The 72,089-nt window shown below is 40.1% G+C and overlaps 1 protein-coding gene across 1 annotated transcript; it reads left to right on the forward strand.

Annotated features, from left to right (window-relative positions):
• Nucleotides 1-12,816: 12,816 nt before the first annotated feature.
• Nucleotides 12,817-47,903, forward strand: LOC134569173 (calcium-activated chloride channel regulator 1-like). Its single transcript, XM_063428085.1, has 15 exons — nucleotides 12,817-12,975; nucleotides 17,830-17,970; nucleotides 21,050-21,197; nucleotides 22,952-23,060; nucleotides 27,460-27,634; nucleotides 28,026-28,250; nucleotides 29,353-29,577; nucleotides 30,235-30,412; nucleotides 33,366-33,472; nucleotides 37,946-38,167; nucleotides 39,393-39,663; nucleotides 43,479-43,643; nucleotides 44,952-45,176; nucleotides 45,815-46,180; nucleotides 47,587-47,903. The coding sequence occupies exons 1-15, from the start codon at nucleotides 12,817-12,819 to the stop codon at nucleotides 47,901-47,903; spliced, it is 3,033 nt and encodes a 1,010-aa protein (XP_063284155.1).
• Nucleotides 47,904-72,089: the final 24,186 nt, after the last annotated feature.

Consider the following 72,089-nt stretch of genomic DNA (forward strand, 5'->3'; position numbering starts at 1 on the left):
CAGCTTCTTTAGCAAGGCAGTGGTCGTCCTGAAGGTGTGTTTGGGGTTGTTATCATGTTGGAATACTGCCCTGCAGCCCAGTCTCTGGATCAAGAAGCTATTACCCTACAGTTGAAAAATTATATAATTGAATATTATGTTTTTGCAAGTATGCATCTAGTTGCTGTTTAAACATCTGTATAGACTCTGATAAAACCATTTCTTCAGGCAGAGAATGCCATATCCTTATTTTTCTTACGGTAAAAAACAACAACTTTCCTTTGCCTTAGACTAAATCTTCTTTCTTTCAGTCTAAATGCCCTCTTGTCCTAAAGTCCTGTTTGTGAATAGATTTTCACACAATGGTTTGTATTGGCCCTGGATATATTTGTATAATGTTATCATATCCCCTCTGAGGCAACGTTTTTCTAAACTAAAGAGGTTTAAATTTGTTAACCTTTCTTCATAGCTAAAATGCTCCATTCCTTTTATTAATTTTGTAGCCTGTCTCTGCACTCTTTCTAGTGCCACAATATCCTTCTTTAGAACAGGTGGGGGACGGAGCCAGTAGGTGAACAGGGCAGATGTGTTATGGACGAGCTCCACCATAATGAACCCAAAATAAGCAATTTAAATAACCAAGCTATGCTATCTACAAACCAGACCAAGTCATTACATGATGGGGAAGAATTTCAAACATCAGGGACTCGTAAAACAAGTGAGGGCCCGCGATACCGGGGACCCTTTACTCCGTCCTGCTAAGGCTTCGGAAGTCAATGCGCCAAAAGAAAATGGCGAATCAACCACAGCTTCCTCCGAAGAACAAGCATTGGATGAGCTGGAAGAATTTCCAAACACTGGCGGACTACACCACCCCTCCTTGGACAAGCTGCCTTCCACTAAAGGAGATATAAAAGCACTTCTCTGCAATATCCGCACAATGTTTGCAGCAGACCTCGCCATAATGCAGGAGGAGATACACTTGAAGTCAAGATGGTGAAGGAGGACACACAGGGCCTTAGTGTCAGGGTACCTGTAGTCTCTACCCCTGAGACGGGTAGAGACTTAGACGTTTTTCCATCCAGACGGCATGATTCTCCCGTTCCTCGCGGTCCCCTCGCGCATGTAAACGCCGGCCGCGAGAGAACTATGCCTTTTTGTAACGTGACGCTCAATAGTCAACGTCATGACGCTATTCTAGCCCGACCTGTCAGTCAAATCCCGGACACGAATCAGGTCTCGGCGGAGGTGTGATTAGTCTCTAGAACCAGGGTATTTAAGGGAGCTCTCAGCATTTGCTCATTGCCCTGTCGTGGTTCTAGCCAGCCTAGTCACACAGTGCTCTTGTATTCTCTTGTCTTTTGGTTCCTTGACCCGGCTTGTCTCTCGCTTACCTGTCTTCTCGTTCCCTCGACCTCGGCTTGTTCCTGACCATTCTATACGTAGTATTACGTTAAGTCCGGCCATTCTAAGGTCCGGTATACGTATCTGCTACTCTTTGTACTCTGCGTGTTGGATCCCTGTCCCGATCCTGACATTACGACAGGGCCAATGGATCCTGCAGGTACAAACTGTCAGCTTGGTTCTCCTGATCCTAGGTTTGATGCCATGGAGCATAGAATGGATCAGATGGCACTAGCACTACAGGCGTTACTATCACGTCCTAATAATCCACCTGAGGAGATGCGTAATACTTCTATTCCTCCTGTGAGTTCAGGGCTAGAGGTAGCCACCGTAGGTGCTTCTTCCCTAGTTACCCCACCTGTACATTATGCTGGTTCTCCTGAAAGGTGTCGTGGCTTTTTGAACCAGATCAGTATCCATTTCGAGCTACAACCCCGTTCCTACCCTACTGATAGGGCAAAGGTGGGATTTATTATCACCTTACTCATTGAGAAGGCTCTGAGATGGGCTAATCCGTTGTGGGAGAATGATAATCCATTAGTCTATAACTATAATGCCTTTGTAGCTGCTTTTAAAAGAACTTTTGACCCCCCTGGCAGAAAGGTCAATGCAGCTAGATCACTGTTGCGCCTTAGACAAGAGAACCGAACACTTGTGGATTACGCACTAGAGTTCAGGTCTTTGGCGGCAGAGGTTAAGTGGAAGGAACAGGCTTATATAGACGTATTTTTAAACGGATTATCCGATGTAATACTTGACGAGGTAGCGACGAGAGAGCTTCCCGAGAATTTGGAGGACTTAATTTCCTTTATCTCTCGCATTGACGAACGTCTAAGAGAGAGGCAGAACACTCGAGATAGAACCGGTAGACCTTCCTTTAGACTAGCTCCATCATTTCAAAGCCCTGAAACCAAAACTCCACAGTTTCCAGAACCTATGCAGATAGGCCTTACTCGCCTCTCAGAAGAGGAGAGACAGTACAGGAGAAGGGAGGGACTGTGTATGTATTGTGGAGTCAGAGGTCACTTACGTTTGAATTGTCCCAATCGCCCGGGAAACGCTCGCACCTAAGTTTCTCTAGAGGACAGGCCTTGGGTGTTTCTATTTTGTCCTCTACTCATAACTACAAAGAACACAGGCTTCTATTACCCGTCTCTTTAACTTGGGAGAGGGGAACCTTAGAGACTATGGCATTGATAGACTCCGGAGCTGCTGAGAGCTTTATCGACCAAGTTTTTCTCACCAAACACGCTATCCCATCCCAATTAAGGAAGACACCTTTGGCTGTTGAGGCCATAGATGGTAGACCTTTAGTTGAGCCTGTGATTTTCCGGGAAACCACACCTCTTAACTTAACTACTGGTATTCTACACAAGGAGGAGATATCTCTACTACTCATTTCATCTCCTTCTGTTCCCATAGTCCTGGGATACTCCTGGCTGAAGAGACATAACCCCATTATAGATTGGAAATCAGGGGAAATAGTCTCGTGGGGTCAGGGTTGTCAAGAGAGATGTTTAAAGAGAGTGTCACCCCTTTGTATTGTTAACACACTTAATAACTCTACCGACTCTACTAAAGTACAGATACCGTCCTTGTATCTAGATTTAAAGGCGGTATTTGACAAAGGAAAGGCTGATACCTTACCACCACACAGGCCTTTTGATTGCAAAATTTATTTACTTCCTGGTACTATGCCTCCCAGGGGCCATGTATACCCTTTGTCTACGAATGAGAACTTAGTCTTAGAGGAGTATATTCGTGAAAACCTAGACAAAGGGTTCATTAGGAGATCCTCCTCCCCTGCTGGGGCTGGATTTTTTTTTGTTAAAAAGAAGGATGGTTCTTTAAGACCTTGCATTGACTACCGAGGTTTGAACAAGATAACCATTAGAAATGCCTATCCGATCCCCTTGATCACCGAGCTTTTTGATCGATTAAAGGGTTCCATGATTTTCACTAAGTTAGACCTCAGAGGTGCTTATAACTTGGTGAGAATTCAGCAGGGACACGAGTGGAAGACTGCGTTCAATACTCGTTATGGGCACTATGAGTATACAGTAATGCCTTTTGGTCTCTGTAATTCCCCAGGCGGTATTTCAGGATCTAATTAATGAAGTTCTTAGGGAGTTTCAACATGACTGTGTTATTGTATACCTCGATGATATACTTATACATTCCAGGGATATTGAGACTCACCACGGACAGGTCAGAAGGGTTTTGCACAAACTTCTTCAACATGGCTTGTACTGCAAATTAGAGAAATGTAGCTTTGACCAATCCCAGACTATCTTTCTTGGTTACAGGATTTCTGGAGAGGGGTTTGAAATGGATCCGGAGAAACTCCAATCCATTTTAGATTGGCCTTTACCTAAGGGTCTCAAGGCCATTCAGAGATTTATTGGTTTCTCTAATTATTACAGACGTTTCATTAAGGGTTACTCCTCTATTATTGCTCCTATTACCAATATGACCAGACAAGGGGCTGACACTAAGAATTGGTCTACTGAAGCACTTCTGGCTTTTAAGACTCTCAAGGAGCTGTTTGCTTCCGCACCAATTTTAGTTCACCCTGATACTACTCTGCCTTTCCTACTCGAAGTTGACGCTTCTGAGACGGGTATAGGTGCCATCCTGTCCCAAAGGTTGGGTGTGGATAAACCATTACATCCATGTGGGTATTTTTCCAAAAAATTATCGGGTACTGAGAGCAGATATGACATTGGTGACAGGGAACTCCTAGCGGTTATCATGGCTTTACAGGAGTGGAGACATCTATTGGAAGGGACTTTGCATCCTGTTACCATTTTGACGGATCATAAAAACTTATCCTATATTGGGGAGGCTAAACGATTATCATCGAGACAGGCTCGTTGGTCTATATTCCTTACTCACTTCAATTACATACTCACATATAGGCCTGGTTCTAAGAATTCTAAAGCTGATGCCTTTTCTCGCCAACATGAACCTTCTGCCATATCTGAGCCGGTTTTATCCTCTATAGTACCTAAGTGTAATATTATCGCTAACACAACTCTCAAGATCCATTCTCCGCTTCTTGATCAGATCAGGAGCTTGCAGCATCTGGCACCTAGACTGACTCCTGCGTCTAGACACTTCGTTCCTCCTGAACTCCAACTGGAGCTCTTACAGTGTCTTCACGAGTAAGGTGGCTGGTCATCCTGGCGTTCGCAAAACATATTCCTTGATCTCTAAGGATTTCTGGTGGCCTTCTTTACGGAGGGATATTAAGGATTTTATCGGAGCCTGTGAGGTCTGTACTAAGACTAAACTACCTCATTCGCTTCCTTGTGGTCTCTTATATCCCCTGGAAGTTCCAGAAAAACCTTGGTCCTGTTTGGCGATGGATTTTATTGTGGATTTGCCTGTTTCGAAAAAGCACACTGTTATTCTCACAGTGGTGGATAGGTTTACCAAGATGGCTCATTTCGTGCCTTTACCTAAACTTCCGACTTCACCTGAATTAGCGGAGATTTTTGCTAAAGAGATCTTTCGCTTACATGGGATACCTTCCGAGATTACTTCTGATAGAGGTTCCCAGTTTGTTTCACGTTTCTGGAGATCATTCTGTTCTCAACTAGGCATTAAATTGAATTTTTCTTCTGCTTATCACCCTCAGTCTAACGGAGCCGCTGAACGTACCAATCAAAAGATTGAACAATATCTGCGTTGTTTTGTTTCTGAACACCAGGACGATTGGGTCGGTCTGATTCCTTGGGCAGAGTTCGCACACAATAATCTTGTTTGCGATTCAACTCGCTCTAGCCCCTTTTTCATGAATTATGGTTTTCATCCTTCCATTCTTCCCTCGGTTCCTTCTTCCCAGGGGGTACCGTCGGTTGATACTCATGTTGCCAATCTGAAGAAGTTGTGGGATCAGACTCGACAAATTCTCCTACATAATTCTATACTGTATAAAAAACACGCTGACAAACGCAGAAGGCCGGCTCCTAGTTTTGTACCTGGTGACAGGGTATGGTTGAGTACTAGAAACATTCGTTTGAAAGTACCGTCTATGAAATTCGCTCCTCGCTACATTGGACCCTATAGGATTCTGAATCGAATTAATCCTGTTGCGTATCGCCTAGCGCTCCCCTCTGCCTTACGTATTCCTAATTCCTTTCATGTTTCCTTGCTAAAACCCCTGATCTGTAACAGATTCTCCTCCAAGGTCTCCTCTCCTCACTCTGTTCAGGTTGAGGGTCAGGAGGAGTACGAAATCAACTCCATCATCGATTCTCGAATCTCCCGGGGGAAAATCCAATACCTGGTTGACTGGAAGGGATATGGTCCAGAAGAGAGGACCTGGGTACCACAGGAGGATGTCCATGCTCCTCGTCTTCGCAGGGCTTTTCATTCCCGCTTTCCATCTCGTCCCGGTTCCTTCCGCCCGGTGGGCGTTTCTGAGAGGGGGGGTACTGTCAGGGTACCTGTAGTCTCTACCCCTGAGACGGGTAGAGACTTAGACGTTTTTCCATCCAGACGGCATGATTCTCCCGTTCCTCGCGGTCCCCTCGCGCATGTAAACGCCGGCCGCGAGAGAACTATGCCTTTTTGTAACGTGACGCTCAATAGTCGACGTCATGACGCTATTCTAGCCCGACCTGTCAGTCAAATCCCGGACACGAATCAGGTCTCGGCGGAGGCGTGATTAGTCTCTAGAACCAGGGTATTTAAGGGAGCTCTCAGCATTTGCTCATTGCCCTGTCGTGGTTCTAGCCAGCCTAGTCACACAGTGCTCTTGTATTCTCTTGTCTTTTGGTTCCTTGACCCGGCTTGTCTCTCGCTTACCTGTCTTCTCGTTCCCTCGACCTCGGCTTGTTCCTGACCATTCTATACGTAGTATTACGTTAAGTCCGGCCATTCTAAGGTCCGGTATACGTATCTGCTACTCTTTGTACTCTGCGTGTTGGATCCCTGTCCCGATCCTGACACTTAGCACATGATGCCTAAAGATAGACACACAAATAGCAAAACTCCAACAAACCCAGTCCTTGTTTACCAACCACTTGGACACAATGGAGGATCAACGCAGGAGCTGGAATGTCAAAATACGGGAAATCCTGGAGACCGTGATCCCTGATGAACTACCACAGTATATCAGGAGGCTTCTAAAAACACTACTTACCTCAAAACATGCCAAACAAGCCTTGATCGATGGGGTGTATTGCATCCCAAAAGCTACCACAGCCCCAGCAGAATCCCCAAGGTATGTCATACTACTCCAAACATGGTCAGCACAGCTATCCACCTACTCAGTTGAAAACGCCACCCTATCTTTCTACCAAGACCTGTCCAGACCTAACTTGGTATTGAAAAGTCAATACCACTGACTACCGCGCTCTGACAAAACTCTATCCCATATCACTGAGTATTCCCCAGGAGCCTGGTCATCACGCACAGTGGCAAAACCACCCGCATAACCGACTCATCAGAAATAGACTCTGTGCTTAAAGCACTAGAACTGACACCAAATTCGAAGTCAAGCATCCTAACATCGAGACAAAAACACACCTGGGACATGTCCGAATTAAAACCATTCTAGTCAAATGGACCCACCACCACCGGCTTTGGTGCCTGCTCCCCTCTCTCACCTCATCCAAAGCGCAATGGGCAAACCGGCACTTAACATGCACCTGAGACCCAGAAGGGAACGTTTCCAAAACGGACTGTTTGTACTGTACACTTTGTTTTCCATTGATCTTGTTTTTATTTGTTCCTTGCCCACCTAAGTATTAACAGTTCCTCACACTCTGGTCCAGTCAGACCCACTCCAACACAAAACTAATTGCCAATGTTCTCTCTCACACTATTGGCCACACACACAGCCATTCCACAATGAATGCAAGCTAGAAAATACACTTTTCCTCGTATAACAGGGAACTTCACCTTTCCATGGCCTAGCTACACATCACCTTGAATTACTACTGTAACAGAGCTCCTGTAATCCGACCGGTTACATCCTTTAAAGGGACTGCTCCCTAGCTGTGGCTGTATAGGGGAACTATCTCTGTTCACTCCCATGGGCTGGACGGCACACAGACCCAGGAGCTTTAGTCCTTAAAAGGACTTTCCCAGCTGCATTCTTCACCAGCTGTGACAAGCTGGCACAGGGATTAACCCTTTCTTCACCCCAGTAACTGGACAAGACCGAGTTCTGGAGGTACAACACTGACAATCCTTTATTGGTACATACAGCTTTTATGCAAAGACCCCCACAGGGGGTCTCCACTCTTTCAATACACTTTATTTTGTTCCAGGCAGGAGGGGGTCATGGGTAACATATAACCATCTCCTGCTCTGCGATATACCAACAGGACACAGTTACATACATTAAAACATATTACACACAGGGGGGGAACTTAGGGGCTCTGCGGGAAGTGAAGGGGTCACACATGTAAAACATATATCACTTGATAGCCCCGGGTCCCAACTAGATTGTATGTACAGAGCCCGAGAAACTAACGTATAAAATCTGTGGCTCAGGCCCTGTACATCCTCGCAATTAGTTCAACAGCGCTGCTTGGTTTAGTCCGGTGAATTCAAACTTCGCGCCTAAACCAAGCAACAGCCAATCCAGAAAAAGGGCACAAACCAAATTGCGTCAATCAGCACTCAGGGAGGAGAGGGATTTCTCTGTCTAATCAGAAGAAAGAAGAAAAAGGATGCAAAACCCATGTGCACCAATCGGCGCTTGGGGAGGAGAGGGGGTTTGTCGCCCGATCATGAGAAAGGGCGCGGAACCCAGTTTGAATGGGCACTCCTTCTCTGATTGGTCGGCAAGGACTCCCAGGTGACCAGCGTGACTCTGCAGCTGTGAAGCCGACTCACAGCTGCAGGGTCTCGTGCCTCTCTCTGGTGGCTGCCTCCACTTAGGCAGCCCCGGGGAGAGCACTCCTTGGGCATCCACGAGCCTAGCCTCGCTGCTCCCGGGTGGGGAAGGCAGTGAATATAGCTCCATTGGGAGCAGGTAGGGCAATCCCAACTTCCAGAACCCCAACACTGTCCCCACCAACCTCAGGGACCCGTTCATGGAGTCCCTGTGCGAAGATCCCTCAAGGGAAGCGTCTCCTTTTGGGCAGTCTGTCACAACTACATGCACCTTTAAATTAAACATTCTCTTTAACACACACTCTGCCATTCTTATTTATTCTACAGACTGACACCAGGAGGACATAAAGCACAGCCGACACTAGCTGAGCTTTTCATCAAGGAGCCAGGTCACAGCACAACAATCTCCCCCTCGGGGGCACAGAGCACTCTACTCATCATATACTAACACATACCAATTTTAGAAGCTTTTAATGCTACCTACAAGTGACTTAACTTTCTTGATTTAAAATGCTAGTTACATATGTTATTCTTTTATTCTATGTGTTTGCTTTTTCTTAAACAATCTAAAAAAAAATGGGCACAGCGTATACATTACTTGTACTATCTTTGACATAATGATTGTAAACTACTAAAACTGGATGAACCTTATGCTCACAAAAAAAAAAGAATAAAAAAAAAAAAAGAACAGGTGCACAAAATTGCACAGCATATTCAAGATGTGGTCTTACCAGTGATTCATAAAGGGGCAAAATTATATTTTCATCTTGAGACTTAATGTCCTTTTTCATGCACGACAATAACTTGCTGACCTTAGCCACTGCTGATTTACAATGCACGTTGTTGCATAGTTTGTTGTCTATAACAATTCCCAAGTTCTTCTTGTGTGTTGTTATCCTTAATTCGCTACCATTAAGGGTATAAATTGCTTATGCATTCTTTACGCCAAAGTGATAACTTTGCATTTTTCTACATTAAACATCATCTGCCATTTGAGTGGCAATGGCAGATCTAATGGCAGATCTAAATCCCTCTGCAGCAAAGTAGTATCTTGCTCACATTGTATTAGTTTACAGAGCTTTGTATTATCTGCAAATACTGTAACATGACTTTCAATGCTTTTTTCAAGATAATTTATAAACACATACATGATATCAGGCTTGGAGATTCCCCTCCAGTCACAGAAAATTCACAGGATTAAATGTAATCCACAGGATTAAATGTAATGGAATATTCGGGTTTAAGAACAAATTGCTTTAATGTTTAAAAATAAATGAATAAATAAATAAAGTATTGATACATTTTGATAGATCTGCAGTTCAGTTTAGATGATATTGGTTGATTTGGTGCTAATCCAGGATAATATTATAAATAGCAGTGTATATAAAGGAACTGGAGTATACTATTCCTTTTAAACATTGGATACATATCTAAACTAATATTTGTTTCACTAGTATTTGCCTATTACATATTTGCATCTGTCAATTTCCCAGTAATATTATTAGGCTTTACTAAATCTTCTTACAGTTTCCCTTAAAAAATATACTGTTTGATGCCAACAAGTAATGAAATTCATGTCACAGGTAGGGGTATATATTAAATCACACAGCTACAAGAAGCCAACCTGTTCTCAAAATCAGTAGCCAGGTAAGGCACACAGCTATATTTCAGGTGATTCTGCCAAGGCTGAAGACTGTACTGGCGATCTTGTTCAGACAGAGGGGTAACACAATCAGTATTCTGCTTGATTGTTTCTAAGAAGGTAATATTGCCTGATTTTTATTTATTTAATGTTTGAAATGTTGCCACTATCTGGGTTTTTAACACTATTGCGAAGTTAGTAAATCATACATTCTCACAATATAGTTCATCCATAATATCATATACAAAAACAAAATAAAAACAGCATGTCTCTTATTTTTAGAAACTTTGATAAAATAGGTCTATACAGATAAGATTTTGTGTCTGTCATATTGCTATTGGGCAGTGATATTGTAAATTGGAATGAAACCTGGTGTGTGCTTGAAAAGACACAATTTACAACATTAACATATAGCTGTAACAATAAAATTGCAAACATAGATACTATTTAGATTAAATAAGGAATTGTTAAAATTTTCTCATCACAGCCTACAGAGTCTATTTTCGAGTGTGTCTATATATCTTTTGTGATTTGTTCTTGTGTTTGTGAGTGTGTTGCCATTTAGGTATTCTAAGTTACTTATATGGCTAATTAGTTGTATGAGTGGCTGATTGTGTATGTGCACATTTGTGTGCCGTTTATTAAATGTTAATTCATTTCAAAATATGTGTCCATGGTTCGTTATGCATATGTGTTATTTATGTATGTGATAACTAGAGTATGACTAGTTAGATACGTGCACTTGAGAGTGGTTAATAAGGTAAGTTTGAGTAATACTAACTAGCTGTGTTTAAGAGAACATAGCTAATAAAATATAGGACAGTGAATATTTAAGTAGAATATGCATGCGTTACATATATAAGCATGGTGTATATTACACACACATACCAAATATATACATATATACATACTTTCTTTGCCCAGTTTGGTTTAATTAGTCAAACTATGCATGCTAGTAAAAATATTTTAGTACTAGAATAATAGTATATGCTCAGTCTTTATTCTTTACTATAACATGTTTGCCTAAACAACTTCAACCACCATCATCCAAAATAGTACAATTATTAATTTTGATCTATTATTTGGCTGGTGTAAACATTACATAAACATTACAATACAATGTGAAATAAATACATTTTATTGTGACACCAACAGATTTATTTGTAACATTGATTGCCTTTTTCAATCTGAATTTCAATCTGATTGCCTTTTTCAATTTTGAAGGTTACATTCAAGTGCCACTTCTCTTTGATGTATGGAATGCAATTAAAAACTGAAGGTTTATATTTCCTGTTGAATTTTACCAAGGATTTAGTCTAATCCACTGATAGTGAGGAATTTTCTCTGTCAGGAATTTCCTCCTGCCATGGTCTTTTGTATCGATTTGCAACTCTCTGTATTTCTCCTTGTCCCCAAACCAGCTGGTGAGGAGCCCCAATGAACGAGACAAGACAATGCAAGGTTCAAAGTGACTTCTGACATTTAATGGGCTGTGTAACATGTTATATACAGCAGGAAACAGGGGTGGTCTTTACAAGCATTTTAAAGAACAACCCCTAACATCTTAACCTATAGCAAGCTTGCAGGTGTCATGTTCGTGCCTTGCACAAAGCTAAGTTTCACTATTACTACGCACTTAAAATTAATATGCACTTAGAATTAAAGATATTAACTACACAGTTCTAAATCACACATTACTAAGCTGTTATGATCAGAGGGAGAAAGACAGGAAATAAGGCCAACAGAAGAAACACACAGGATATAACACTAACACTTGTTACACAACGTTCTATAGTTGTTGTCTAGGGGTATATTCACTAAGCATTGTATATAGATAAAGTATATTATTTCAAATAGCTGACATGTTCCAAGTTAGCCAATTTTAAACAGACTGAGCAGCCGGTCATCTGTAGCTTGAGCCTTAGGTAAATATAGGCAAAGTGTATTATTCCCAACACCCACATTCAGAGTTTACACTCTTTCTTTCCTGTACAAGGATAAACAGATAGACAGATGGAAGTTTTCGGTACTGGATAGTGTCCTTTTCTTTGTGATACTACTAGAAAAAAACATATTTACAGAAATGAGAAGGACAGACACCATTAGACACTTTTACAATAAATACTATATTGAGCTGTAGTGGTTAGTTATAGTGCCTAGAATTCCTCTTTTAATTTCATAGATATTCATCCCAATCTTCTACTGGAATAATTCAATAACTATAGTAGATGATATAGTATTATTCAATGTCTGGTCTGCACCACCAAATATATATTACATATTAAGTATTGACTTTAAGTAGTAGTAGTTATTATTGAGCTAATATGAAATGAAAATTATTTTACTTAAAATAAAATACGTATATAATTAAAACATATACACATAAAAATCACCAAATTACCTTTCTATCCAGTTATCAATGAAAGAAAATAATATGCAGATCATTTATCAAATATATAAGAAGACATCTCTATTTGTGAAAAATATTTCAATAAGAAGCATTTTTTTTCAAAGCCTGACATTTGGAATCTAATGGGGACACAGAGAGGAATTGCAGTCTTACTAGTGTAAATACAGGATGGGTCAATCTACAGGGGAATCCAAACTGATGATATAGCTCAGTGGTTAGTGTTCCAACCACAGTATTTAAGGGTCATGGGTGAGACACTTGATAAGGTTGGTTAAAAGTGTAATAATGTCTAAGCAAAAGGAACATCTAAAAAATAGTTATTATAACTACATTATACTTTTACTATATCCTTTGATAGTATTCATTTACTTTTCAAGTTAAACATTACAGTTTATTTACTGTACATGATGTTTTATCTGAAGCTTAGTTGAAGCGGGCCTTATATAAAGTTGTGTTTTGTTCACAGGTTATCTATCTCTCTTTTGGATGATATAAATTTCCAATGAAAACCCACTTCAAGTCAGTGACAATGAAAACTTTAAAGATATTTGCTTTTATTTGTATGTTCCACCTTGTGCATCCAATGAAGGAATCAATGGTGAAGTTGAAAGATAATGGATATGAAGACATTGTCATTGCAATAAGTCCCAATATACATGAGAACCTACAGATTATTGAAAGGATTAAAGTGAGTTATTTTTTTTTTTTTTTTTTTTAATTCTTTATTTTTGAAGCGCAATGCCAGATACAGTGTGCAATTATGACAGTTAACAGTTTACAGGAGTTGATGCAATGACATAGTGGTAAAGAGGATTTGTTGCGCTTTTTTTTTTTTTTTTTTTTAAACATAAGAAATAAACAGGTTTATCTGGGAACCCAACATGTCATCTAGACAAGGTTTAGTCTATGCAAGGTAGCGTTCCTATAATATGGTTAACTAGGGTTGCGTACAATTAGTTTACATACAAATGAAATAAAGGAACACAATCCAAGTTGGAAAACACGTTATGGCATTGGATAAACTAGCTGTGAGCCTAGAAATGAAACAGATTATGCATGTGTTAACTAGACTACTTGCTGGTAGCATCTATGAATCATAGCTTTTTTAGGGACTACGAGTAGATAGTGGGTCGATTAGTAGATTATGAGAAGGTAGTGTAAATCATCCAGCCTATATTGTTACAGGTGGGCATTATGCACAATTTTAATTTTTATGATACACTATGATAGATTATCTCACCCTGTAAATCTACGTAATAGGGTAAAGGATACGCTCAGTGCCTTAAAGCCAAGAAGTAATGCAGGTTGACCCTCGCTGGATACAAACTAATAACGAGTAACACATTCGTTTAACTTTGATAACAGGCAGAGTATCACATTTGCTGTGTTTTGTTAGGGATTAAACATACCGCTACAGAACCTGATGTGAGGCGGTCCTGTGTGTGTTTGACATGTAGCTAGCCCGTAACGTTCACTGGTAGATTAATAAAAAATAAGAACAATAATACACATAGATAAGTAATATAAAGTGAAGTCTAAATTGGACGTAGTGTGCATATTCGCTGATCTATTGACATCATAGATTATACATGTGTAAATATTCAAGTGAGTACCTCAGGCTAGTGCTAAAAACTGACTGCAACTTTAAACTACTGGTTATAGTAACTCACACGTTGATCGGTTCTAAGCTGAAGCATTAGGATCTATAAAACACATTAAATGCAGGCTGAGTGATAATATCTACAGAAATACAGCAGTGCTCTTGTGGTGTACAGGCTTTAGATGTGGAGCATACAGTGGGATAGGAACAGAAGGATATTGGGAAGAGGAGAAAGAAGAGAACAGAGGAATGCAAAAAGGAGACACCTGGTCAACTTATGGTAACAGGGCAAACTGGGTGTTCATGTTATAGTGTCTGGTCTTCTCCAGCGCTCGGGCAGAATTGTGGCTATAGTCCACTGTGTAGTCCTGAGTCAACCGACGCCAGCTCTGCACTTGGTATGCGTGTTGGCCTCTCGAGCCTCGCGGCTGGATCGGTGGTGCAATTTGTGTGGGTCCAGTAAGTCGCCAGGCACAGCCTTAACCCTGCAACACGGAGGGGCTGCCCCCGGTACCTTCGATGCTGTAAAAGTCCCACTGTTAGCCAGCCGTGGTGTCCTCCTGTGTGTCGTCCTGCGTGGTTTGGGCTGAGTGCCACTGGGCTGTGAGTGTTCCCTCTGGTTCTTTTCCCGCTGTCGCAGTGTCCCAGCCTCAGCCAAATGGCAGCGGGGGGATGTCGCTGCTTTGGTGCGTTTCTTAATGTGTAGTCTTGGGGCCTCTCCGCCTGTGAGCTTGGTGGCTGGATGTCCCGGTGCCGTCGTCTGGCCTCCCCTCCACTTGAGGACATGTGCACCCACCAGGGCTGTCCCATGTTTCGCGGCCGGAGGATTTGCTTTGCGACGTTGCCGGCCTGAGGTCTCGCCTGTTGGCGGTAGTTGAGCGCTCGGTGGCCGCTGTCGTGGAGTGCCATATGTCGGCCTATGCGTGATGGGAGCCTGTAACACCTGGTTCAGCTTTGCCCAGAAGTCCGCAAAAGCCTTATCAATCCCGGTCGCTGGTGAGTTTTGGATTGCAGTTGTATTATGCGTTGCACACGTGGCGCCCGCCATGTTGAATATGTCGTTGTGTTTCCCGCTTGTAGAGGCCACCTCGAGGCGAGGCTGATCACCGCTGGGTTGCCTCTGGGACCGGGATATCCCCCGCCGGTCCATAGGGGGGGGGTTACGGGGCCCTGGGTGGTGTCGTCCGCTGCTTTCTAGGAGATCCCCAATGCGATTTCGGCCGCTTCTCCTTGGTTCATCAGGCCGCAGGGCAGACATCTTACTCTCCGGGGTACCGGTCGCTTAGGATTCAGAATGTCTGCAGAAGCTAGGCCCCTTTACCGTTTGTGGGGTAAGCTGCCTTATTGCTTAGTTTTCCGTTCGATTTTGGGCTGAAATCTACAGTTTATTGCTTAAAATGCAGGAGCTCCTGCGAGACACGTCTGCCCGGCATGGCAGTCAGGCCCCGCCCCCTAAAGTGAGTTATTTTATGTTGGTTCTTTCCTTTTGGTTATAATTGTACAATTTAGATATATTTTAATTAAAATCAAAATGAAAAAATGGAATTACAATGTACAATGACAAACAACGTATTATACTCTCACAGTGTCCTGGTTGCAATACAGGGAGTCAAGCATAAATATAAACATATAGTCCAAAAAGCAGATCTAATAAAACCCTCAAGAATCACTTTAAAATAATATGTGTCACAGCTAAAGTAAGAGGACCCAAAACACACAGACCCTAATCTGCTAAAGGAGAGGTATAATGTATTACCGGGCCTTATAATGGCTGGATTTAAAGAGTAGTCAGGAAGAAAGCCAAGGTCAAACATAGGAGGATACAGCATAAACGGTAAGACAAGTCAAGATCAGAAACACAGAAAGCGAAGAAACGATAAACAAGTCAAAGTCGGTAACAAGGAATCCAAATACAATATAAAACCCACTCTTGGGTCAACATGAACCACAACAGGGCAACTTGCTGCTGAACTTGCTGCTTATAAAGCCAGGGAACCGATCCCATTGGTTTGCAAAGGCAAAAGCCAAATTCGTGAGTTTCAGTTTGTGCGAACCAATCGGTTCAGCACTTTGAGTCACGCCGTTTTGACGTCAGCATGACTCCATAAAAATAGACGAGCAAGCAGAGCGTGCAGCGTCTGACCAGCTACCGGATTGGGGAGTTCTGGAATGGGTAAGTATGACAACATGCTGTTTAGTGTGTAAACTTTGATAATTTAGTGTGAGGATACTGTGATAATCAGTGTGCTGTTGAGATTGTTGATAGAAATTCTGGAATTGATTAATGGATGCTAGATAATAAGTTGCAGAGTAATATGAACAAGGGATATCCCTACAGACAATACTGAAGAATATTCTAATGAAGAAATTGTACTTTTCATTTGAGTTCTATTAAGCTGATACACATGAAAGAACCTAAACATCTGTTCTGCGTAAACTAGCAAAGACGAGGAATGAAAGCACATTATACAATAATAATCAACAATTAATTCATCATAAGTCACACTCATTTAGGGGTTCAGATCAAAGAACCAATCGCAACTACAAAAAAATGTTCAATTACCATGCTTTCTCTCCAGGCAAGTGCATCCAAAACCTAAATGTGCTAAAGAACTGATTCTGATATCACTAGTCAATTTCTCCGTTACATGATATCTGACCATTTACTAGGAGTAAAGGGTTGAGTGAATTTAGGTAATACACTTATTTTGTAGTATTATATTTGCTGGTAGCTCCATCTTGCCAACATTCTCTGGGTGTGCATGCATATTCATCCATTGTTTCTATATTGCCATACAAGCACTTCTGCTTTTGGGCATTTGTCTAAACGTCTTTACACACAAACAGCACTGTACACATGCATTATGGGTTTGTCACTAAATGTATAACAATAAACACAATCAATACATCCTGTAGTGAGCACACAATGCAGATTATTCTATACAGCAGCAAAGTTGATGTGGTACACAAGGACTTGGCAAAAATTTGTAATTCAATAAGGACTTGGCAAATATTTGTAATTCAGTGGATGGGATGAATGTGATTAGGTGGGTGGCAGTGAATAACTGTATGGAGGTATGTGACAAGTTGTGACTGGGTGACTGTGAGTGGGTGACAGTATGTAACAGGCAGGGGGTATATAATAGGGCAGTGTTTCCCAACCCAGTCCTCAAAGCACACCTAAGTGTCTAAGGTGTTTTTTCTTTTTTTTTCTAAAAACACCTTAGACAAAACTGGGTAATCCTTAAATCCTGGACTGGTAGGTGTGCCTTGAGGACTGGGTTGGGAAACACTGTATTAGGGTATTAAACAAGTGAATGCAACTACATATATGCTGATGAGAGAGACAGGGTGGGTTTGTATTGCAGCCATGCATGCCGTTAACACGCTATTTTGGTGGCCAGCTGTACACACTGGTGTTGCCAACAACGTTCAAACCTATGATTTCAAATGGGAGGTTCCTGGGTGCACTGCATCCAATGCACCCTCTTAGGTTATTCCTGTATTTTATTTGTAGAAATATATAATAAAATAAAATTAAGTGGTGGCTGTCGTGTTTGACTCATATTTTTGGAAAGGGGATTTGTCACTATAAAATTCTTGATCTAAAGAAATCAGAACAGAGATTATCACTTATACATAGAGAGGTTTACATACCTCTCATAAGTTGTTTTGCAGTACAGACAATTTTAAATAACTGCAGTTTTCTAATGTTCCCTGTGGGCTCTTAATACTACTTCACAGAAATTTATAGACATTTTGATTATATCTAAATTAAAGCTTAACATAACACTTTTGGTCAGGAACATAACTCCATAGCTCATTTTACATTGTTTACTCCTGAGATATAAGTGTGTATGCAAGAACCCTTAAACATTTAATTTTTTTCTCTGGGGACAGTTTTTAAATATTCTTTTTTGTTTGTTTGTTTGTTTTTTTTAGAGTATGTTAAGCGATGCCTCTACTTACATGCTTCACAGTACAAAAAATAGAGTTTTTATTAGGAAAGTGAAGATTGTAATTCCCAAAACTTGGTCAACAAACAGCCAGTATGGACGGCCAAAAACTGAATCATTTGATGGGGTAAGTAATATTATTTTACTAAACTATTAAATATCAAAAGATTTGCTTGCAATCACAAAATAAAATAATTAGAAAGCTTTCCCTCAAATGCTAGTAATGTCTCATAAGTTAGTTGTGCAGGGAGGGGCCTTTTGAAATCAGGCAAATGCACAACAAATGTTGGATTCTTGGGTTCTCAGATGATGTGGTTCTACGTATCATATTTAATTCAAAAGTGAATAACAAATGTTTGATTCCCAGATGATGTGGTTTTGTGGATCATATATAATTCAATATATTTAATTTTTATGTTTGGATGGAGTTATGGCAGCAAGAGATTGGTGACTGTATCTGTAGCTCGTCTCATCTATAATGTTTTCTTTAACATTAACATATCACCTAATCCATTCAAACTCGTGATGTAATTGATTATTATAATTATTATTGCCATTTATATAGCACCAACAGATTCCATATCGCTTTACAATAATATGAGAGGGGTATTTCACTATAAATAGGACAATTACAAGAAAACTTACAGGAACAATAGGTTGAAGAGGACCCTGCTCAAATGAGCTTACAGTCGAAAGGATGTGGGGTATAAAACAGATTAGGACAGAAATATCAATCAAATAAGGTGGGAGTGAAGCAGAGCTGGAGGAAAGAGTAGCGTGCTGCCCTTTAGGAGAGAGCAAGCAACAGGTATGTAAGGTAGAGGTTACTCTGGGGGGGCCATAAGCTTTCCTAAAGAGATGGGTTTTAACCCCTTAAGGACCAAACTTCTGGAATAAAAGGGAATCATGACATGTCACACATGTCATGTGTCCTTAAGGGGTTAAGGCACTTCTTAAATGATTGAAGACTAGTGGAGAGTCTGATTGGGGTAGGCAGGCTATTCCATAGGAAGGGAGCCGCCCGTGAGAAGTCCTGCAGGCCCGAGTTGGCTGTACGGATGCGAGCAGCGGACAGGAGAAGGTCACAGGCAAAGCGGAGGGACCAAGAAGGGTCCTGAGTTGATGAGTTGTGATATGAATTCAGCCTGTAATGTGCACTAATAAATAGTATTTATCTTGCAGAGTCACTTTCTCAGTGCAACTACAAGTTTAGCCCCATTATGTAGAAAAAACACTACAGTTGGCTGAATCGGTGATAGTGCCATCCCTCAGGAACTCATTAATAATCTGACAGTTAACTGGGTCCGACAGGCATAGGTACTTAAAAGTAGTTTTGGTGTATAGATCATGTCCCTGCAGTCTCACTGCTCAAATACGTATCTTTTAGGAATGAAATCACTTTGTTCATGCAGCATTAGTCACACAGCTTTCCTAAACACTTCCTATGTTTACACCTTCTTTGTTGCAAATTCTGTTTAATTTACAAGTTCTTATCTTCTGCTCTGTTAATAGCTTGATAGACCCTGCATGAGCCTACTGTATATAACTGAAGTTCAAATAACAGAGCAGGAAATAAACACTTTTAACCCCTTAAGGACGCATGACATGTGTGACATGTCATGATTCCCTTTTATTCCAGAAGTTTGGTCCTTAAGGGGTTAAAATAAGTTACATCTGAAAATTAATCATTGTTTTTTTTTATGCTGGCTGTGTCAATCACAACCATGGGAGGTGTGGCTAGAGCTGCATGAACAGAAACAAAAGTAACCCCTAAATGGCAGTGAATTGAGCGGTGAAATGTCATAGGCATGATCTATACACAACAACTGCTTCATTAAGCTAAAGTTGTTTTGGTGACTATAGTATCCCTTTAAGGTCTTCTAGATATTGTTATAGTGCATTTTTTTCCATTTCACTTTAGCGATACCAATGTTCTGGACTAACTTAATTGGCGGCAATGTCAAGTAATGCTCTCAGCCAATATATTATATCCAAATATGGATAAAATTGTTATTGTGAAAGAAGATTGGGAACTTCCACTTAAAGGATCACTATAGGGTCAGGAACACAAACATGCATACCTGACCCTATAGTGTTAAAACAACCATCTAGCCCCCCTGGGCCCCTCATGCCTCCATAAATATAGCAAAATCTTACTGTATTTAAGCCTGAAGCTGTAGATCTGCATGCTGTTTGTCTTAGAAAAACAAGCAGTCTGCTGACATCATCAGAAGTGGTAGCCTGATCCAATCACAGTCCTTCCCCATAGGATTGGCTGAGACTAACAAAGAGGCAGATCAGGGGCAGAGCCATCATGATTCAAACACAGTCCTGGCCAATCAGCATCTCCTCATAGAGATTAATTGAATCAATGAATCTCTTTGAGGAAAATTCAGTGTCTGCATGCAGAAGTAGGAGATACTGAATGTTTGGATGCATTTTAGGCAGTCATGACCCAGGAAGGATCTCTAACAGCTATCTGAGGAGTGGCCAGTGAAGTTATCTAGGCTGTAATGTAAACACTGCATTTTCTCTGAAAAGACAGTGTTTACAGCAAAAAGCCTGAAGGTAATGATTCTACTCACAGAACAAATTAAATACGCTGTAGTTGTTCTTGTGACTATAGTGTCCCTTTAACCCCTTAAGGACACATGACGTGTGTGACACGTCATGATTCCATTTTATTCCAGAAGTTTGGTCCTTAAGGGGTTAAGCGATATGCAGAAGACTGGAAGTACAGAGGATGTCCATGTTAAACCATTTGAAAACAGTCTGAAGAGTTACTGTGGAAAAACAAAAGGAGATATTGAAAGCATAACAACTACAGAAGACTGTTGTGGTTATGGTACTTTGACTACACCTACAATGTGCTTGAACTGTGTTTCATGTTTGTCTTGCTATATGAGTGTTTAATTTTTTTTTTTAAATTTAAGTTGGCTTTAGTTTTGCTGGCATGTTGTCCCAAAATACAAAAGAGTAATACCAAATGTACTGCACTCTGTGTTAGATTTGCTAAGTTTAGCGTTTTAGAGTTAGATTTAGGAATGGGAACTTATAGATATTATTGGATATAAATCTAGATATCAAATGTTGATTAATGATAATTCTAACATTCTCTCATTGCTTTGTGCATTTTCAGTATGCAATACTTGTACTAATCTACAATCTTTCTTTTGCTTACTACATTGATCTCTTGATTCTCTTAGGCGGATGTTATCATTGCTGATCCATTTTACCAAGGAGATGAACCATATACTCTGCAATATGGTGGTTGTGGTGAAAAGGGGAAATACATCCATTTCACTCCCAATTTCTTACTAAATGATACACTGTTACATATATATGGACCTAGAGGTACTGTGAATTACACATTAAATCATTCACAATTATCAAGATGGAACAAACAGATTGTGATACCTGAATACAAGCGTTTTTTTTTTTTTTTTGAAGGGACAATCCAAGCACCATGTTCATTACAACATGTTGGGGTATTTATGGTGTCATAAATGTATGCATGTTGTCCTTCAGTTCTTTGTTAAAGGCACACTCCAGACCCCCAAAGCACTGTGTTAAGAGTATGTCTTCTTTTTTTATTTTGCAAACAGTGAAGATTTCAATAGAAATTGACACTTTTATAAATTAACATGGTTATACCCCATTGGTTTTCATGCAGATAACAGGCCATGTTACTTCCTGGTTTGTTTAGCTCAGTGGAGCTAAACTCAAGAGGTAGCAATTGCCCAGAGAATCTGCCTTTTAAAAATTTCTCATTGAGCTACATTGGGAAGTCTGTGATTGGACAGCCACAGAACGTGTTCACAGGATTAGAAGGGGAGAGCTTGCAAAGGCTGCATACAAGAGAACTGTAGTTTTTCAAGCTGTTATTAGATTTACCCCATGAGAGCATTTCTGGGAAGCTCCCACCCTACCTGAGTAGAAAGCTCTCCCTGGCTGTTCCCACCTCCTATAACCGCCGATCCAGTACTAGCACGATATTTAGCATACCACAACACAAAAATAAAGGAACCTCCTTTTGCTACAGAGCACCACAATATGAAATAACCTCAGGGACTCAAATCTTCATTCAATCTAAAATCTTTTAAGAGATCTAAGGCAATAGAAACATAGAAACATAGAAACATAGATATTTCAAAATACTTTTAATTAGTCTCTGGCCTTATCTTAAGTCTAGGATAGCCTTATGCCTATCCCACGCATGCTTAAACTCCCTCACTGTGTTAACCTCTACCACTTCAGCTGGAAGGCTATACTTCCTGAAATTATTTTTTAAACCTTTGCCCCTCTAATTTAAGACTATGTCCTCTTGTTGTGGAAGTTCTCCTTCTTTTAAATATAGTCTCCGCCTTTACTGTGTTGATTCCCTTTATGTATTTAAATGTTTCTATCATATCCCCCCTGTCTCGTCTTTCATCCAAGCTATACATGTTAAGTCCTCTAACCTTTCCTGGTAAGTTTTATCCTGCAATCCATGAACCAGTTTAGTAGCCCTTCTCTGAACTCTCTCTAAAGTATCAATATCCTTCTGAAGATATGGTCTCCAGTACTACGTACAATACTCCAAGTGAGGTCTCACCAGTGTTTCATACAATGGCATGAGCACTTCCCTCTTTCTACTGCTAATACCTCTCGCTATACAACTAAGCAGTCTGCTAGCATTTCCATCTGCTTTATTACATTGTCTTCCTATACCTCAGCACAGAATGCACCTGTCATGGTTGAATATATTTATTACCTGTTATGTATTAAATTTATATATGTGAGTATATATATATTGTATTTTTTGTAATATTGTATCCTATTGTAACAATGCAATGTTTTGTGGACAAAGACCCAGGACATACTTGAAAATGAGAGAAATCGCAATGTATCCATCCTGGTAAAATATTTTATAAATAAATAAATAAATAAGTCACAGCCATGGGATGTATATCTAGGGCTGCATAAATAAAGTGATTTAACTTCAAAATGTAAAATACAATCTACAAACTTTATATTAAACGGTTACATTTATATTAATCTATGCATCAAATGTTTGTGTATCAAATACATTCTCTTAGTAAATCTAAAATTGGTCCATGTAATTCCAGGAAGACTATTTGTCCATGAATGGGCTCACCTTCGGTGGGGCGTTTTTGACGAATACAACTTCGAACAACCTTACTACCTTTCTACAGAAGGTAAAGTGGAGGCTACAAGGTAGGTTGCTTATCAAAAGGGTTTTATCTGCACTGTATTGCAGCTTTGTTCATTGTGTTTTTTTATCAAAAGAAGAAAAAAGCAATCTTGAAAATTAAAATATATAAAAGGAAAATAAAAAACCCCACATAAGAAAATTATAAGCAGATCTATATTTACTTCCATTATAAACTTCTTTTAATTGTCTTATCAGTATTTGTACAAGAGCAGGTCGTCAGGTTAACAAAACCTGTCACAAAATGGAGAGTTTCTGTGAATAAAATCTTGTACAGTTACATTTGCCCTCTGTTCACAAAAGTCATGGTAATACTGTTGCAAATGTACTTTTCCAACTCTTGAGAAACCAGCAAATATACAGGTGATACTCGAAAAAATAGAATATCGTGCAAAAGTTCATTTATTTCAGTAATGCAACATAAAAGGGGAAATTAATATATGAGATAGACGCATTACATGCAAAGCAAGATAGTTCAAGCTGTGATTTGTCATAAGTGTGATGATTAGGGCTTACAGCTCATGAAAACCCCAAATCCACAATCTCAGTAAATTAGAATATTGTGAAAAGGTGCAATATTCTAGGCTCACAGTGTCCCACTCTAATCAGCTAAATATGCCATAACACCTGCAAAGGGTTTCTGAGCATTTAAATGGTCTCTCAGTCTGGTTCAGTAGGAATCACAATCGTGGGGAAGACTGCTGACCTGACAGTTGTGCAGAAAACAATCTTTGACACCCTCCATAAGGAGGGAAAGCCTCAAAAGGTAATTGTGAAGGAAGTTGGTTGTTCCCAAAGTGCTGTATCAAAGCACATTAATAGAAAGTTATGTGGAAGGGAAAAGTGTGGAAAAGGTACACAAGCAGCAGGGATGATGGCAGCCTGGAGAGGATTATCAGGAAAAGGCCATTTTTTTGGGGATTAGGATTATCAGGAAAAGGTCAAACGTTTTGGGGACTTTCACAAGGAGTGGACTGAGGCTGGAGTCAGTGCATCAAGAGCCACCACACACAGACGGATCCTGGACATGGGCTTCAGATGTCGTATTCCTCTTGTCAAGCCACTCCTGAACAACAAACAACGTCAGAAGCGTCTTACCTGGGCTAAAGAAAAACAGACCTGGTCTGTTGCTAAGTGGTCCAAAGTCCTCTTTTCTGATGAGAGCAACTTTTGCATCTCATTGGGAAACCAAGGACCCAGAGTCTGGAGGAAGAATGGAGAGGCACACACTGCAAGATGCTTGAAGTCCAGTGTGAAGTTTCCACAGTCTGTGTTGATTTGGGGAGCCATGTCATCTGCTGGTGTTGGTCCACTGTGCTTCATTAAGTCCAGTGTCAATGCAGCAGTCTACCAGGAGATTTAGAAGCACTTCATGCTTCCTTCTGCAGACGAGCTTTATGGGGATGCTGACTTAATTTCCCAGCAGGACTTGGCACCTGCCCACACTGCCAAAAGCACCAAAGCCTGGTTCAATGACACTGTGCTTGATTGGCCAGCAAACTTGCCTGACCTGAACCCCATAGAGAATCTATGGGGCATTGCCAAGAGAAAGATGAGAGACATGAGACCGAACAATGCAGAAGAGCTGAGGGCTGCTATTGAAGCATCCTGGTCTTCCATAACACATCAGCAGTGTCACAGGCTGATAGCTTCCATGCCACGCCACATTGAGGCAGTAATTGCTGCAAAAGGGGCCCAAACCAAGTACTTGGTCCATATGCATACTTATACTTTTAGAGGTCTGATATTGTTCTATGTACACTCTTTGTTTCATTGATTGCATGTAATATCCTAATTTACTGAGATTGTGGATTTGGGGTTTTCATGAGCTGTAAGCCATAATTATCGCACTTATGACAAATCACGGCTTGAACTATCTTGCTTTGCATGTAATGCGTCATCTCATATAATAGTTTCCCCTTTTACATTGCATTACTGAAATAAATGAACTTTTGCACGATATTCTAATTTTTCGAGTATCACCTGTACATACATGATTAGAAGGTGGGACATGCACTATAAGTTTCTCAGATGATGCATATATGAAAAATACAAACAGAACCAACAAAAAAGACAATTATTGCACTTACACTTTCAAGAGCTATGACAATGTCTGATACATGCACTTCAGACGGTAAAATCCCTGCTCTGGATTTGGACATACTCTTCCCTTCAGTCTTTGATAAATAAGTGAAAGTGAAACAAATAGAAATACATTCACATGTATTTGAGCCCACCTTTGGCTCCACTTAGATAGCATGAAATGGTATAAACCCCACTTTGGAAAAAAAAATCCTTCAAATGTCTTTGGTGTATATATTGAAATTAAATAAACCATACATAGTGCACAGTAATCACTTACTCCTCCTACAACATGGAATCCTCAAATGGACGGACAATCTGAGCATGTGGTTACACTACTCCTAAAGGACGCAAGCCGTTGGATTGCCGAGTGCAATTTGAGTTTGTAAGTGTAACTGTACTAAACTAGTAAGAATTTGCTAGAAGGTGTTAAGGTACATTGACACAATATGGTTTGCAATGAGCAGGGCCGGCCTTAAGGGTGTGCGAGCTGTGCGGCCGCACAGGGAGTCGTGGAGCAGGGGGCGCCCTGTGGCCGACACAGCTCACACATTGCCGGCTACCCGGGTGGAGGATTTCATTATTCTCCACCCGGGAGTAGAACAAAAACCTCCCAGCATTGCGGCGGGGGCGAGGCTTACCTTGCTGCAGGGGCGGAGCTAATTGACGGCGGGGGCAGAGCTTAAATGATGGTGGGGCTGAGCTAAAATGACGGCTGCATGGGAAGCAGGAAGGAGTACCTGCTTCACCAACAACCAGACCCCAGGAGCTGCCTGGACTGCACTGCCTTCACTCCTCCCAGATCATAAAGGACAGAGGTAACCATGTATGACTGTCTGCCTCTGTGTGTGTGAGTACCTGTGTGTGTGGCTGTCTGCCTCTGTGTGTGTGAGTACCTGTGTGTGTGGCTGTCTGCATGTGTGTGTGTGTGTGTTTAACTGCCTGCCTGCGTGCGTGTGTGTGTGTGTGTGTGTGTTTGACTGTCTGCCTGTGTGTGTGTTTACATGTCTGCCTGTGTGTGTGCTTGACTGTCTGCCTGTGTGTGTGTGTGTGTGTGTGTGTGTGTGTGTGTGTGTGTGTGGCTGTCTGCCTGTGTGTGTGTAACAGTCTACCTGTGTGTGTGTGTGTGTGTGTGACTGTCTGCCTGTGTGTGTGCTTGACTGTATGCCTGTGTGTGTGGCTGTCTGTCTTTGTGTGTGTGAGTACCTGTGTGTGTGTGTGTGTGTGTGACTGTCTGCCTGTGTGTGTAACAGTCTACCTGTGTGTGTGTGTGTGACTGTCTGCCTGTGTGTGTGTAACAGTCTACCTGTGTGTGTGTGTGTGGGGGGGGGCTGTCCGCCTGTGTGTGTGTGTGTGTGTGTGTGTGTGTGACTTTCTGCCTGTGTGTGACTTTCTGCCTGTGTGTGTGTGTGTGTGTGTGGCTGTCTGCCTGTGTGTGGCTGTCTGCCTGTGTGTGTGGATGTCTGTGTGTGTGTGACTGTCTGCCTCTGTGTGTGTGTGACTGACTGTGTGTGTGTGACTGTCTGCCTCTGTGTGTGTGACTGTCTGCCTCTGTGTGCCTGTGTGACTGTCTGCCTCTGTGTGTGTGTGTGTGTGTGTGTGTGTGTGTGGCTGTCTGCCTCTGTGTGTGTGTGTGTTTGACTATGTGCCTGTGTGACTGTCTGCCTATGTGTGTGTGTGTGTGTGTGTGTGTGTGTGTGGCTGTCTGACTCTGTGTGTGTGTGTGTGTGTGTGTGTGTGTTTGACTATGTGCCTGTGTGACTGTCTGCCTCTGTGTGTGTGACTGTCTGCATGTAACTGTGTGTGTGAGAGAGACTGTATGTTTGGCTGTATGTATGTGATGGTCTGTCTGTACCTGTGTGTGTGGGGGTGGGGGGGCACTGCGAAGATTTTTCGCACAGGGCGCCTAAGGGCCTAAGGCCGGCCCTGGCAATGAGATATGTAGTACTGGATATATCTTTGTTGCCATCAAGTGCCATCTCTAGTATACACTTGCATCTGGTTATGGTTGTAGGAACCTTTATTAGGGTAATCAAGAATGGAATTTTTTTTAGATGTCAACATGATCTAGCATTTCGCCCTTACTTGCGCAATTGATCTGTGTGCTTAATTATACAATGTATTACTTTATGTTTTGCATCATTTACTGTCTAAACTGGAAACTGATCATGTTAAAATTAATTGTACAGCCTTTGCTGTATTTCACTTCTGCCAGGTCTGCCATGATATAAAATGATTATGTTTAGCTGTTTCACATAAAGGTTTTAACTGAAGCTAGTGTGTTTTAAAATTATACTAATTCTAACATATGTTGGTATCCAGGTGTTCTCTAGGTATCAATGGCATGAATAAAATGTTGGTGCCGGGAACAAATGACCAAGTGGTTGACTGTCAATATAGCCCGGAAACTGGTCTTTATGACCATAACTGCATGTTTATCCCATATCTAAACTCTCCTGCCAAAGAATCAATTATGTATGCTCAAGGACTTAGTCATGTGAGTATTATTCCTCAAAAGACACATTAAGATTTTGAGAAGTCTTTTTAAATTAATATATAATTATGTAGTCAAGCATATTTATGGCAGTCTCAGTTGGAAAGTGGATACCTGAAGTGTCAACTGGTTAAGCTGGTAGACATTGCATTTTTGAGTAGAATCTGGGCAGTGAATGAGCTCAGTCAAAGTTCCCTCTTCCTAGAGAGTAAAGTTTACCCTAAGATTTTGCAATGAGCTGCCAAACCATGAGCATCCCAGCCAATACTGATATTTTCAAAAATACATGCTGGGTGCCAGAGCTATTCAGACAGCAATGTGTTATTCTATACAATGCATATTAATTAACCTTTTTTTGGTTGATTAACTTTTTATTGTTAACTTTACGTTTAAGGTCAAAGAGTTCTGTGATAAGGACAGCCATAACTCAGAAGCTCCCAACCAACAAAATAAACAATGTAACCAACAAAGTACATGGGAAGTGATTATGAAATCTCCTGACATGACGTCCACTACTCCCTTAACTAGCACCAACATACCACCTCCTGTTATCTCACTTCTGCAGTTCAAGGACAGAGTAGTTACTTTGGTGCTTGATATATCAGGAAGTATGAATGGAGTAAGTACATTCACTTTTCTTAGTAACAAAATGTTTAGTTATTGATATTATATTTAATTGACAAAATGTAAAGGTTACCTATTAACATAGTAATCAAGATTAAAAATACACTCAAGTCTCTCAAATTCAACTTTACACACAGATTTTTTTTTTAAAGTTGATTTATAAGAAAGCCCAAAAACTGGTTTAGTCCATTTGCTATATGCCACAAAAACTCCTTCTCCAAGATAATCCACTAAAGAGAAAATTAAAAGTGAGTTCAAAATATATTTATAATCTTAGGTCAAAATAGCCAAACTGGAAACAATATCTAAGTCAGATATACTTACAGTTTATCTGCTTTGGATTCAAATTTGAAATTCACTTTTAATTCACTTTGATTCCAAAATTACAGATATCTCATTTAATTACCTAAGGTTATTAACATAAACATGTTGACAGGTTGGTCACCCTAGGATTTAGAATAATATGGGATTACCAGTTTTGTAACTTGCATTGTCAATAGAAGTATCATTATTTTGTCAGAGTCAGAGTGAAATTTGCAGAATCCAAAAATAAATTCAAACAGATTATTTACTAAAGTGAGAATTCAAAGTGAATACAAAGTGAATTTCATCTTTAAGTCCAGAATAGCTGAACAGAAACTTTATCTGATATGGAGATAATTTCAGTTTTTGACCTTAAATTTGAAATTCACTTGGAATTCACTTTAAATTATCACGTTAATGAATATCTCTGAAAGTGAATTTCAAATTAAAAGCCAAATTCAGCAAAGTACAGTCAAAGCTGACTCAGAAATAATTTCAAATTTTGCAATGTTAAAATTCTTACTTTAGCGCATATCACTGTTTGTATTGTATGTTCAATATATGTTTTAGCCCTCTCCGATCCCAGTTAGCTGTCTGCAGTATTTGTTTTTAGTTTTTGAAATGTTTTTTAGTGTATACATTTGTCCTTAAAGTTTCTTTTGTTGCACCAATGATTAAAGGTGTGTAAGATGTGTGTCTTACTTTAATACCATTTTCATATCGAAGTAATTAGCATTTTGCTCTGGAGCCTTCTAATATAACATTTTCATTGTTATATCTTTTTATCACTACAGTACAATCGCATGGATCGAATGTATCAAGCTTCCGAAATGTACATCATGCAAATTATAGAAACGGACTCCCATCTTGGAATTGTTGTGTTTTCAAGTGCTGCAAATATAAAGTCAGAGCTAGTAAAAATAACCAATAAGAGACAGCGTGAACATCTAAAGTTACTTCTTCCAACTGCTTCTTTAGGGGGTACAAACATTTGTTCAGGAATACAAGCAGGTCTCCAGGTATAATATAAATCATACACCAAACTTACATCTTGAACCATATTTCTTGGCAAATATTTTTTTTTTATAAAAAAGCTTGCTGGCATGATGGTTATACATATAGTGACAGGTCAGAACTTGCTAGACAGTCATCACATTAAATATATATAATATTAAATATAAATATATAAAAAACACATTTGGAAGTCAATACCACACCCACATTACTATAATGGAGGTTTACCATCCCACCTATGCTCCAAAAAGTACGTTTTGTAAACCGGCATCCCTACACAAGACAGACACCTGTAAGCAGATACCTACTCTGCCTTAAGGCATATCTGGTTCTGTCCCCAATTTATATGTTAGGGGACTAAAATGGAGGCACCCAGCTGCAAGATAAAGAGGTCCGAATGTCTAAAAATAATTTTAGATATCATACATCACAAACACATATTTGTTAATTATAGGTAAAGGTATAGGTTAACCGGTAAACAGTATTAAACAAACTGAGACGTGGCAGTTCCCCTGTAAGTATTTCTTATGAAGACTTATATACTATTCTAACATATAATTAGTAATATATATTTGATTTGTAGTAGTTTAATACATGTTGGATTTATATACTACACATTTCTTTTTTTTTTTAAATTCAAAATGTCTGTGTTAAATATTCAGGTAAACGGAAGGCTTGACGGATCCACACATGGTACAGAAATTATACTATTGACAGATGGTGAAGATAGTAGAATTAGTTCTTGTTTCCCAGAGGTAGAGGCCAGTGGGGTCATTATTCACACAATTGCACTAGGTACCAAAGCAGACAAAGCATTGGAGCAGCTGGCAACAATGACAGGTGTGTGTAATGCATCTTTTTTACACAATATATCTATCTATATATAAAAGAACCACTGGGGTACATACATGGGCGTATTCATTTTTATCAGTTTTAGAATGTCATACAAACTGTTTTGTGCACATCAAAATTTGCTTTTCAAACAGATGGTTAGTTACATAATGTATTTATATTTTCAGTATATTAGGACAATAGGTAATGTGGCCTACACTTCCCTCTACTGTGTTCTGAAAAAAAAATCCTGATTTATTTAATTTCAGTTTCTTTCACAAAAATATGCGGTTTACAGAAACACTCCAAAATTGCAGCCCAGCAAAGACCTTGCAGAAGCGTTGGATGGGACTTGCAGTTGGCCAGAATCCCAGTCCCACAACAAGACTTTTTCAAGGTCTTTGCTCGGCTGCACTGATAAGAAGGTTTGGTTGTACAGACTATAAGTACAGACTATTCACCCCTTTTGATTATTAAGTTTCTTATAAAAGACTAGAAAATTTGGCACTCATTGGAGTACTACCCACCTGTAATAAGGACACGTATTGCTGGTTCTGCTGATTACCCAGTAAGAGAGGGTCCTCTTCGAGCCTGACTGACAGTTTTCTCAGTCGAGTGCAGCAAGCCTCTCTTATGGTGATGTATTATGCTGTTTTTATTAAGCTGTTTTTATTAAGCTGTTTCTTTGAGTTGTTTCGTTAAGCTGAATTTTAAGCTGAATGATTATTAATTCTTTGTTAGTCAATCAAGTTTGTATTGATTATTTACAAGTACTTGATGTCAGTGTTTTCCCTTTCTCAAATACTCAATTCACTCATCCCGAATAGGGTTTTGGTGCCCACCAATATCTTTAAAAACATTAGGGTAATTGATTATTTCTTTTTTATATTGGCGCTTCATGAATTTAATGATTAGGCACAACATTTTGGCGTCACGGACAGATGAGCAGAAATTTAGTTGAGAATTGTGAAATATAGTTGCTAGGGAGGTGCTAGCATTTTAATGATAAGACAATTGTATTTTGAAATTGTTAAGAACTGTTTATGTAGATTTTCAGTGAAGGTGAAAGTGAAACTAACATTGAACGAGGTCTAGTTTCTACTGAATCACAAAGAAAAAAAAGAGCTGTTTTAAAAAGCTGTTTGTTTCATCTGAGTGCTGCAGTAAATATATTATAGAAATTTTAAGATCAGATAACAATAATTACGGTCTCTAGAGATTCTTTGAACATAGTGTAAACTAGAAAATAATTTCATGACGTTGCAAGAGCAAGATTGATGTGTAGATGCTCAATCAAAATAAAAAAAAGATTGAGGAGTGTTTCTGAAGATTGATTCAAAGAATACAAGTTGTGCTCAGTCAGTAGACGCACCTATACACCCTAACAGTGTGTAGAACGCCAGTGCTGATTGGGGAGGGTATACTTAAACAGGCTAACGTCCTGAATAAGGCTGAACTGCTGTTAATTCAATAAGCTCAATACGAGGTATTGAGATAAGGTCACCAATACCACAAGATTGTTTGGGATGATTTTGACATGAATGGGTGATTATGCTTGGTCAGTTACAGTGCACCTACGTGCCTTAACAGGTGCTGTAAGCCAGTGCTGATTGGGGAAGTGAATAAAACGGCTGTTCCTGAAAGTGTGAGATTGTTGGTTCGATCATAGACGCCCCTATACACTTCACGGAGTGTGTAGAAAGCCAGTGTGGTCGGGGAGCACAAACCTGCAGCCAGAATAATTGCCTGGGCAGGCTTGAGTGAAGAATAAGACAATAAGCCAGACACTAGGTTTCTGGATTAGAACACAGTCAAGTGAAATTAAATAAAAACATAGAACACATATCCCCAAGGAGTGCAAGTTTTTTTTATATAAAAGAAAAATCAGACACAATGTTTAAAAGGAATAAGAAACAGGGTGATGACGCCATCATTCCCGGATGGGAAGATGAGCCATATGCATTGATTGCCAGTGAATGGGCTCATTCAACTGGTAAATGTGACTATAAAAGTGAAAAAAGTGAAATGCCTACTAACATTCTTGCTTGTTTGAAAGAGATTCCAAAAGATAAGTGGCAGAAAAGAGGTTGGGTAATACTTACTGCATATAGACAGACACACAAGGATAAATGTCAGATAGAAAAAGAAGAGCATTTGTATGAAATGTTGTTGCAAAAATCTGTGATGAAGGTAACTAGGGTCAAGGGAAAGATTGAGACTCATAAGATTAGCAAGAGTAGGACCCTATGGGTTCCTGAAATTTGGGATGGCAACATCTGGAGCTCAGATGAGGAGTCTGAATGGGGTAAATGCATTGCCTGTGGTCAGAAGAAAGTTCTACCCACCTGTAATACGGACACATATTGCTGGTTCTGCTGATTTCCCAGTAAGAGATGGTCCCCTTCAAGCCTGACTGACAGTTCTCTCAGTCGAGTGCAGCAAGTCTCTCTATATAGTGATGTATTAAGCTATTTTTATTAAGCTGTTTTTATTAAGCTGTTTCTTTAAATTGTCCTTTAAGCTGAATTTTAAGCTGAATGATTATCAATTAGGTATTTGATAATCAATAAAGTTTGTATTGATTATTTACAAGTACTTGATGTCAGTGTTTTCCCTTTCTCAAATACTCAATTCACTCATCCCGAATAGGGTTTTGGTGCCCACCAATATCTTTAAAAACCTTAGGGTAATTGATTATTGCTTTTTGATATTGGCGCTTCATTAATTTAATGATTAGGCACAACAATTACTCACATCGGAATGATACTGATGGATATTGATTCTGACGAAAAAAGAGTTTCTTTAGTATGTTTTATTTAAATTAGCATGTCATTTTTTGTGTTCAAGGGTTTGTTGTTTTCGGTTTTTGTTTGCTTTGATATTTTTATCATACATAGCCTTTGTTATTGATGTTGAATGTTTTTAGAACATGAAATAATAACAAAAAACAATCATATTTCAGATGGAATAAAGCTGTATGCATCAGATAAAGTTGATGCAAATGGTTTGATTGCCGCTTTCAGTGGACTCGTATCCAGTAATGGAGATGTCACTCAGCAATCTGTTCAGGTATTTCTCCAAAATGTTACTTGTTTAATTATGAAAGATTCAAAGAGTACAATACCAAAAAACGCAAAAAAAAAAACCTGCAATAAATGTTTCTTATTTACTACTGATTCTTGTGTGTTTATATTGTCCACAAGTACTTGCCTATGAGTAACTGTAGGTATTTTAAAGAAATAGAAATACACATACACATATATAATAGAGAAAGATAATAGATAGATAGATAGATAGATACATACATTCATACATACATAGACAAGCTGAGGAAGGATATATTTTTCCCCACCATAACTTTCTTGGTTTTGAGGAGAAATGAAACACATTTTCTATTTTCCATCCTCATGTGCAATGTTTGCCTTTAATTTGCCTTGTCTAAACTGGTTCAAGATGTAATCACAAGTTACAGGTGATTTCAGTGTTGAATTTAACATTGTCATTTATAGGGAAGTGGCAGTTCAAAAATTGTAGTCCAGGAACTCAAGAATCAAGCAGGTTGCAACGTTTTGATCCCACAAGGGTTCTGTTTTTTTTGTTTATGTCTGAAGAGAGACTGAGAGATGATTTGACTCTTTACCATGGGATGGCACTGAAGGATTCCTAGCGCCATAAACACTATAAAGCACATTAGTGGTTATGGTGCATAGGATGTAAAGGTAGAAACATAGAAACATATAATGTGATGGCAGACAAGAAGTATTCAGCCCATTTAGTCTACCAAGTTTTCTAAATACTTTCATTAGTCCCTGGCCTTATCTTATAGTTAGGATAGCCTTATGCCCATCCCATGCATGCTTTATCTCCTTTACTGTGTTAACCTCTACCACTTCAGCTGGAAGGCTATTCCATGCATCCACTGCCCTCTCAGTAAAGTAATACTTCCTGATATTATTTTAAACCTTTGCCCCTCTAATTTAAGACTATGTCCTCTTGTTGTGGCAGTTTTTCTTATTTTAAATATAGTCTCCTCCTTTACTGTGTTAATTCCGCTGCCTCGTCTTTCCGCCAAGCTATATGTGTTAAGTTCCTTTAACCTTTCCTTGTAAGTTTTATCCTGCAATCAATGAACCAGATTAGTAGCCCTTCTCTGAACTCTCTCTAAGTATCAATATCCTTCTGGAGATACGGTCTCCAGTACTGTGTACAATACTCCAAGTGAGGTCTCACCAGTGTTCTGTACAATGGCATGAGCACTTCCCTCTTTCTACTGCTAATATCTCTCACTATACAACCAAGCATTCTGCTAGCATTTCCTGCTGCTCTATTACATTGTCTGCCTACCTTTAAGTCATCAGAAATATTCACCCCTAAATCCCTTTCCTCAAGTGTTGAGGTTAGGACTCTATCAAATATTCTGCACTCTGCCCTTGGGTTTTTACGTCCAAGATGCATTATCTTGCACTTATCCACATTAAATGTCAGTTGCCACAACTCTGACCATTTTTCTAGTTTACCTTAATCATTTGCCATTTGGCTTATCCGTCCTGGAACATCAATCCTGTTACATATCTTAGTATCATCAGCAAAAAGACATACCTTACCATCAAGACCTTCTGCAAAATCACTAATAAAAATATTAAAGAGAATTAGAGAGATCCCTGAGGTACCCCACTGGTTACAAGCCCATGCTTCAAATATACTCCATTGACTACAACCCTCTGTTGCCTGTCACTCAGCCACTGCCTTACCCATTCAACAATATTGGAATCCAAACTTGAAGATTGCAGTTTATTGATAAGCCTTCTATATACAACAGTGTCAAACGCCTTACTGAAATCTAGGTAAGCAATGACTACTGCACCACCCTGATCTATTATTTTAGTTACCTAATCAAAAAAATCAATAAGATTATTTTGGCATGACCTCCCTCAAGTAAACCCATGTTGTCTCTGATCTTGTAATCTATGTGATTTTAGATGTTCAACAATCCTATCCTTTAACATGGTTTCCATTACTTTCCCCACTACTGAAGTAAGGCTTACTGGCCTATAGTTGCCCGACTCCTCCCTACTACCTTTTTTTGTGAATGGGCACAACATTCGCTAACTTCCAATCTTCTGGGACTACTCCTGTTAACAATGATTGGTTAAATAAATATGTGAATGGTTTTGCTAGTATACCACTAAGCTCTTTTACTAACTTTGGGTGCATGCAATCAGGTCCCATTGACTTATTTTTATTACTTTTGACAGTTGAAATAGAACCTCTTCCTCTGTAAACTCACAAACATTTTTACTGACTGTGCTATGTTCTCTTCTGTGTGTGATTTGGAAGCTCGCATAACTTGCTTAGCCTCTTTCTGCCTAATCTTATAGATAATTCTGTCTTCCTCACTCTGTTTTTTTATAATTACTAAATGCAAACGTTTTGTTTTTTACTATTTTGGCCACATCTGCAGAGTACCACAGTGGTTTCTTGTTTTTTTTTGCTTTTACTGACAAACCTAATGCAATTTTCTGTTGCCTTCAGCAGTGCAACTTTTAAATAATCCCATTTCTCCCGGACTCTATTTAAATTGCTCCAATTTGATAATGACTCCTTTACACATATTCTAATTTTAGAAAAGTCTGTTTTTCTAAAGTCTAAAACTTTTGTTTTTGTTTGGTGTGACTCAGTCACTGTTCTTATAGTAAACCACACTGACTGATTATCATTGGATCCTAAACTTTCACCTACAGTAATATCTGATACCAAAGCTCCATTTGTTAACTTTAAATCTAGTATGGCCTCTTTACGAGTTGGCTCCTCAACGACTTGTTTTAGAGACAATGCCAGTAGGGAGTTTAGAGTATGTGTGCTCCTGGCACAGGCAGCTATTTTGGTTTTTCAGTTCACATCAGGAAGATTAAAGTCAGCCATGGTGATAACTTCACTGTCATTTTAGCTATTTCCTCAACTAGTAGACTATCTAACCCTTCTATTTGTCCTGGGGGCCTTTAAATCACACTTACACAAGTTACTGTGTGATTACCAAATTCTAACATAACCCAAACGGACTCTATGTTCGCCTCACTAACTTTTATTAGGCTAGATTTTATGCTATCCTTTACATACAGGGCCACCCCTCCCCCTTTCTTGCCTTCCCTGTCTTTTCTACTTTTCTATATAAAGAGTAGCCTGGGATTGCTATGTCCCAGTCATTTTTCTTATTATACCATGTCTTAGTAACCACAACTAAATCTACATTATCAGTTGCCATCATTGCCACAAATTCATGGATCTTATTACCTAAACTGGAATTTGCAGACATGACTCAAAGCTTATAATTTTTTAACAAACTTGCTACAGACACCTTCTGTCCTTGTTTTGGGGGGCAATTGGACTGATATTTTATCACCATTTTGCCCCACCCCCTCTTAGTTTAAATACATTCTAGCAAAATCTCTGAACTGCTCACTGAGAATATCTGTTCCCTTTTGAGAAAGATGCAAACCATCTTTTTTGCACAGTTTATTTCCATTCCAAACAGAGCAACCATGAGAAATGAAGCCAAATCCTTGCTCCCGACACCATTCACCAAGCATCAAGTTAAAGTCCCTAATACGCATCAGCCTGTTGTTCCGAGTGTTATGCACAGGCAGAAATTCAGAGAATGACAGTGTGGAAGCAACCTGCCGTATATCATTGACAAAAACACTAAAAACTTCCTTTACCTCTGAAACCTCATTTCAAGCCAAGTAATTTGTCCCTAGATGGAAAGTGCATCTAATTCCCCTTCCTGCTTTGCTCACTTAACAATATTACAAATACGTCTCCTGTCTCTGTGAGCAGTAGCTCCGGGAAGAAATCTCACAAGACCACCATTGTCTATCTCCACACCTCCACACCTCTTATGATAACAACTGCTTTCTATTAGGCATCACCAAAACAGATACATAACAACTATTACACTGAGCTAAGTCTGCCATTTTAATGAGGTGACTCATTTAAATCAAACAAGTCTTTATTTTTTCGTCCTCCGGTATACCTCAGATTACCTCCAGTTTATCTCCAGAATATCTCCAATCACACACTTTGAAGCAGCAACCAAGCTATATTAGCCAAGCTAATGACCACAACCCTTATATAACTCCTAAAAGCACCACTCACTAGGAATGTTTAACACCTGGATAGGCCTATGCTTATTTGCAAACAATAGCTAATTAATCAACAATCAATAGCAAGCACCTAGCTAATCAAATCAAATGCCTTACCAATTACCAACAGGAAATCAAACCTTGTGCAATCAGTAACCTTTTCCTATAGATTAATCTTACCTGTGACAGTAAAAAAGAAAACTCTTAGCAAAATCTTAGACAGTTGAAGAATCTGTAAAACTCTACAGAATATCTCCAATCACACACTTTGAAGCAGCACCTAGATGTAGCAACCAAGCTATATGAGATGTCATAATTAAAAAGACTCAGATGACATTTACCATCACCAAACCAAAATAGAATCTATTTTGGCATTCCTGATCATTTGTGGGTTCTCTTACAGATTGAAAGTGTCACCATACCAGTTAACCCAGGGGACTGTTTGGATGGAATAGTGATCATCGACAGCACTGTAGGGAATGATACCTTCTTTTTGGTTACATGGGATGCTGGAAGCCCCAGCATTACATTAACTGATCCAAATGGACAAGTTTATGGAAAAAGCAAGTTTGTGAGTGACCCGTTTTCAAAATCGGCCCGTCTCACAATTCCAGGCACAGCAGAGGTACAGTATAATATACATGTTTTAAAGCTCCTAAATATTAAACAGTGCAGTTTATCTCTAGTAAACAAGCATACCAATTATTATTTGCCCTTTGAATATTCACCTAACTTCTAGGTCAGATCATTAATTTTTTCAAGGCCACTTTATGACATTTCATTATCTCTTTCCTTTATGATATCACCTTAGCTTCATCTCTTTTTAATCATCTTTTAATTTGTGTACGTCACTTACCTCACATTCTGTCTGCATATCACGTACCCATCACAGCTAAACCTATAGTCATGTTCCTGTTCTCCTGTACCTCTTTTGATAATTAGCTCTTACCCCTCCTTTGTCACGTACCCAATCTCTCTATTCCCATGTAAATTACCTACTGTAAATTATGCCACTTTATGACATTTCATTATCTCTTTCCTTTTTGTTATCACCTTAGCTTCATCTCTTTTTAATCATCTTTTAATTTGTGTACGTCACTTACCTCACATTCTGTCTGCATATCACGTACCCATCACAGCTAAACCTATAGTCATGTTCCTGTTCTCCTGTACCTCTTTTGATAATTAGCTCTTACCCCTCCTTTGTCACTTACCCAATCTCTCTATTCCCATGTAAAAAGTTATATTTATAAGAAATATACAAGTGTACTCACCAGTAGTGAAGAAACCCCTGATATATATATACATATACTGTACATTGTTCAATGTCAAAGAGGTGAGGACCATAAGCCTTGTTCCATGCATGTATGTCTGCAATTAAGCTCTAGTTTCTACTTTGTGTAATGTGTATTATTGCTTTTGATCAGACATGATCATGTTATCACCCACCATGCAGTATAATGTTTGGAAGCATTATAGGTCAATTACAATTCAATGGGCAAGCTTAGCATATCTATGGGAAAATTAATTAATTAAACCAGTCTGTTCAGTTTTTCTAGGCTATCGTATTTTGTTGGGTTATTTCACTTTTAAATCAAACACATGGAGACCAGAATACTTTAGTCAACAAATCAGAATATTCAAGTTAGATTAAATGAAACACGGTAGTTTACAGAGTTATTTAGTTATACAGCTCGTAGTTTAAGTATTTTTAAAAATCTTTTATTTGTGATATTTTCAGTAATATACATATGAATTGTAAGAAACCAAGCAGGTATAAATGTTGTTGAAATGTTCTATATTAATAGCAAAATAATATTATAAATAATGGTTGTATTATTTTTCTACAGAGAGGCACCTGGACATATAGTATATGTAACACTAAGACAGTAAAACAAGTGCTGGGATTAACAGTGAACTCCAGAGCAGCTGATAGAAATGAACCCCCTATTGTCGCTGAGGCATATATGAAAGAGGTGTCGGGCATACATGGAAGTCCAGTTGTTTTGTATGCAATTGTAACAAAAGGTTTTTCTCCAATTCTTGGTGCATCTGTGATTGCTGAAATTGGAGCGGAGGATGGACAGATTCACAAGTTGGATCTTTTGGACAATGGAGCAGGTGGATTTCAAACAATTCAAACACTTGGTTATGCTATAAATAAAAGAAAAAGAAAAAAAAAAAACAAAAACAAAATATCTTAGTAGTGCCCAATTATATAAAGCTCAGTTTCCCTATAGCAATGCTTGTTTTATCAGCAAACATCCTGCTAGCATCCAGATCTGGTAATCTATCCAATATCTCATTCACACCAAAAACATTACACCATTGCATCAAATGTATACATTCAACTAAACTAAAAATAAATGGAATCACCCTCAATTATGTAAATGTATGTTTCTCATTTCATATTGCTCCATCCATTGTGTGTTTTAATTCTATTTTCCATTAGAATTGTGCAAAAATTAGTTTACACAGGTTCATCTGAATCAGAATCCTTTTAATCCTCTAAACAAATCAATCCATCCAGAATTTACTCGTGGAGTCAATGCTTGAGACTCCATAGGTAAATCCAATTTGAATCTATATATTTAGGTTTGTTTTAAAAGGAATTTGGTTTGGAAGAACAGGCTCAAATTAAAGGGACACTATAGTCACCAGAACAACTACAGCTTATTGAATTTGTTCTGGTGAGTAGAATCATTAGCTTCAGGCTTTTTGCTGTAAACACTGTCTTTTCAGTGTTTACATTACAGCCTAGTGATAACTTCACTGGCCACTCCTCAGATAGCTGCTAGAGATCCTTCCTGGGTCATGGCTGCCTAAAATGCATCCAAACATTCAGTGTCTCCTCCCTCTGCATGCAGACACTGAACTTTCCTCATAGAGATTCATTGATTCAATTCATCTCTATGAGGAGATGCTGATTGACCAGGCTGTGTTTGAATTGTGCTTGCTCTGCCCCTGATCTGCCTCCTTGTCAGTCTCAACCAATCCTATGGGGAAGCGTTGTGATTGGATCAGGCCACCACTTCTGATGAAGTCAGCAGACAGCCTGTTTTTCTGAGGCAAACAACATGCAGAGCTACAGCTTCAGGCCTGAATACAAGTAAGATTTTGCTATATTTATGGAGGCATGAGGAGCCCGGGGGGGTTAGATTGTGGTTTTAACACTATAGGGTCAGGAATACATGTTTGTGTTCCTGACCCTATAGTGTTCCTTTAAGTTTTTCACAAGTCTGTTTCCCATAAGGCTATGCACATGTATGCTGGCTTGCTCAGCAGACATCCTGCTGGTATCCAGAGCAGATTAATTTACAGCTCACATATAAAAATACATTTTAAAATTGTATAAGGTTACTTAAAATCACCTATCCCAGCAAATAAATATGGGGAGCCTGTCCCACCATATGTGTTAGGACTACTACTACTTCACAGTAACCCAATATTGGTGGGTCCTACACTAAATTCAACATGGGAGACAATTTAAATAGTGATAGTGCTAAATAAGCTGCAGTATATTTAATTAATCTATTGTAAAAGCATTGTAAGTATATATAATACAAAATTAATGTGATAAAAGCAATTAAAAACAGTGTCAAAAACTAAACAATTAAAGTGATAGTGTTTGAATGAATATGCTCACAATGCAAATTATAAATCTGCTCAATGAAAATTTTAATTAAAGTGACATTACTATCCAAAAACTCCTCAAATATATACCTGTTGTCAACTCCAAAGGGGCCTCTGAAGCTGGGGACTGGGCGGGGTGTTTAACCTCAGAGGGAATCTGGTCATGATTCCAAACTTACATAGTAAAGACAAAAAGGAATTGGGGCACACCTGGAACAATATATAATTCTTTTTAAAATATTATTCTATAAATGTTTGATGCAATGGGTTTATATATATATATATATATATATATATATATATATATATATATATATATATATATATATATATCCCATAACATCAAACATTTATAGAATAATATTTCACAGCATTACTAGTACTTTAATATTTCTACATGAACGTTGTATACAGATTTATTTTTGCTAGCATTTATAAAACCTTGCAATCTGTTTTGAGACTGGCAAATACCACACCTGATGGTGTAACAGTTATGTGGTCAGTACGTGTAGTATTGTGAGGAAAGGAAAAATAAAAAAAGAAATCCTTAATCTATTAATAAAATAGAAATAATAATCATCTACATTGCAAATTCCCATGGGAATATGGCCCTCAGCTCCTCTTGTATTTGTTTGTCAAATCTTATATGATCTATACACCAAAATTGCTTCATTAAGCTAAGGCTGTTTTGGAGACTATAGTCAGGGCCGGCCTTAGGCATTTGGGCGCCCTGTGCAAAAAATCTTCACAGCGAACCCCCCCCCCACCCCCACTCCTTACCCCTTCCCACACACCCTGTCACACACACACACACACACACAAGCAGGCAGACAGCCATACACACACACAAACACACTCAGGCAGTCATACACAGACAGCCACACACAAACACACACACAGACATAGAATGTGACGGCAGATAAGAACCATTCGGCCCATCTAGTCTGCCCAGACAGTCACACATAGGCAGTCACACACAAACACACACACACACACACACACAGGCAGACAGCCACACACACAGCCACACACAAACACACAGGCAGACAGCCAAACACACAGTCACACACACACAGACAAACACACACAGACAAACAGTCAAACACACACTGTCAGACAGCCACACACACACAGTCACACACAGACAGACAGACACACACACACACACTGGAAGACAGTCACACACACACACACGCAGACAGTCACACACACACACACGCAGACAGTCTCACAAACACGCAGACAGTCTCACACACACACGCAGACAGTCTCACACACACACGCAGACAGTCTCACACACACACACGCAAACTGTCACACACACACAGGCAGACAGCCACACACACACAGTCAGACACACACACTCACTAACAGACAAACACACTCTGACAGACACATACACACACTAACATACACAGACACACACTAACATACACATACACACACTAACATACACAGACACACACTAACATACACATACACACACTAACATACACAGACACACACTAACATACACAGACACACACTAACATTAACACATTTTTAAAAAATTATTTAGACACCCCCCCAGCCTCCTTACCTTTGGGAATGCTGGGGGGGGTCTCTTCCTGGTGGTCCAGTGGCTGCTGGGCTGGGCGGGCGGCGGCGCGGGCGGCTGGCGAGGGAGCACTTCCTCTGAGCTGTATGCTCAGCTCCCTCGCGCGCCGCAGAGTGAGGCTGGGAGCCGGAATATGACGTCATATTCCGGCTCCCAGCCTCACTCTGCGGCGCGCAAGGGAGCTGAGCATACAGCTCAGAGGAAGTGCTCCCTCGCCAGCCGCCCGACCGCCCAGCAGCCCGGCATGTCTGTTAGCCGCAAGGCTAACAAGACATTTGCCTTGGGCATTTGGGGGTGGCTTTTTTTGCCGCCCCCTGGAAAATGCCGCCCAAGGCAAATGTCTTGTTAGCATTGCGGCTAACAGACATGCCGTGTGAGCTATGCGGCCGCAGGGCGCCCCCTGCACCATGGCGCCCTGTGCGGCCGCACAGCTCGCACACCCCTAAGGCCAGCCCTGACTATAGTGACCCTTTAATCTCCATTAACAACATTTCTGTTTGAAATAAAAACTGTCATCACTATATATATATATATATATATATATATTTTGGTTACTTGCTTTAAGTTTAAGGTGCTATTTAAAAGTAAAGTTGATACAACAACATGTATGTATATTATGCAGAACAAGTCTATGTGTATATATGTACATTTTTTCTATGTTCTTATTTCACAATTTTTAATAACATTTCCTTTTTATAATTTTTAGGTGCAGATATTCTCAGGAATGATGGAATATATTCCAAGTTCTTTATAGCATATGGTAAAAATGGCAGATATAGCTTGAGAGTACATATAGAAACTACAAAGAATGAAAGTAAACTAGGTGCTCAAAAAAATCGTGCCTTTTACATGCCTGGTTTTGTTGAAAATGGTAAGACATTTCCATAAAGTATTCATCAGTATAACTCTAAACTATATGTTTTACTAAGATAAATCATGTTTTACAATATTTAGGACAATGCAACACAGCTAAACAATGTAATTCATGTATGACGTACAATTAAATAGGCACTATATTGGGATAATTGTGGGACAAAATATTTCATGATAACAAATAAACAAATAAAACAAAAGGCAGTAGCAACACAAACAAGGATCCCAATAAAATATATAGAATACAGTCCACTATAAACAAACTCTTGGTGTAAAAACATGCAAATTAAATATATGCAGATCAATAATTTATTTTTGTAAAAGACGCAGAAGGATATTATCATATACTAATTATGTGCATGTACACCAATATTAAAAGGTAATCCAAATGAGCATTCACAGTCGAGAGAACATGAAAAGTATAATCCCCATCTGAGGATATGGTTTGTGGTCTTCTATGAATATACATAGTAAGATGAATTTGTAAAAAAAAAAAGAATCATATTTTGAAAGAAGAACCTACACCATATCGTCTCTTGGGGATTTTACTGCCAATGCTGCCATATTTGAGCTTATGATAGCTCTTTCAGGTGTGAGTGCTCATTTAGTTTGTATGTTTTGACACAAGTGTTTTTTATAGTTGATTTTAGGCACAGTCATACTTCTTTTTTATCTTTGTAATCACTGTGGATAAAGTATGGTTGTGAAATTATATTTCATGGTCCTTGTTGCACTTTGTAAGGTACACCAGAACACTGTGGACTCTGTGTTATTGCATGTGATTTGAAGAACAATACAGCCTATATAACACATTCACATTAGAAACACTCCCACGGACATACTCATGTGCACACACTGAGAGCTTCACCTAAACTATCAGACAAAGTCTTCCAGAAAAAGAAGACATGCAATGCAAATGTTATTAAAATAAAACATTAATTGAGAATACTGCAAGCTTATCTCCTGGTAGAATACTGGGGGGACCTTAACGTGGTCTGGATCAGTTCTCTGGATCTCAACTTTCTTGCACTGTTCAGAGTTCTTTAATAGATACAGAGAGGAAGCAACAACACAGGGAACAGCAATGGGCAGTATACAAATATCAGGGCTCCTTTAAAGAGCATGGGCAGAGAGGCTCTACGGGTCTCCCCAGCAGCTCTCCATCTCACTGCACTATTGGTATAATTTAAACCATATTTAAATTCTCTCTCTAAACTTTCAAGGAATGATAGCAATAAAAGGCTTTTATATTTCTTTTCAGTCCTTGTCACAAAACAAAAGAGTCACATTTTTATTTTTGTTACAGGTGATATAAAGCTTAAACCACCGAGGCCTAACATTGAAAGCTACAATGTAGAACATTTCAGTAGGAAGGTTTCTGGTGATACGTTCATAATATCCAATGTACCTTCAGGCACTCCTTCCGACAGATTCGAACCCTATCAAATTACTGATCTGGATGCAGTCATTCAAGGAACCCAAATTACATTATCGTGGACAGCAACAGGAGATGACTTGGATCAAGGGAATGGTATGTATTTGATTCTTATAGTGGTCAACATCGAAAATTTGTTCAGAACGGTGCATTGCACAGTATAATATTGGATGGTTACATAAGAAAGGAGGAAGATCCACTGGTACCATGTGTTGGTTATGCATCAAAAAGAAACACTGGCAGATTGTGAAGAAGCATATTAGGCTTTACTTGTGTGGATAAACAGCAAACATTTAAAACATATTAGTTACTTAAAACAGCAGCCAGTAGAGTGAAAGGTAAAAGGAAGAGCAAGTAAAAAAAAATAACTTCCTTCCTGTGAGTACCAACGAATACATATGCATATATAAACAGTTCTCTGAACTGCACAGTGCCATCTACAGCTCAAGTGATAAGTATATACAAATTATGCAGTACATGCTGTTGTATTTTCCAACACCATGAAAATATTACCGCAAAAAGGCATAAACATAAAAGAAAAGGGTGACAATTTAATAAAGTGAGACAGAAAGTTGAATAATGTTTTCAAACAACAATGCATACTTTCAAGACCAGATAATGCAGAATTCTACATATATTTTTGAATACATTGAGATTATAAATGAATTGAACAATTGTCTACTATAAATATTTCTGTAAAATTTCATTGACATTCATTCATGGCATATTTTCAGCTACAGGATATGATTTAAGAATGAGCCTGTCATCTCAAGAACTATTACATCATTTTGTAAACACCACTGCTGTTAACATCTCCAATATCACACCCAAGCCAGCAGGATCCAAAGAAATATTTACTTTCACACCAGAGGATATTGCTCTAACTAATGGCACCATCATTTATTTTGCATTGGTTGCCTTTGATGAGATCAATCAACAGTCGAAGGTCTCAAACCTAGCAAGAGTTGAATTGTTTGTGCCTCCATCACCAGAACCAAAGGCATTAAAACCACTACCAGATATCTATCAACCATACCAAATTACTGACTTGGATGCAGTAATTCAAGGAACCCAAATTACATTGACTTGGACCGCTACAGGTAATGACTTTGATATGGGTATTTTAAGTTACATAGGCCTCAAATGAATTCTGAAGAATAAGCTTTTCAAGTGATCAGCATCTGTCATTCAAATTACATATCTGCAAAAATTCCCATAAACCAGAATGGTGACTTATCCAAAATAATTAAATCAGGCAATTGTTTCTTGGCATGAATCAGAAAATACATTTTGCTCTAAACATTCTTTGATTTGATCCAGAATAAGTTAAACACTCACCTTTAATTCTAAAAAACAACACAAAATAAAAACCAATAGTGGAAGTATTTGAGGTCGACAAATGCTAGTTACTGTTTCAGTTACTTAACTTGTCTAAAGTACACAATACATTAACTGTCCTGTGGGTATCTCTCAGATTTCCTTCCTTGTCCTGATTTGGGTCCTAAATGATTCAGCTCAGGTAGCTAAAATTCTTAAAAATTGCTGGAAAAAAACTGCCATGATTCTTTTACACAAACTTGAAAGCTCTAGGCAGCGGACATCATAATATATGCGCAATACAGGCTTACATTGTTTGTAAAAAGCTTGCCTTTTTTTGTAATAATCTAACTTTTGTGTTCAGTGTTATTTGGTGAAGTTTTAGGAGTGTAGACCCACCACAAGTATTTGACCCCACCCTCTAACCATGTAGCCACTCTCAAACTGTAATTTAGTGATTCGCATTTGTTAAGTGGAAGTGGTTACAAGCAGTAGGCACATCAAATTCCAAATCAACTGTACTAGCTCGCCTAATGCTCTCTGGTTGATTCATTATTAAAGTATATTTCAAGTTGGAATACTAAAATCCAGCCGAACACCCAATCGTGTGTGTGTGTGTGCGTAAAGCACCACGTGTATGTAGCATTGTGTGTGTATGTGGTATTGTGTGATTGTGTGTCTGGTAATTTGTGTGGCAGGTCATTTGTGTGGCAGGGTGTGCGTATACAAAAAAAATGCAGCAGACAGGTTGCACCTAATTAAAAAAAAAAAAAAAAACAGTAGACCTTACCTATGCCTGGTATTGATTAACCTCCATTGTATGGATCACTGGGAGCCACCAGATCTACCTTTTTTTTCACCATCTCCTTCAGTACATATAGGGTAAAGGAAGTGGGATTAATCACCTAGCCACTCTACTTACCCTGGGGTCTGTTGTGCATCAATAAGCTGAGAACGGCAGTTAACTACCTCACAGTTAATTCTGTCTCAAAATGGACTATTTATACCACAACCAATCAATTAACACAAGCAAATAAAAAAAGCAAGGAAAAGGGTGAGAACAAAATTGTCAATTTGTAAAGCATAATTAGACTAGATTATAATACAAAACAGAAATAAATAGTTTAATGCATTATAATAATAATATTTATTATTATTTTATTGAAACTGTTTCTTGCTATTTTTTCAGTTACCAGATATGATTTAAGAATGAGCCTCTCTTTTGAAGAACTATTGAACAACTTTATGAAAGCCACTGCTCTAAACATTCCCAGTACCGCACCAAAGCCAGGAGGATCCAAAGAAATGTTTACTTTCACACCAGAAAACATCACTCTAAACAATGGCACCACCATTTATTTTGCATTGGTCACCTTTGATGCCATTAATCAAGGGTTGTTAAACTCTAACATAGCAAGGGTTACATTCTTTGTGCCTCCATCACCAAAAAAATCATACTTTAAATCACGAATTAAGTCCCTTTTAGACAGTCCCTTTGATTTCTAATGAAATCCCTTTTAACAGTCCATTTTGAGAAAAATAATCATAGTAATTTCTATATTAATAAAACTAATTGTTGATTCCTTTATTTCCAATGCAAATTGAGGAAAAATAATCATTTCAAAATATAAAACCTGGTGAACACATTTGTGATTTTTTTTCTGCAGCAAAAATCTACATATAAAATAAACATTCTCTTCAGATTCTTTCTTTAAAAAACTGTCAATAAATATTCTTACAATGATTATTCTACACAGTTTTTATTGTACAATAATTGAGATTCTGTTTTCAACTCAACTACTAAGATCCTGAGTATGGTCTACAAATTCCTTTCATATCTTTGAAAGTTATTTTTTTATTCTTTCTCAGCCCCTCTTTTTAGCTACATTCTTTTTTATTCTAATTTATCTGTCTATATGACAAATTCTGAAATGAATGAGAACTTTTTCATTATGTGCAATATAATTAATAGAATAGTAGAATAAACAAGAATAATGTTGTTTAATAAGCTTTCTTCAAAGCACTACTCTTTTCTACAATTAAATGCTAGACACCCTTAATGACAACCTAAAGGGGCAATACAAGAATCAAAACAACTTTAGCTTAAAGTCATGTTCTAGACCAGTCTATCTCACTGTTACGAGAAGCCCTGTCTTGATTACTACCATGGCCACTTAGGCTTGCAGATTACTATTATTATTGGTATTTATATAGCGGTAGCATATTACGTAGTGCATTACAATATTATCAGAGGGGGAGATTTAACAATAAATAAGACAATAACAAAAACTTACAGCGGACCCTGCTCAAATGAGCTTACAGTCTCGAGGAGGAGGAGGAGTATAAAACACAATGTCAGGACAGGAGATTACATTGAATATCTTGCTAGGGTACTTCACAGCGTTTAACCCCTTAAGGACGGCAGGCATTTTTGTGGGTGGTCCTAAACGCTGGCGGGCAGCATAGAACGTCCCTGCCATCCAGGGAACTTACCGGGTCCCTGCCGATCCCACAACATCAGTCACGATCTGGGGGGCTGCCTGGGAGCTCAGGCAGCCCCCTACTGCACGATCTGGCCCTCCAGGGCCATGTGATCGTGGGGTCCTTGCGATCACATGGCCGGAATAGCCAGCTCATGCAATGCCAGCAGTGGCTGTCTCTCTGCTGCCTGTAAAAAAGTTTTAAAAGTAAGTAAAAGTAAAAAAAAAGTATAATAAAGTAAATTAAAGTACATAGATCATATATGTATATGTATATGATCTTAGTACTTTTATATGCCCATACACACACATAAACTATTATTCTAAGTGTATTTTAATATAATATATATATATATATATATATATATATATATATATATATATATATATATATAATATTTTTACATGGTTAAGTCATTTCATTAATTACAATTTGAGGGACTTGCCTGACAACGCAGGCAGAAAGTCCAGATAACATGGTTTGCAAGCACTATATTTTATCCTGTAACTTTCCAAGACACCATAAAACCTGTACATGGGGGGTGGGGGTGGGGGGGATTGTTTTACTTGGGAGACTTTGCTGAACACAAATATTAGTGGTTCAAACCGTAAAACATATCACAATAATGATATTGTCTGTGAAAGTGCAGTTTTTCACATTTTTCACACACAAACAGCACTTTCACTGATGATATAATTGTTGTGATAAGTTGTAATGTTTGGAAACACTAATATTTGTGTTCAGCGAAGTCTCACAAGTATAACAGTACCCACCATGTACAGGTCTTATTGTGTTTTTAAAAGGTACAGAGTGTAATATAAGACTTGCATTTCCATTTTTTCACATTAAAATTCGCCAGATTGGTTATGTTGCTTTTGAGACCGTATGGTAGCCCAGGAATGAAAATTACCCCCATGACAGTATACTATTTGCAAAAGTAGGCAACCCAAGGTATTATAAATGGGGTATGCCCAGTCTTTTTTAGTAGCCACTTAGTCACAAACACTGGCCAAAATGATTGTTCATATCATTTTTCTGCATTTTTCACACACATACAAATTAAAATGCAACTGGCCAGTGTTTGTGACTAAGTGGCTACTAAAAAAGACTGGACATACCCTATTTATAATACCTTGTGTTGTCTACTTTTGCAAATGGTATACTATCATGGGGGTAATTTTCATTCCTAGGCTACCATACGGTCTCAAAGGCAACATAACCTGTCTGGCAAATCCCAATGTGTATAAACTAAAACAATTAATGTGCTAAATTTGACCCTGTAACTTTCCAAAACACTATAAAACCTGTACTTGCGGGGTACTATTTTACCCGTGAGACTTCACTGAATACAAATATGTTCCTTTTTTTTTTTTTTTCAGTAACAGCTAACAGTATTATAACATTCACAGTTAAAATGCCACGCAGAACTAAAGAAATAAAAAAATCTTAATTTTTCATTTTCATTTTACATTGTATTCATATTAAATTATGTTTAATACATACATATTTTATGTGATATGAAAGTCCTGTTTCTCTTGAACAAAATGATATATAATAAGTGTGGGTGCATTTAATATGAAAGAGGTGAACTACGGTTGGACAGACATATAGCGCAGATGCCAGGTTTTGTTTACGTTTTGTTTTGATCACAACTTGTACAACTGGCTCAGTCCTTGGGGGGTTAATTATACATAAAAAAAGTAGATAAACAAATAAAATATGTTCCTGCTTTCTCGCTGCTCAATTCTCTGCTATTTAGAAGTTAAATCACTTTAGTTTTTGTTCATGCAGACCTAATCACACCTCCCCGGCATGTAACTAGACATGTGTAATTCAATATGTTACAAATCGAATTGCGTCCAAATTTGGACTATTTCAGTAATTCTGGAGCTTCTGATTTTCTGAATTCTTTACACACCAAAACAAGCTGAAAATTACAGAATACGCAATTTTCATATCTATTCAACAACTGAAACAACAAAATGAAGTAAAGTTTTTGTTATTTTGATCTTTTAACTGGTTAGTAGAGAGCTCCTTAATTTTAAATCCTAGCATGGTATTGCCATAATTAACTCTCTCAGCCATTTAATGACTCTCCATTCTCTAAACTGGCTTGTAAAAGGTACATTTCTTTCCACGCCAGTTTAGTAAATGGGCAGTGACTGATTGACTGAAAGAGTCAGTTGACCATTCGCCACTGGAGGCAACTTTGGGGCTAAACCGTTTAAGAATGGTTTAACCCTTGGAGACAATAGTGTCTCCAGGGGCCTCCTGTCACCATAACAACTTCATTTAAATTAACCTTTGATGCCTGGAGTGTCCCTTTAAATATGGCAGAATGTATATGCTGCATGTGTGTAGGTTATATGTGATATGTACAGTATGTATATAGTACGTATGTGACCTGTACAGGATAACACATAAAGGCTCTTTCCCGTTAACTCCACAGGAAAAGTGGAGCCTAGTCAAATGGTAGGTCATGGAGACCTGGAGTTTTCTGTGTGACACTAAGTTATGATAGGAGTGACTTGGAAAGACAGGGGAGCATCATAAAAGGTGTACTAGGCTTGCAAGGTAGTATGGGCTGCTCAGGGACTGGAAAAAAGGTTGGGCAGAAAGGAGGTGGCATGGGGGGACAAAAAGGTGATCAGTTGGTAAATAATACATACGAAGATTTCACAGTATGATATTACTGATTTTTTTTTATTTATAATCAAATGTTCAGCTCTCTGTAGACACCTCTCTGTAGACACATGCTTCATAATCGATTTGTTCAGATTATTATTATTGGTATTTACAGTTCTGCTCAAACGTTTGCATACCCTGGCAGAAATTGTGACATTTTGGAATTGATCTTGAAAATATGACTGGTTAAGAAAAATAATTATTTTATTCATGGATAGTGGTCATATCAAGCCATTCATTATCACATAGTTGTTTGGCTCCTTTTTAAATCATAATGATAACTGAAATCACACAAATGGCCCTGATCAAAAGTTTACATACCCTTGAATGTTTGGACTTGTTACAGACACACAAGGTGAAACACACAGGTTAAAATGACAATTAAAGGTTAATTTCCCAGACCTGTGTCTTTTTAAATTGCAACTAGTCTATGTGTATAAATAGTCAATGAGTTTGTGAGCTCTCACTTGGATGCACAGAGCAGGTTAGATGCTGAGCCAATGGAAGCAGAAAATAACTGTCAAAAGACCTGAATAACAAGATAATGGAATTTTATAAACATGGAAAAGGATGTTTGTTTCAATAAGCACATTGTGGCAATACTTGACCAAAAATTAGCTCCAGAAAGAAGCCTATATTGCTTAAATGACACAAAAAAGCCCAGTTACAATATGCCTGACAACACCTTGACACATCCCACAGCTTCTGGCACACTGTAATTAGTAGTGGTGAAACCAAAATAAAGCTTTATGGTCACGACCATTAGCGCTATGTTTGGAGAGGGGTCAACAAGGCCTTTAGTGAATCTAATACAATCTCCACTGTGAAGCATGGTGGTGACGACACTGATGTTTTTTGGGGGTGGGGAGGTGAGCTCTAAAGGCACAGGGAATCTTGTGAAAATTGATTGCAAGATGAATGCAACATGTTATCAGTGAATACTGGCAGACAATTTGCATTTTTTCTGCATGAAGACTGCTCATGGAACGCTCTTGAACTTTCCATCATGACAATGACCCTATGCACAAGGCCAAATTGACCCTGTAGTGGTTACAGCAGAAAAAGGTGAAGGTTGTGGAGTAGCCATTACAGTCTCTTGACCTTATTATCATTGAGCCTCTGGAGAGATGTCAAATGTGCAGTTAATGCAAGATGACCAAAGACTTTGCGTGACCTGGAGGCATTTTGCCAAGACGAATGGGCAGCTATACCACCTGCAAGAAATTGGAGCCTTATAGACAACTGTTACAAAAGATTGCATGCTGTCATTGATGCAAAAGGGGGCAATACACAGTATTAAGAACTATGGGTATGCAGACTTTTGAACAGGGGTCATTTCATTGTTTTCTTTGTTGCCATGTTTTGTTTAATAACATATAATAATACAACAATGCCCCCTAGGTAAATACACACAGGTAATACCTAATACAGTATTTAAAATTCAGGTCAAACAAATTAATCTAAAAGATATCAAAAATATGATACATAGTGCTTTCTGTAAATATAAAAACCAGAGGGATCAAACACACTACGAAGAGCCTTATCAGGCTCTATATATGGAGCTCCGAGTTGCAGTCGCAGGCTAGGATGTATACTCTTCCCGGTATTTAATCTGAAGGAGAGATGGAGAGGAAGAAGCCAAGGTAGGTATAAACCAACTTTATTTCGATAACAAAAATAGTGACAAGAAATAAAGTAGTGTAAAATAAAATAAAATGAATACACCGCGGCAAAGGATAAGTAAATATATAAAGTCCAAAACAGTAGACAGCAGACACTCTCAGGAATCTTCGTCTTTTTTACTGTACTATACTGGTCCAGTTTCTAAAGAAGAGTTTGTGTCCTCTTTATAGACACAAGGGTCTACATACTTAGAGCCAAGTATCATATGCTCAATGTTAGTGTATCCAATAAAAGCACTTTTTTTCACTAAATATTGGCAATATTGCACTATATGTGTTTATTTACTTTGGACTAATCTATGTAGGGAGGACCATTAGACCTTTAAAGGTCAGGATCGCTGAATATATTCGTAATATTAGAAATGGTTTAGAAACTCACAGCGTATCCCTCCATTTTAAAACTATCCACAACCAAAATCCAGAAAATCAGTTTTTTTGTGCAATCAAGGTTAAACGAGATTGGAGAGGGGGGAACTATATTAAAATATTAGGTAAAGAAGAAATCCGTTTTATCTACAATTTTAAAACCCTTATCCCACATGGTTTAAACTCAGATTTCAAGGTTTGCCAATTTTAAATAGTTATTTTCCCTCCTCCATATTTTTATAGTTATATTTTTTTATTTTTTTCCTTTTTTACTATATTTCCAAATATATATTTTAAATAACATAACATTTTTTTCAAAATTAATATATAGTCGGTAATATATTTTAATCATTTTTTATTTCCAATACACTATTTTAAGCATCCATTTCTTCTTTAATTTTAATATTTTGATATATTATATTATATCATCATATATATTGTTTATATAATATTCTCATATGAATTTATGACCATTCTGCCTTATCCTTCCATTGTTTTCCTATTATGACTTTTTATATTGGTATTTCTTTTAGGATATATTATTATTGGTCCTTTTTTAGTTCTTTTACTTACTAATGTCTGTAATATCTCTTCCTAGTAACATATTATGTGTGAAATAAAAGACTGTACTTAAGGATTCTCGATCACATTAGAGCCATTACATCGTTCCACTACCCGAGAAACAGAACTGATGACATATGCGTTCCACTGTTGAAACGCAAGTACCGGAAACGGAAGTTACGCTTTTGCCGCCCGGGATAATACTATGCGTTCCACTTAAGGAACGCAAATGCCGAAACCGGAAGTACCGCTGCGATCACCGAAGTGGAAAAGGCGCTAAATATGATCTACAAAAACGGACATTTACAGAAAGAAACATACAGCAACTGAGGAAGCTTCTAAACGAGGCAAAACGCGTTTTGCAACACCAGAGACTATCTCTCCTACTTACCTTCAACTGTAAGGTCTTGTTTTCTACATTTTTTATTTACTATGCTTGTGCACTTATTTCAATAAAGCAATTATACTTATACCTACCTTGACTTCTTATAACCTCCTGGCATTGTAATGAAGGTAGTTGGAACCTATATCCCACAACGCTGGAACACTGAGCCTCATTTATAGGCTCTCATTTTGTGAGTGATATTCCACCTATATCTTGCACTTACTAAATTGCACAGACAATATTGCACTATTATGTGTTTTATTTTGTTTTATCTCTAGGACTTTAACCAATTTACTTGTTACAATAAGAAGATACTCCGCCTTATACTGTATGTAATTTCTGTTTATTTTTTAGGCTACATAGCCATTTATAGTTTAGGATAATTGTCAAAGCCTGCAGCGCTCCATTGTTGACTGTGGTGGGTATATATAACGCACAGTTAAGTTTTAATTGGTTTTATAAGGTTGTGTAAAGGTGAGGGAAATGTCCACATTGGTGATAACACCTTCTTGATATATCATTTTATTTTTTTCACTTTTAAGCGCCTGTTGCACAAAAACACACTTTTGTCATAATAGGTACATTTTGGCAATTCGGTCATTCGGATACTTCCGAATGTCCTAATTGCCAAATTTCCAAAGTGCTGAACAGAAACGATTTGCCGAACTCCCGAAGTCCTGAATTGCCGAAGTGCCGAATTTTGGAAGAGTCAAAACAAACCGAAGTGCCGAATTTCAGAAGTGCTTTGGATTTCTGAAAAGTGTCATAACAGAAGAGGGAGGGAACATTAAGGGGATGATAACAGGAATCTAACCCTACCCCTACCCCTAACCTCTCCACTAACCCTAATCCTAACCCTACCCCTAAGGGCTCCCCAAATGCTTTCAAATGTTTAGATTGGTGGCGGGGGGCGTGAAGGAGAACAGTCCTTTGAGCTCTTGCGGCTCAGCTCCCTCACGCCCCGCAGTGATGCTGGTAACTGCATATGATGTCACTCCGGCTCCCGGCATCACTAAGTGGTGCCGAGGGAGCTGAGCCGGAGGATTACAGCTCCCTCACTGCTACAACTGTGCGCCTACCTGCCTGCCCTGTCAGCCCAGCAGCAGTAAGCCAAGCCAGCCCAAAAGCAGCCAGTCCAGCAAGCCCCACTGGACCCCAAAGGAAGGGTGGTTTAAAGATTTTTATATACAGTAAGGGAAAAAAGTATTTGATCCCCTGCTGTTTTTAAACATTTGTCCACTGACAAAGAAATTATCAGTCTATAATTGTAATGGTAGGTGTATTTTAACAGTGAGAGACAGAACAACAACAAAAGAATCCAGAAAAACGCATGTCAACAAAGTTTTACATTGATTTGCATGTCAATGAGTGAAATAAGTATTTGATCCCCTATCAACCAGCAAGATTTCTGGCTCCCCAGTGTCTTTTATACAGGTAACGAGCTGAGATTAGGAGCATTCTCTCAGCTTGTTACCTGTATAAAAGACACCTGTCCACAGAAGCAATTAATCAATCAGATTCCAAACTCTCCACCGGGGCCAAGACCAACGATCTGTCCAAGGATGTCAGGGACAAGATTGCAGAACTACATCAGGCTGGAATGGGCTACAAGACCATCGCCAAGCAGCTTGGTGAGAAGGTGACAACAGTTGGTGCGATTATTCGCAAATGGAAGAAACACAAAATAACTGTCAGTCTCCCTCGATCTGGTGCTCCATGCAAGATCTCACCTCGTGGAGTTTCAATGACCATGAGAATGGTGAAGAATCAGCCCAGAACTACACAGGAGGGTCTTGTTAATGATCTCAAGGCAGCTGGGACTGTAGTCACCAAGAAAACAATTGGAAGCACAATAAACTGTGAAGGACTGAAATCCTGCAGAGCCTGCAAGGCCCCCCTGCTCAAGAAAGAACATGTATAGGCCCATCTGAAGTTTGCTAATGAATATTTGAATGATTCAGAGGAGAATTGGGTGAAAGTGTTGTGGTCAGATGAGACCAAAATCAAGCTCTTTGGCATCAACTCCCCATGTTTGGAGGAGGTGGAATGCTGCCTATGACCACAAGAACACCATCCCCACCGTCAAACATGGAGGTGGAAACATTATGCTTTGGGAGTGTTTTTCTGCTAGGGGACCGCATCAAAGGGAAGATGGACGGGGCCATGTACAGTCAAATCTTGGGTGAGAGCCTCCTTCCCTCAGCCAGGGCATTGAAAATGGGTAGTGGATGTGTATTCCAGCATGACAATGACCCAAAACACAGAGTCAAGATAACAAAGGAATGGCTCGAGAAGAAGCACATTAGGGTCCTGGAGTGGCCTAGCTAATCTGTGAAGGAAGCTGAAGGTTCAAATTGCCAAACTTCAGCCTCAAAACCTTAATGACTTGGAGAGGATCTGCAAAGAGGAGTGGGACAAAATCCCTCCTGAAATGTGTGCAAACCTGGTGGCCAACTACAAGAAACGTCTGACCTCCATGATTGCCAATAAGGGTTTTGCCACCAAGTACTAAGTTGAAGGGGTCAAATACTGTTTTCACTCATCGACATGCAAATCAATGTATAACTTTTTTGACATGTGTTTTTCTGGATCTTTTTTTTTTGTTATTCTGTCTCTCACTGTTAAAATACACCTACCATTAAAATTATAGACTGATCATTTCTTTGTCAGTGGGCAAACGTTCAAAATCAACAGGTGATCAAATACTTTTTTCACTCACTGTATGTGTTTGACACAATGTGTGTCAGTGTGTCAGTATCAGGGTGTCTGTAAGTGAATGTGTGTGTCTGTCAGTGAATGTGTTTGTGACTGTCAGTGAATGCGTGTGTCTGTCAGTGTGTGTCTGTTAGTAAATGTGTGTGTGTTTGTCTGTGAACGTGTCTGTCGGTCAGTAAATGTGTGTGTTTCTGTCAGTGAATGTGTGCGTCTGTCAGAGAATGTGTGTGTCTGTTAGTATGTGTTTGTCAGTGAATGTGTGTGTGTGTCTGTCAATGAATGTATGTGTCTGTCAGTAAATGTGTGTGTGTCTGTCAGTGTGTCTGTGAGTGAATGTGTGCATGTCTGCCACTGTGTGTCTGAGTAAGTGCTTTTCTGTCACTGTGTCTGTGAGTGAATATGTATGTCTGTCAGTGTTTGTGTGTGTGTGTGTGTGTGTGAATGTGTTTGTCTGTCAGTTTATATCTGTGAGTTAGTGTGTATCTGTTAGTGAGTGTGTGTCTGTCAGTGAATGTGTGTGTCTGCCAGTGTGTGACGGTCAGTGAATGTATGTCAATTTGACAGTGTGTGCCTGTCAGTGAGTGGGTGTGTCAGTGTGTGTCTGTCAGTCAAACTGCGTGTTAGTCTTAAACAGGTAGGGGTGGGGAAAATTTTGATGCGAGGGTGTCCATGTTTCGTCATGCCTAGGGCAGCACATATCCAAAATACACCACTGTATTTGGTGTATGGGTCATGGGTGAATGTGTGTTGTATATGTGTGTTGTATATGTGTGTATGGGTCACTTTATGTCTGTATTGCGTATGGGTCAGTGTGAGTGGAGGGATCAGTGTGAATGAAAAAGGTTAATTCTATAAAAAATCTATAGTTTTACTTAATTTACAGGATATCTGAAGGTTTATATATATATATATATATATATATATATAGTATTTACAGAAATATATATATTAAGCATAATACAAGTAGTACACGTACAAGTATTATGCGTGTAATTTATACACAAATATTTATATATGTAGATATTAATATATGAATGTATTAATATACATGTCAACCAATTAATTAATTAATTAATATACATTGGCAACCAATTAGCCACCACTGCCCCATGCTTTGGGAGCTCTTACTTGGCAAGTGTCCTAATATACGTGTGGGGGGGATGAATGGGCAGTGAGGAGCTATTTATTTACTGTTTCTCCTGCAACGTTCCCTCTTGCACCCTGTAGTGTGCCAGCAGCAACTCTATGAAGTCACCCCAGCATCCATATCACTACAAGGTGAGGAAGGAAGCGATGCAGGAAGAGCACTGTGAACTCATCAGCCCCACTGAACCCCAGCGAGATGATCCCAGGCACAGGTAGGGAGGTTGTGTACAGTATGTCTGTTATTATATGTGTGTATGATAATGTGTATGGTTCTAGTAAACAGCTCCCTAATTTAATATCTATTAATATGGCAACCCCACACCATATTTGCAAATTAAACAGCTATCGACTAAGCTACTGAAAGATCAAAATACAGTGAGCTTGTCTGAATGGACTATGTGTGTGTCAGTGAGCTTGTCGGTAGTGAGCATGCGTCAGTGATCTTGTTAGTGGTAACTATGTGTGTGTCAGTGAGCTTGTCTGCAGTAAACATGTGTCTACAGTGAGCATTGCAAAGAGTCGACGGCGCTTCAGAGTGACCAACGCAAATGTGGAAAAGCAGTTGTGAGTAGCAACATCATCAGTACCAGCTAACATCACACACCTCACCAAATAAATGCAGTTCCAACCCTCATATTAGGGGTGAGTTAATTAAATGTTTTACTAAATATAGGAGGCTAATTTTTAAGTTAATAATTTTGTATGGCCCGTAATTGATATTATAAATATCCTTGGCCCTTGAAAGAAAAAAGGTTCCCAACCCCTGGTGCACATGTAGTAGTGTATTTGAGCTGAATTTCAGTGAATGCAGGGAAGTCCTTGTTTGGTGTGTTAGTAGGTAAATATGGGTGTATTTGTATGGAACTTTGATGATAAATGCAGTGGTTGATTTGTAAAGCCTGGTTTTAGACTCTGTGTTTGAGTAAAGTTTGAGTAAAGTATCAGTGTGTGTGTTTGTGTGTGAACATGGGGTGTCTAAGCAGTATGTCGCTGTTTGTGTGCATGTGGGATTGTCTTTGTATGAATGCAGGCTATTGTGCATTCATAAAGAATGTCAATATGTATAAATTCTGAGATGTATTTGTTTAGAGTATCAATGTGTCTGCTAGGTGCACCACAAGCACAATAATCACTACTGCTTTCTGTAGAGGGTATGGTGCATGAACCCTATGCACACAGAGTTTCTCTTTCTCTTAATTCTATCATTAAGGTGATATCTGAGTTTGCTAGTAGGTATACCAATGGCATCAGTCAATCAGTGTCCTGGATTGGCATTTCACAAATACTTAAATCTGAAGGGATCTGAAGAAGCCAATGACATCGGCGAAACAAGTCATCATGCTCTGACGTTTTTTTTATTACGCACGCTGTTAGTAGATCTTGCCTCCCAGATGAAACACAGCAACAGGCAGTTCCTGATGTCCTTTGCAGCTGGTGATAGAGAGGATTTTACCTGCCTGCCTTGAACTAGTGTTTTAATAAAGATTTTTGCCTTCTTCGCAACCTCAAGCCTGCATGTGCATACATAATACAGCTACTATAGTTAGAGTAGACTTCATTGTTCTCTCTTTGTGAGTATTTTTCCCAATTATTACCAATATCTTTTTTTTAAACAATATTACCCTATGCATGTTTCCCTTTTCTTTATTTCTCTTGTATTGAGATATCTCATTGTGACACTCTTGAAAGGATATGTGGATTACCGTATATTTGTGTGTGTAGAGTGCTATATTGATTTGAGCACAAATTGTGGTAGCACTTAATGTTTACACAGAATTCTACATAATAGTGTGTTTTGGCACAGTGCACATTATTTAGGATTTTAAGTGTGCATCACTTGTTGCATTACACATATGATTTCATGGCTTTCTAAATTTGCACTTTAGATATAAATAATCATTGTTATAGTCTTAAAGACACGGCTCACTTTGTTTGTTTTATTCCTCAAACACTGTACTGTATGTGGTAACAGCATACCCCACATACAAAGCTGGACATAGTGTTGTTTAGTAAACAGTGAAACTTATAGCTACCATGGTATGGTTTGTATCAGTATTTGAAGTGGTATCCTACAAGATATATTGAACTTCTCTTTGGATGAACAAATTATTACATACATATCTGCTTTGTATACAGGGTATGTTGCAAATGGTTCTGGTTATGAATGTATTTCTCTCTCTCTCTGACTTTCTATACATATACACATCTCTCTTTGTGGCAAAAATGACTTCACCACTGGTTTTTGGAGGGGCCTGTTTACCGTCCTCCTGCTCATTGACTATGGCCCTGTGGTGAACTTTGGGCTAAAAACACTGTTTGTGCCCTTTTCCCTGCTATGGTGCAGTATATGGAGCTTGTCGAATGGATTATGCTTATGGTGTTCATTTACCGAACAAACTGACGAACAGCCAGACCACCCGCAAGTGGAGTGTGCAGCCAATTAACCTCCCAGAAGCTATGTTTAATCGCAGCTTAATTGACGAACGGCTGGGTGGTCGTCGTTCATATGCACGAATACATGGCGGCGGCCATATTAAACTGTCAAACGGCCAGCGGTGGGTGGGACTTCCAGCAATTCATTTTTTTCCATAGAAATGCAGCGGCGTTGAGTACATTGAAACACATGAACAAGAGACACTGGAGAATCAGATACACGAACAGTCCTTTCATTATTTTAAAGTGTTTCCCTACCCCTGAAATAGACCGGCCGACCCAGCTGAACTTGAATCTATTCTGGGCAGTAGCCTCATGGGCAGCCAGGCAGAAATGTGACCTCCAGCTAACTTTTGAACCCCTGAACCGATCTGAGTGATTTTTAAGTATGTTGTTCCCCCAGATCGGGGCTCTCAGGAAATGTTTATGTTATGGGAGTCTCTTATGTTTTTGGGGTATTTCTAAAAATGTGTAAAATACTTGTGTTTTTCGTTTGGAGATAATTGAGTTGATACAGTAATTAACTCAATTATCTCCCAAACAGAGGAGAGGGATTGTGCACACTGTATGGGAGTGACTGAACGTAAAACTCTGTTTTTATTGGCTTGTTGATACTGTGTCCCTGTGCCCCACAAGGTCCACCTGGGTGGTAACCTTGTGGGGAAAACTGTCTAAAAGGCCAGTGTTCCTCATTAAACCTTAAATTCCTGTTTTACCCTCAACATAGAGTCTCATCTTATGTGCAGGGGAAAAGGCTGTATCTACCCTGGGGATTGCTATAACACTATACTCCCCTGGGATTATAATCACTAGCTCTTTTAAGAGATGTTCCTGCTACGCTCTCTGGAGTAGGAGAGGTCTACCCACTGGAAGCTGGATCCTGATCTTGGGTCCAGGGTGGGTGGAGGACGGCGAGTTCCCATCCAAGCTGTAACGTTGGACGTGGGAATTGCAGTGATTATGGGTCTGGTGGAGTGCTTGGAGTCCTTAGTAAGCACTAGGAGCATCGACTGATGGAGGCACATGGTCGGGGTGCCAGGCGGTCCGTCACACTCTTCATCTCCCATTACTTGAATATTTAAGCCCCCTATGTACCAGTCACCCATTGATTTATTCCATTCTCCCCACTTGTGTGTTTCCTTATTGTCCTTCTGCCTCACCTTCCTTTTTTTGAACCTTCTCCTCCCCAAGCTCTCCTACACATCTCTGAAACATCTTACCTTTCCTTTGAGTATTTTCACCCTGTCTCCCGAGGATAATAAATGGGTTTAGAAATTAATATGTGTAAATAAGATACATTGTTCTTGTTCTAAATTACATTTTAGTTCCATAAATTGTTATTAGACATGTGCAAATCGTTTTGGTCAGAATTTAAATTCTGCCAAATTTCAGCAATTTGGACATTCGGATGCTTCCGAATTTCCGAAGTGCCGAATTTCCGAAGTGCTGAACTGAACCAAATTGACACAGTGCCTGATGACCGAAGTCCCAAATAGCTGAAGTGACGAAGTGCTTTGGATTTCTGAAAAGTGGCAAAACAGGAAAGGGGGAAAAAATTAAGGGAATGATGACAGGAATCTAAACGTAACCCTAACACTATCCATAACCCTAACCCTACCCCTACCACTAACACTACCCCTAACCCTAACCTTACCCCTAACCCTACCTCTAATCCTAACCTTACCCTATCCCTACCCCAACCCTAACCTTAACCTTAATTCTACCCCTAATCCTAACCCTACCCCTAACCCTAGGGGTAGGGTTGGGGTAGGGTTATAGGTAGATGAAGGGTTAGGGGTAGGGTAAGGGGTAGCGATAGGGTTAAGGTTAGTTGTAGGGTTAGGGGTAGGGTTAGGGAATTGTCAAAGCCCCGAATTCCCGAAGTCCCAAATTGCCTGGGTCCCGAAGTGCCAAATCTCGAAGTGCCAAATTGCCAAAGTGTGGAATTCCAGAATTGCCAAAGTCCCGAATTTCAGAAGTGCCGGACCGTACAGAAGTGCCACAGTGCCAAATTGCCGAATTGCTGAAGTGCCGAAGTGCTGAATTGCCGAAGTGCCGCATTTCAGAAGTACCAAATGAACCAATTTTTTTGCCCATCCCTAATTGTTATTAGTAAATCACCTAAAATTTCTCAGCCCCACTCTTGGCCACATCCCTAAAATTAAGGTGTCCCTCTTTGTCTATTTAAATTGTTGGGAGGTGTGCTCCAGACAAAAAAGTCTGTAACATTACTTTGTTGCCGTATTTTCCCCAAATAGATGCCTACACTATTTGTTTTAAAAAAAATTTATGTTCTACAGGGCTATTTACAAAAGTTAGAATTCAAAGTGAATTTAAAGAAAGGTAAGTGCTGAAGGGCTTTTAACCACACACACACACACACACACTCACGAACAGATGCAAACAGACTAGCTAACAGACACACACATTTACTGACAGACACACACTCAGTGACAGACATACATACACACTCACTGACAGACAGACACACATACACACTCACTTACAAAACATACACTCTCACTGACAAACACACATGCACTAACAGACATCAAACAGACTCACTAACAGGCACACACTAACAGACACACACAAACTAACACACTCAGTAACAGACACACACAGTAACACACTCACTGACACACACACACTCTTTGACACACAAACTAACACACACACTGACACTCACTAGCAGACACAAACTCAATAAAAGACACACAAAAAACACTAACTAACACACTCAGTAAGACACACACACAGTAACACACACACTGACACACAAAAAGTAACACACACACTAACACTAACACACATACACACTCACATTTTGTTTTTAATTTAATCACCCAGCATCCCTACCTTTGGAAGTGCTGAGGGGATTCCACCTTTCCCTGGGGTCCAGTGGGGCTGCTGGGCGGCCGATCCTGCAGGCAGCGAGGGAGCACTGATCCTCCTGTTCAGCTCCATCGCGCGCCGCTTACTGATGCTGGAGCCGGAATGACGTCATATTCTGGCTTCTGCATCACTGCGGTGCGCGCGAGGGTGCTGGGCAGAGAGCGCTCAGGTTCCCTCGCACGCCTGCCCACTGACAGCACCGCCAACCTCAGGGGCCCTGAGGTGGCCAACTCCAGGGCCCCCCAGGAGAATAGTGCTTCCTGTCAGTATTCCCGAACATCCTGCCATTTAGAATTTCATCCTAACAGAATGAGAACAGTTTGTTCATTCATGTTAGTGCAGCCACTTAGCAGATAGCTCACTAATTCCCATGGTATTAAGGAGCTATCAACCAAAAGGCTTAAAGACCAAGTAAAGATGACCATGTAAAGATTACTTACCATTAGTGATTAATCTGCCCCTACTCTCTATATCACCTGTGCCTGCTCACTGTTATAAAAAAAAAATCCCCCCCCACAATAAATGGCCCCATGGTGGGGCATCTATTCACTAGCAGGGGGGGACATTATGTCCTCCCAGAGCACCCAGCCAAGCCCCGTGAGTGGGGGCTGTTCAACTTAACGGGGACAAAGGATTCCCCCGGCCCCCACCCACGAGGGGCAGGTTGGGTCCCTAAATGACAATGGGTGCAATCTATTGTCCTCCCCACCTCCCCGCCAGCTGCCACCCATGAGCAGTGGGTGGGGCCCCTAAATTACAAAAAGAAGGGGGACCTACTGTCCTACCCCTGGCCCCCACCAATAAGCAGTGGGTGGGGGCACTAAATGACAATGGGGAAGATGTCTTCCCCCCTGCCCCCACCCACGAGCAGCGGGTGAGGGCCCTAAATGAAAATTAGAGGGTTATGAGTCAAATTACACAGCATGGGAAGATTCCAAAGAACTTTCCCATGCTGTGTAAAATGACTCAGAACACTATGTTTGGTTGGATTTCAAGCCAACCAATCTGAGTGCTGTGACAGGTAAATGTAGAGATTTACCTGTCAGTCTCTTAATTTACCTGTCAGAGAACTCTGATTGGTTGATTTAAACCAACCAATCAGACTGCTCTAAGTCAAATTGCAGGGCGTGGGAAGGCGTGGGAGCTCATTTCCATTTAGGGCCCCCACTCGCCGCTCATGGATGGGGGCCACAGGGAGGACAATAGGTCCACCCCCCATTTCATTTAGGGCTCCCACCTACAGCTCATGGGTGGGGACCAGGGAGGATACAATAGTTTTCCCCTCATTGTTTTTTATGGCCCCCACCCGCCACTCATGGGTGGGGGCAAAAGGGGGCCCTATGTCCACCATTTATTTTCATAGCCCCCACATGTGGAGCACGGATGGGGGCTGGCAAAACACTTTGTTAATAGCTACTTGTTGGAAGGGGGGGCTTTTTTTTATAACCACAGTGAGCAGCCATAGACACACTGCTCCCTGACGCTTCTATGTTTACATTTTACAAGGACATTTCTATTCATTCCTTCGTCTTTCTGATGAATAAATGGATAGACAAAAAATCCTGTAGCGAATGTACAAGTGTTTAACTAGGCATGCGCGGGAATTTCACAGCGCTATCTAGTGTGGGCAAATGACATGTCCCACGGGGACTTCATCTACCCACACAAAGATAGCAGAGCCCAGGACCTAGATCTGGGCACAAAATAAAGATTAAAAAATAGGTAATATGGAGGGATTAGGGGCATTTGGGAGTGACTAGGGGAACAACTAGATGTAGTGGAGTCATGAGGAGGGGTTAAAAAAACACTGGTTTCAGTCATGACAGTGCCGCTTTAAGGCCATTGTAGCCAATCTGAAAGCATAGCTGTCTTAGAGTTTTTTTTCCAGTTTGGCTATTTTTTACCTTGAATCTTAAATTTACTTTGAAATTTCACTATAATAAATTAATTTTTCACTTGGCATTGATGAGTATTTATTTACACTTAAAGGGACACTATAGTCACCTATACAACTTTAGCTTAATAGTGCAGTTTTAGTGTATAGATCATGCCTCTGAAGTTTCACTGCTCAATTCACTGCCATTTAGGAGTTTATGCAGCCATTGCCACACCTCCCCGGTCTCTGAATGACACAGCCTGCATGAAAAAAACTGGTTTCACTTTCAATCAGATTTAATTTACCTTAAAAATGTTATCTGTTGCTCTGTAAATTGAATTTTAATCACACACAAGAGGCTCTTGTAGAGCGACAAACTAAAAATGTATAATTCCCATGGAAGGGGGTTGCCAACATGCAATCCTGCTTCTGGTGCCAAGAAAAGTAAACTTTTGTGATTTAAAAATGAGCTTCTTTTAAAAAAGAATTTGAATGAATACAGGACTTTCAAGCTCACAGAAAACAGGACTAACTGTTCTTTCTAAGTTACATGCTGGATTACATAATAATATAAATTTCGGGGGGCGTGGCTGACCGCCGAGCAAGATGGCCGCAAACTGATCTGCTCCGGCACTCGGGCTCTACAATATACGAATATAACCAGCGGAGATCGTCATTTAACCCCAAAAACACAATGTCTCAACACAAATCTAAGAAGAACCCCCCCAGGGGAGACAAACAAAACTTTTTTGGCCAAAAAACAACCGTGGCAGCGGAGTCTGACATGTCGGGCCTACTGGAAGGAGAAGGACTGAGTGGAAGTGAGGACCGCGCGGCAAACAAGCGGGACATACAGCCCCCAGAAACACTGACGAGGTCCTACTTTGAAACAACTATGGACGCAATGTCCACAAAGCTGATCACCACTTGGCAACTCACAGCGACACAGCTTAGAGCTGATATCAACAACCTCTCCCACAGAACGAACAGCATAGAATCGGAATGTACAGCACTGGCGTCGTCGCACAATAAAATGGCCGACCAAGTACAAGCCCTGGAGCAACGGCTAGACTCCATGGAGACACGCATGGCGGACTCAGAAGATAGAGCACGGCGCAATAACTTACGCCTCAGAGGGGTCCCAGAATCCGTGCTGCAGGGCGACCTACAAGGCTTCGTTAGAGGTCTCATGCACGCCTATGCCCCAGATATACCAGCAGATATGCTACTGGTGGACAGGGTCCACAGAATCCCGAAGCCCACTTACCTACCAGATACAACGCCCCGCGATGTCCTTCTCCGGGCTCATTACTTTCACATAAGAACTGATTCTTCGATCCAGTAGGAGCAGACCGGACCCACACCCGGAATTTTCCAGTGTACGCATCATGGCGGACCTGTCAGCGATGACACTCCGCAAAAGAAGAGCTTTCAGCGCCATTACTGCAGAACTGAGGAACCGGAACATCAGGCATCGGTGGGGATACCCGACAAAATTAATTATCACCAAGAGCGGAGAAAACTTCGTGATCAACAACCCAGAAGAAGGGAAAAGCTTGCTGACAAAATGGGGCCGGAACGCTGAGCAACCTGGAAAAGTAGCAGAGACACCACGCTGCACTGATGCCATGCTTGGAGCACGAGATTCTGGTCAGAGGGGCACTGCAGAAGCCTTCTAGCCGCAAGTATCGCCATATTATCAAAAGACATTTGTACACTACGAACTTATACAAGTTGAGATTTTAGGTTAACGCTAAATTACATTACTTAGTTGTTTTTTATTTCCTTGATAGTGTGTATGTTCTTCAATTATGCTAATTTACTACTACTAAAGGTAAAAGCCATATTGCATGGGGCTGGGATAGGCTGACGACTTATACGTGATTCCTCTCAGTGACTACAGTGATATTTTTCTGCACATGGGGATGAGAGGCTGCGAAGTGGAGAAGCCCCTCGCCTTCGCTCCCGCCTCCCCCTCGGCCACTCCCATGAGGGGACTGGCCTGGGGGGCGGTGGCGGTGATAGGGGGGGGGTGTACAATATGGGGCCGGCCTGCGGCATATGGGAGACAGAACAGGAGCGACCCGGCTGCACTTACACACCCTTATGCTATTCAGGGCATCTCTTGGGGACGGTAGTCTACTCACTGAGGACCTGGGATGTAGCTAGGGAACAACTACTCAGATCACTAAACAAGAGAGGTCGGCAGAAGATATGCCCAATAAGCCCTAGACTGCATGCCGCGCCGGCCCAGTGGGGGTGGCGGGGGAGGCAAATTAAAATGAGACTACTTGGGGATGGCGCCGGACGCCCGAGAGAGCCCCTTGTGACTGACCTGAGACAGACCGACGTAACAATATGGAAGCCCAGGCGGGCCCATACCTCATGTGTAATAATCTGTGTTGACATGCCCGACATGTCGGGATCTGGTAAAATCACTGAGAGGGGGAAAGATTACACACAACTTAATCACAAGCCGCCCCTAATGAATCTAAAAGAAAAAAAAAAAAAAAAAAAAGTTAAATTCAAAATTAAGTTTTAATTAACTAGTTAGAGAACCTAACTGATAATGATCTCTGCTCAACATATATCAATCACCAAAGAGCCCACAGCCACCCTTTAGGAAAGCTACTACTCCTATCCCCCCGTGGTGCCTACGCACCCCGATAACTAGGGACTATCCAGACAGGTCTGACCCATCACAGGGCGACCGCGTGGACTAGGTCCACTTTTCACCCAATCCCATACATTCCCCCCACCCCCCCCCCCCTTCCCTCTTCTGGTTACCCCCAACCCTCTAACTACACCCCACACCCCCAACCCTCCACACACGACACGTCAATTCCTTAACCACACAGTACAATGAAGATCTACTCCCATAACACGAGGGGACTAAATACACCGCACAAGAGGCGCATGCTACTTGAGGACATAATCCGCTCCAAAGCAGACATAGTGTGTGTCCAAGAAACGCACTTCGTTGCTTCCAAAATCCCCAAATTTGGCCTCAGAGACTACCCGACGCAATATCATGCGACCCACTCCTCTAAATCTAAAGGAGTCTCAATCCTGTTCCACAACTCCCTAACGGTCGAAACGTTAAGCATTAAAAAAGATGGTCAGGGACGGTATCTGATCCTTCACTGTATTATTAACACTCAACCCTATGTCTTGGTAGGGTTCTACAGCCCCAATGACCACCAAAGAAACTTTCTGTGTAAAGTCCTGAACAAAATCCCACAAAACACGAGCGCCTCCCTAATTCTATGTGGAGACCTAAACCACACCTTCAACTCCCGCATTGACACAACTATCCAAAGCGACTCACACAGACACAAAACTCTAGCGACTCAAAGCAAAGCACTTACGAAACTACTTATGGAATACGGCTTATACGACCTCTGGAGGACACTACACCCCTCTGCTAAAGCCTATTCATTCTACTCTACAGTACACAAGACACACTCAAGAATTGATGTCATACTGGTATCTGGCACCGTTCTCCCCAAAATCTCCCACTGTGACATAGGGACCATATCTTGGTCTGACCACGGCCCAATCACCGCACAACTAAAGGACCAATACTACCATAGAGGCAAACCCCCGTGGCGCCTCAATGACACACTACTACACGACACCGAGTTCAACAAACAGCTCCAAGAAGAGATCCATACATATTTTGCGCTCAACGACACCATGGACGTCAGTGCTACCACACTATGGCAAGCACACAAACCGGTAATAAGGGGAGTACTAATAAGCAGAGCCACATATAAAACAAGACAAGCAAAACAACAACATCTTAACCTATTACGCAAGCTAAGAGATGCCACCAACGCACATTTTGTGCATCCATCAGCAGCTCATGCCCAAACAATTGCTGAAACGACTAACCAAATAAACGAAATCTCACTAGCCAAAACGTCATACATCCTCCAAAAATTGAAACAAACAACGTATTCACAAGGCAACAGAGCTGGGAAACATTTATCTCGACTATTACGTCAAAAACAAGCTAATGCTAAGATCCCCTACTTGATAAACAGCAAAGGCGCAAAACTATATAACCCACAGGACATCAATGATGAGATGGCGGCATACTATCACACCCTCTATAACCTTAAAGAAGACACAACGGTGCCACAACCAACATCTAAATTGATTGCTGACTTCCTACAACAAACCACACTACCAATCCTGACACCTTCACAAAGTGCAACCTTACAACAGCCCATATCTCTACAGGAGATTACTGATGCAATCCGCGCACTGCCCGCGGGCAAATCCCCTGGCCCAGATGGCCTTTCAAACGTTTACTATAAAACCTTCGTCACCTTACTAGCACCACGTTTGGGAACTGCCTTCAACAAAATTCTACAAGATGGTTCAACGCCACCAGAAATGCTAATGGCCCATGTGGCAACATTACCTAAGCCGGGTAAACCCCCAATCAAAACCCAAAACTTAAGACCAATATCCTTGCTGAATACGGATATAAAGCTATTAGCCAAGATCTTCTCTAACCGCATAGCACCAATCATTCCCACGATTGTAGGCAAGGACCAAGTCGGATTTGTGGGGGGTAGACAGGGAGCAGATGGAACACGAAAGCTGCTGAACATACTACACGGGACACAGAGAGATGGAAGCTCGAGCGTCTGGCTATCACTAGATGCAGAAAAAGCCTTTGATAGGTTAAATTGGCCCTTCCTTCATGCAGTTATCACCAAATTCGGTTTCCCCCCCCAAATAACATCCTTAATCAAAGCATTGTACTCTTCGCCAACGGCCAAAGTGATCAACGGAGGCTTCGCATCCCATCAATTCACAATATCCAATGGTTCCAGACAAGGGTGCCCCCTGTCCCCTATCCTTTACATCTTGGCGTTGGAACCTCTCACACAGAGGATTCGAGACAATCCAAACATCCATGGCATAACCCTACATGGACAAGAACACAAACTAACATTATTCGCCGATGATATATTGATGACGCTAACACAACCTCATATTTCCTTACCAAACTTTCACAACCTGCTCGAACAATATAGCCAATGCTCATACTACAAGCTAAACATGACCAAGACCCAAGCAATAGGCCTCCACATCCCCAAAGGCGAATTACTCTCCCTGACACAAAACTATGCATATGATTGGCGCAAAGATCATGTAAAATTCCTGGGGGTCAACATAACCCCTACGACAATGAACCTACACAAAGCCAACTACATCAAGCTGCTGACCGAACTCAAAACCATCATTCAAAATTGGAAAGGGAAATACGTCTCCTGGTCTGGTAGGATAGCAGCGGTCAAGATGGTACTCTTACCTAAACTCCAATATCTTTTCCGCACACTCCCACTCAAACTGCCAATGCAATACCTCAAAGACATACAATCACTCTTTAACACCTACATCTGGGGATCCATTAAACCCAGAGTAGCAAAAACGACTCTGTACAAAGTGTTTAACCAAGGGGGCATGGGTATGCCCGACGTGACAGGTTACTATAGGGCGGCCCAAATAGCCCCACTGTTAGCCGAATTCCATCATATTCAACCATTAACATGGATGAAGATTGAGCAGGAATTTGCTGAAGGATACCCACTCACGCATCTAGCATGGCTACCCAAAGAAAAAAGACCTATATGCCGAAACATGCTACCCACGACAAAACTAACCTTAACATTGTGGGACAACTACAGAATGAAGCAGGGTCTCATGGGACAAACTCCCTTAGCACTCCCAATAGCAGCCATGCCGATTCTTATCCCTGACTTTAATCATAAGATTTGGAATAGGCATGGAGTCCACACATTGTCCCAACTTATGCAAAACTCGCACCCCAAGTCATTTACAGAACTACAAACAGAGTTCAACCTCCCCTCTGTAGCTCACTTTTCATACCAACAACTTCTATCCTGGATCACTGCGCAACGAAAGGAACGACCTTCGACTGAGCCAACAACACCCTCCGTAGCAGTGGAAAGGATCTGCCTGCGCAGCAACCCACCGACAAAACTAATTTCCACGATTTATGCCTCAGAACATAAAATGTCCAACACAGACTCCCTTCCATTCAAGTCACTCTGGGAGAAAGAATTTAATTATAAACTGACAGAAACTCAATGGAAAACAATAATCCAAGCCCAAAAACTAATGACCCTGTGCGCAACGCATATTGAACTATCGCGTAAAGTACTATATAGATGGTACCTAGTCCCCACCCGGCTCAAACACAGCTACCCGAACATGTCAGACACCTGCTGGAGGTGCCAAACCCAAAAAGGTACGATGCTGCACATCTGGTGGCACTGCAGCAAACTTCAGGCCTACTGGAAAGAGGTTCACAATCTCGCAGAACAATGCACAGGCACACAAATTCCCTTTAAGCCAGAAACATTTCTACTCCTTTTGCCCCCAAAAGGTCTGCACAAAATGCAACAGTACATATTATACCAAATACT

Source organism: Pelobates fuscus, chromosome 7, assembly GCF_036172605.1.
Source record: "Pelobates fuscus isolate aPelFus1 chromosome 7, aPelFus1.pri, whole genome shotgun sequence".
NCBI classification, from domain to species: domain Eukaryota; kingdom Metazoa; phylum Chordata; class Amphibia; order Anura; family Pelobatidae; genus Pelobates; species Pelobates fuscus.

Excerpts from the sequence above, each read along its gene's own strand:
- LOC134569173 (XM_063428085.1), top strand. The coding sequence starts at position 12,817 with ATGAAAACTTTAAAGATATTTGCTTTTATTTGTATGTTCCACCTTGTG. Across the intron at positions 12,976-17,829 it reads AGATTATTGAAAGGATTAAA|AGTATGTTAAGCGATGCCTC; the intron begins GTGAGTTATTTT and ends TGTTTTTTTTAG. Across the intron at positions 45,177-45,814 it reads TGACTTGGATCAAGGGAATG|CTACAGGATATGATTTAAGA; the intron begins GTATGTATTTGA and ends GCATATTTTCAG.